Consider the following 72,089-nt stretch of genomic DNA (forward strand, 5'->3'; position numbering starts at 1 on the left):
ACTCTATACAACGGACTCGATATGCAGAATGATGTATGCAAAAAAGAAATTTATGATTTTTCCAAACATTTTAAAGATTATTTCCTTGCAAACATTTGAACACAAACTATTCTTTTATTGAAATAATGGGAAAATGTTACAACATTTGAGCGTAGCTCCTTACAGAAGCAAATGATAAATAAAGCTAAACAATCCTAAGCATCTTCATCAGATGAAGAACCAAATGCGTTGTGCAGCTTGTGAAGGATAGAAAAACACTTAGAAAGGGGGGTTTGAATAAGTGTAGTCTAAAAACTTGGACGATAAAAATAAATTGCACAGTTATTTTTATCCTGGTTCGTTGTTAACTAAACTACTCCAGTCCACCCCCACGGAGTGATTTACCTCACCTGAGGATTTAATCCACTAATCGTAACAGATTACAATGGTTTTCCACTTAGCCCACGACTAAGTCTTCTAGAGTATCCTGATCACAACCTGATCACTCTAGGAACAAATGCTTAGACACAAGCTAAGACTTTCTTAGAGTATCCTGACCACCACGTGATCACTCTAATTACAACTGCTTAGACACAAGCTAAGACTTCCTAGAGTATCCTGATCAACACTTGATCACTCTAGTTACTTACAAATTAATGTAATCAATTCTAAGAGTATTACAATGCTTCTGAAAAGCTATAATCACAACAGTGATATTTCTCTTAACGTTTAAGCTTAATCTCACTAATATATTACAACAGCAATGTAGTGAGCTTTGATGAAGATGAAGTTTCTGAGCTTTGATTTTGAACAGCGTTTCAGCAAGTTAATTGTTAGCAAATCGTCAACCTTGCTTCTCATCAGAACTTCATATTTATAGGCACTTTGAGAAGATGACCGTTGGGAGCATTTAATGCTTTGCGTGTTCCGTACAGCATTGCATTTAATGTTTCACGCTTTTGTCAACTACCTCGAGCCTTGTTCACGCTGTGTCTACTGACGTTGCCTTTAATAGCTTCCAACGTTCCTTTTGTCAGTCAGCGTAGCCTGCCACCTGTACTTTCTTCTGATCTGATGTTTGTGTATACAACATTTGAATATCATCAGAGTCAAACAGCTTGGTGCATAGCATCTTCTTGTCTTCTGACCTGGAAGTGCTTCTGAGCGTGATACCATGAGAACTTCAGTGCTTCTGCTTCTGATCTCAAGTTCTTCTGATGCTTCCATAGACCCATGTTCTGATTCTGGCTTGACCATCTTCTGATGTCTTGCCAGACCATGTTCTGATGTTGCATGCTGAACCTTAGGAGACAAAGCTTCTGAGCGCTGATTTGTGCATACTCTTTATATATTCCCTAAAAAGGAAATTGCAATGTATTAGAGTACCACATTATCTCACACAAAATTCATATCCTTGTTATCATCAAAACTAAGAATATTGATCAGAACAAATCTTGTTCTAACAATCTCCCCCTTTTTGATGATGACAAAAACATATATAAATGATATGAATTTGCGATCAGAAAGAGCAGACAGCTAAAGACAATTACACAGCTATAACATAAGCATGTGAATATGTCTCCCCCTGAGATTAACAATCTCCCCCTGAGATGAATAATCTCCCCCTGAAATTAATACTAGAAGAATTTTAATAATAAAAGACTTCCCTGAGTATTTCAGTAGAGACGTTCACAGTGCTTGATCTACAGAACATTCATGACTTCTGATTTCTGCTTCCATAGGACAGCTTCAGAACATTGAATTTCTTTAGATCCACAGGACATTCACAGCTTCTGACTTCTGCTTCCATCGGACAGCTTCAGAAATTGAATTTCTTTGATCTTCAGAACATTCACAGCTTCTGACTTCTGCTTCCATCGGACAGCTTCAGAACTTGAATTTCTTTGATCTTCAGAACATTCACAGCTTCTGATTCTTGCTTCCATTGGGACAACTTCAGAGCTTGAATTTCTTCTTACATCACTTCATGCTAGATTGTATCAGAACATTGTTGAATGTACCAGAGCATCATCAGAGCATCTCTACATCCTGAAATGTTACAGAACAAAACTAAACGACAAAAGTCAGCATGAATGAGTCAGAACCTAGAATATGTTTCAGAACACTTAATATGTATCAGAGCCATATGGTATGTGTCAGAACACATAAACAAAATGTTTCAGAGCATATTCTATCATCAAAATATATGAACATTCTTCCTTCTTGCTTCTGATTCCGAAGCTTCATAGCACTCAGCTTGCTTCAAGAATCCAAGAACTTGATTCATCTTGTTGCTTCTTATGTTGATCTTGTAAAGAGAATCTTCAATTCCTGCAACAACACAACTTAAAGCATAGAACTTTGCAAGTTCTGTTAGTAAAGCAACTGATTAAATCAAATCATTTATCACATATTTCTCCCCCTTTTTGTCATAACATCAAAAACATAAAAGATTCAGATGAAAAACAAAAAGAAACACATGGAAGAAAAAAAATAATTTTCATTGAAGCTCAAAAAGACAAAAGTACAGAAGTACAAGAAGATAAGGAAAAGAAGATGCACAAAACAGATGCAGCAAAGGCAAAAAACAAAACAACTAAGACTCAATCTAAGATGACCCTAGCCTTGACAAGATCTTGGCCAACATCTCTTGAACCCCATTGTTGTATTCATCTTGCTTCTCCATGAAAGCTCTAAACTCAGCATTGACTGAGCTTTGCTCATCCTGTTTCTTCTGAATAACTTCCAGAGTCCTTGCAAGACGGGAAGGTTCATCAGAAGAGGCTTCACAGCTTCTATCCACAGGGATGGCATTGTGATCTGTAGCTTCCATTGAGAGATCATTTGCAGGGATTTCCTCAATAGGAACTGTTTCAGCAACATGATCTTCTGCATCTGCTTCTTGCATAGAAGCATCTCCATAATCTGCAGCCGGAATCTCAGAATCTCCATTCTCAAGTGCCTGAAGAATGGCAGCTAGATTCCTAGGGGCAGAAGGACCTTCAACTTCTGGTGGGTCAACAACTTCTGGAATGACCAAGCTTGGGTCTTCCTTAGAAGGGTTTTCCCTCAGAAAGTCAAAGAGGGTCTTGAAATCCCCGAGCTTTGTTTCTCAACCTGGAACCAGACAATCCTTCCAACCGTTCTATTCAAATAGATCAACCACCCTTGAGCCTTCGTCTTCGTTTTTGGTTTAAAACCATAAGCACCCCAGTCATCAGAGTCCACAGAAGATTTACACAAAACTTCCATTTCTGATGGAGGAATGTAGCGAGTTTTCAGCGGAGAAACCTCTTGTCTGATGAATGCTTGTTGGGAGGAACTTGAAAAAGGATTCATGATGAATGCTAGGTTGAAGATGAATAAACTAGGGTTTATGCAAGACACTTATAAAGAGATAGAGAGAGAGAGTGACAATGAATGCACAGAGATAGAGAAAAATAAAATAGAGGGAAAAGAAACGTTTGAGGAAGATGAAACGAAAAGGAAGTAAACTGAAAAGAAATAAAAGGAAATGATGAATAGCGTTTAATGTTACGTGACGTGAGGAGAGATAATAATGACAAAAGAAGTGATTAGCACAGTTACCTAAGTAGACGTCCCCTCAACTGCACGCACGCTTGTCCAGAAATAGTGAACACGTGTTTACCATCTGGATAGCCAGTTACAGCTGTTTTACTTTTAAAGAGATTCTGAGTCAACTTAGACAATGAAACGTTAGTAATAACAGAATCACTACTTCTAATTGATTACAATCAGAACTTCTTATAAAAGACTAATCCAATCTCATTTCAGAAGATACTCATACATAAGATCTTCTCATCTTCTCATTATGGGCATAAATCCATACTGATATTCTTCAGAATGAACTTAAACCTATCTTCAGCAAGGGGTTTTGTAAAGATATCAGCCCATTGATGGTCTGTATCCACAAAGTTTAAAGATATAACACCCTTCTGAACATAGTCCCTTATGAAATGATGTTTAATCTCAATATGTTTAGCTTTTGAATGTAAAATAGGATTCTTAGATAAACATATAGCAGAAGTATTATCACAGAAAATAGGAATGTTACTCTCATATATCTGATAATCTTCTAGCTGACTTCTCATCCAGAGCATTTGTGTGCTACAACCAGCAGCAGCAACATATTCTGCTTCTGTTGTTGAGAGGGCAATTGTAGCTTGCTTCTTGCTGTACCATGAGATCAGATGACTTCCAAGGAATTGACAACTTCCAGAAGTGCTCTTCCTTTCTATTCTATCTCCAGCATAGTCAGCATCACAGAATCCTACTAAGTTGTAATCTTTAGATCTTCTGTAAACTAAACCAACATTAGTAGTACCTTTCAGATACCTCAAAATTCTCTTAACCGCAGTTAAATGAGATTCTCTCGGATCTGATTGGAATCTAGCACACAAACAAACACTGAAGAGAATGTTAGGTCTAGAAGCAGTTAGGTATAGAAGAGATCCAATCATACCTCTGTGCAACTTCTGATCTACCTTCTTACTTACCTCATCCTTACCTAGGACACATGTTGGATGCATAGGAGTTTTGGCTTCTTTGCTTTCAGAAAGATTAAACTTCTTCAGAAGTTCTTTCACATACTTCGTTTGATGAACATAAGTTCCGTCAGAAGTTTGGTTGATTTGAATTCCAAGGAAATACTTGAGTTCTCCCATCATGCTCATTTCAAATTCAGCCTGCATAGACTCAGCAAACTCCTTTCCAAGTGTAGCATTAGATGTTCCAAAGATGATATCATCAACATATATTTGACATATTAAAATATCCTTTTTAAAGGTTTTACAAAAGAGAGTAGTGTCCACTTTTCCTCTAGTGAAACCATTTTCCAGAAGAAAAGAACTTAAACGTTCATACCAAGCTCTCGGAGCTTGCTTCAGTCCGTATAATGATTTCTTTAATTTAAAAACATGATTTGGAGACTTGGAGTCTTCAAAACCAGGAGGTTGATGGACATAAACTTCTTCATCTATATAACCATTTAAGAAGGCACTCTTAACATCCATCTGATAAAGAGTGATGTTGTGTTGAGTGGCAAAAGAAATTAATAGACGAATAGATTCTAACCTGGCCACTAGTGCAAAAGTTTCTGTGTAGTCAATCCCTTCTTGCTGACTATAACCTTGAGCAACCAGTCTGGCTTTGTTTCTTACCACTTCTCCCTTCTCGCTTAGCTTGTTTCTGAACACCCACTTAGTGCCGATGATGTTAAATCCTTTTGGTCTAGGAACCAAGTCCCATACGTCATTCCTTGTAAACTAATTTAGTTCTTCTTGCATGGCAATTATCCAGTCAGGATCTTCTAGAGCTTGGTCAACAGAAGTTGGCTCGATCAAAGAAACAAGACCTAATTGACATTCTGCATTGTTCTTAAGGAATGCCCTAGTTCTGATGGGATCATCTTTCTTCCCAAGGATCACATCTTCTAAATGAGCTGAAGCAAGTCTAGGTGATCTTCTGACTGTTGGCTCTTCAGAAATCCTGAGATTCTCTAAAGATGCAGCAACTTGATCTTCTGATTCATTGCTTCTGAGACTGCCAGCTTCTGCAGCTTTGCTTCTTGGTTCTACTGCTTCTGATATATCAATATCAAAATCTGCAAAATTCTCAAACTGCTTTGGTTTTTCAAGACCAAGCTTATCATCAAACCTGATATTGATTGATTCTTCTACAATCAATGTTTCAGTATTGTATACTCTGTAGCCTTTGGAGCGTTCAGAATATCCAAGAAGGAAACACTTTTGTGCCTTAGAATCAAACTTACCAAGATGATCTTTAGTATTCAGAATAAAACATACACATCCAAAAGGATGGAAATATGAAATGTTGGGCTTTCTGTTCTTCCACAATTCATAAGGAGTCTTATTTAGAATAGGTCTGTAAGAGATTCTATTCTGAATATAACACGCAGTGTTTATTGCTTCTGCCCAGAAATGCTTAGCCATATTGGTTTCATTGATCATGGTTCTGGCCATTTCTTGTAGAGTCCTATTCTTTCGCTCTACAACTCCATTTTGTTGTGGAGTTCTAGGACAAGAGAAATCATGGGCAATACCATTTTCTTTGAAGAACTCCTCAAAGAATCTGTTCTCAAATTCGCCACCATGATCACTTCTAACCTTTATGATTTTACACTCTTTCTCAGATTGGATCTGAGTGCAGAATTCAAAGAACACTGAATGAGACTCATCCTTGTGTTTTAAGAACTTTACCCATGTCCAGCGGCTATAATCATCAACGATGACTAATCCATATTTCTTCCCTCTGACAGATGCTGTTTTGACTGGGCCAAACAGATCAATGTGCAAGAGTTCTAACGGCCTTGAGGAAGAAACAACATTCTTAGACTTGAATGCAGGTCTGGAGAACTTGCCCTTCTGACATGCTTCACAAAGAGCATCTGATTTGTATTTCAGATTTGGAAGTCCTCTGACCAGATTTAGTTTGTTAATCTGAGAAATTTTTCTCAAACTAGCATGTCCTAATCTTCTGTGCCAGACCCATTGCTCCTCAGAAATAGACATAAGACAAGTCACCTTCTGCTTCTCAAGATCCTGAAGATCTGTCTTATAAACGTTGTTCTTTCTCTTGCCTGTAAATAGGATTGAGCCATCCTTCTGACTTACAGCCTTGCAAGACTTTTGATTGAAGATTATATCATAACCATTGTCACTTAATTGACTTATGGACAATAAGTTATGCGTTAATCCTTCTACAAGTAGTACATTAGTTATGGAAGGAGAGTTACCAAGACTTATGGTTCCAGAGCCAATGATTTTGCCCTTCTGATCTCCTCCAAACTTGACCTCTCCACCTGGTTTAAGCACCAGGTCTTGGAATGTAGACCTTCTTCCCGTCATGTGTCGCGAGCACCCATAGTCCAGGTACCATGACATTTTGCTTTTTGTCCTCTTTGCCGCCAAGGATATCTGCAACAGAAATTATCTTCTCCTTAGGTACCCACAATTTCTTGGGTCCTTTCTTGTTAGTTCTCCTCAAGTTCAGATTGAACTTGGGTTTAGCAAAATATTTAACAGAAGGAACAACATGATATTCTTTAGGTTTGTCAGCATGATATTTCTTAGGATGTGTCACATGCTTCTTGGTGTGAACAGTGTTAAACTTCTGTGCATGTGAAGTGAGCCTAATATCATGAGCATGACCATATTTGAACTGATCATACAATGGCTTGTATGTGATCTTCAGATCATCAACAGGTTCAAATTTATGTGAGGTATCACCCTCATAGCCAAAACCAAACCTTCTGTTTCCAGAAACACCATATATCATAGAAGCAAGATGACTTCTGCCAATACTTCTAGATAAGAACTTTCTGAAGCTCGAGTCATATTCTTTCAGAATATGATTCATGCTAGGAATGGATTTTTCTGTTTCAGAAGGAGATCCACTATCTTTGGAAAGATTTAAAACTTTTTCCTTCAGTTTAGAATTTTCCACTTCCAGCTTCTTAGTTTCAAATTCAAACTGCTTCTTCAGCTTTTTGTATTTGATACTAAGATGAGCCTTGAGTTCCAGAAGTTCTGTTAAACTGGAAACTAACTCTTCTCTAGATAGTTCAGAAAATACCTCTTCAGAATCTGATTCTGATGTAGATTCTGATCCATCATCTTCAATAGCCATCAGCGCGAAGTTGGCTTGTTCTCCTTCAGAGTCTGATTCTGATTCTAATTCAGAATCATCCCATGTTGCCATAAGACCTTTCTTCTTATGAAACTTCTTTTTGGGATTCTCCTTCTGAAGTTTTGGACACTCGTTCTTGTAATGTCCAGGCTCATTGCACTCATAGCAGACAGCCTTCTTCTTGTCAGATCTTCTGTCACCAGAAGATTCTCCACGTTCAAATCTCTTTGAACTTCTGAAGCCTCTGAACTTCCTTTGCTTGCTCTTCCAGAGTTGGTTTACCCTTCTGGAGATCATGGACAGTTCATCTTCTTCTTCAGATTCTGATTCTTCAGGATCTTCTTCTCTAGCCTGAAAAGCGTTAGTGCTTTTTTTAACATTTGATTTTAATGCAATAGACTTACCTTTCTTCTGAGGCTCGTTTGCATCCAGCTCTATTTCATGGCTTCTCAAGGCACTGATAAGCTCTTCCAAAGTAACTTCATTCAGATTCTTGGCAATCTTGAATGCAGTCACCATTGGACCCCATCTTCTGGGTAAGCTTCTGATGATCTTCTTTACATGATCAGCCTTGGTGTAGCCTTTATCCAGAACTCTCAATCCAGCAGTTAGAGTTTGAAATCTTGAGAACATCTTCTCAATATCTTCATCATCCTCCATCTTGAAGGCTTCATATTTCTGGATTAGAGCAAGAGCTTTAGTCTCCTTGACTTGAGCATTTCCCTCATGGGTCATTTTCAATGACTCATATATATCATAGGCAGTTTCCCTGTTAGATATCTTCTCATACTCAGCATGAGAGATAGCATTCAGCAAAACAGTCCTACATTTATGATGATTCTTGAAAAGCTTCTTCTGATCATCATCCATTTCTTGCCTTGTATGCTTTACGCCACTAGCTTTCACTGGATGTTTGTAACCCTCCATCAGAAGATCCCATAATTCACCATCTAGACCAAGAAAGTAACTTTCCAGTTTATCTTTCCAGTATTCAAAGTTTTCACCATCAAATACTCGTGGTCTAGTATAACCATTGTTACCATTATATTGCTCAGCAGAGCCAGATGTAGATGCAGATGTATTTGTTGAAATTTCACCAGCCATCTTTTACTGAAGCGTTTTTCTCTTCCTAAATCTTTTCTAAACACGGTTAAGTGCTTGCACCTTAGAACCGGCGCTCTGATGCCAATTGAAGGATAGAAAAACACTTAGAAAGGGGGGTTTGAATAAGTGTAGTCTAAAAACTTGGACGATAAAAATAAATTGCACAGTTATTTTTATCCTGGTTCGTTGTTAACTAAACTACTCCAGTCCACCCCCACGGAGTGATTTACCTCACCTGAGGATTTAATCCACTAATCGTAACAGATTACAATGGTTTTCCACTTAGCCCACGACTAAGTCTTCTAGAGTATCCTGATCACAACCTGATCACTCTAGGAACAAATGCTTAGACACAAGCTAATACTTTCTTAGAGTATCCTGACCACCACGTGATCACTCTAATTACAACTGCTTAGACACAAGCTAAGACTTCCTAGAGTATCCTGATCAACACTTGATCACTCTAGTTACTTACAAATTAATGTAATCAATTCTAAGAGTATTACAATGCTTCTGAAAAGCTATAATCACAACAGTGATATTTCTCTTAACGTTTAAGCTTAATCTCACTAGTATATTACAACAGCAATGTAGTGAGTTTTGATGAAGATGAAGTTTCTGAGCTTTGATTTTGAACAGCGTTTCAGCAAGTTAATTGTTAGCAAATCGTCAACCTTGCTTCTCATCAGAACTTCATATTTATAGGCACTTTGAGAAGATGACCGTTGGGAGCATTTAATGCTTTGCGTGTTCCGTACAGCATTGCATTTAATGTTTCACGCTTTTGTCAACTACCTCGAGCCTTGTTCACGCTGTGTCTACTGACGTTGCCTTTAATAGCTTCCAACGTTCCTTCTGTCAGTCAGCGTAGCCTGCCACCTGTACTTTCTTCTGATCTGATGTTTGTGTATACAACGTTTGAATATCATCAGAGTCAAACAGCTTGGTGCATAGCATCTTCTTGTCTTCTTACCTTGAAGTGCTTCTGAGCGTGATACCATGAGAACTTCAGTGCTTCTACTTCTGATCTCAAGTTCTTCTGATGCTTCCATAGACCCATGTTCTGATTCTGGCTTGACCATCTTCTGATGTCTTGCCAGACCATGTTCTGATGTTGCATGCTGAACCTTCTGAGACAAAGCTTCTGAGCGCTGATTTGTGCATACTCTTTATATATTCCCTGAAAAGGAAATTGCAATGTATTAGAGTACCACATTATCTCATACAAAATTCATATCCTTGTTATCATCAAAACTAAGAATATTGATCAGAACAAATCTTGTTCTAACAGCTTGAGCTTCATGATTTCTTTCCCATAATAAGCTTTCAACTCGGCCTTTTCAGTCCTCAGTTTGTCAACAACATTCTTCCAATTGTCAGGCATCGGAGCATTGCTTGTTGAACCTTCAAGCTTTTTCTTGCTTTCTTTGATGTACCTCCTGATTGCGGCGTCTTTCCGACGGATCTTCTCATCTTTGCTCATGAGCCATCCATCTTGATAATAGAGAGTTTCTTCGTGATCTTTCACCCGTTTCTTCAACTTTCTGTTTTCCATATCAGTTCTACGAAACTTTTCTTCCCAAGCGTCTTTTTCTAACCTCATCTTAGCCAAAGTGTCTTGGTATTCCTCCATAGTGGGAATGTTGGGCGATTGAGATACTGCAGGGAACATGAGTTTTTCATAATCATAAGGCATTTGAAACTCCCTTGCTCTTTTCTTTACCCAACAGGTGTAGGCGTCCGTAGCAATGCAATTTCTTATCCCACCTTTTTCTTTTCTTCTGACGTTGTACCAAGCTCTTATCATTCTTGTCTTCAACCTTTGAGGATCCTCCCCTTCTTGATAGAAGTAGCTTTCCACAGCAAGACCAACAGGTTTAACTGAATTTGCATACTCGAGTTGTCGTCGGGCTAGGACTGGATTGTAGTTAATTCCTCCTTGTGTACCAATGAGGGGTACGTTGGCGAACTCTCCACAACTATTAATGGTTTCTGTACCGCAGCGAGCCAGAGTATACCAATGGATATCATTATTAGTAAGAGACATAAGTCTTTGAGACCAACGCAAACCTTCTCGGTTTTCCGTGAAAGTAGGAGACTTAGGTAAGTGTGAAACAATCCATTTGAACAATAGAGGTGCACAACATACAATAATTCCACCGCCTTGGCGATTCCTGTGATGGAAAGAGAAATACATGTCACCAAGCAATGTCGGAACAGGATTTCCATTCAAAAAGATTTTTATGGCGTTGATATCAACAAAGTCGTTGATGTTGGGAAACAGAACCAACCCATAGATGAGCAAGGCTAATACAGCTTCAAAAGCTATCATGCTACCAGTTTCAATGAAATCAAAGGCTTTCTTTATTAGAAACTGTGAAGTCAAACCCGGAAGGTTCCCTTTGGTAGTCCAATTACTTTCTATTTCAGATTTCTTCAAGTGGATACTTACTGCAATGACTGGTGACTTAGGAATGGCTTCCAAACCATTGAAATGTATTTTGTCAGACACAGGAATACCCAAAAGATTGGCATATTCTTCCAAGGTTGGTACCAACTGATAGTCTGGAAAGGTGAAACACCGGTAGACGGGATCATAGAACTGAACCAGAGTTTTGAGAAGTCCTTCATCAACATGAGTGTTCAAGATAGGCAAAAGCTTTCCATGACTTTTCCTAAAATCGGAAGGATCTTGTACAAAAGATGCCAACTCTTTCAGTCTTTCCACATTAGGCTCTTTGAAACCGTACTTCTTGGTATGCCTTTTTACCCACTCCATAACTTAATCCTATAATGTTTGCAAAGAAAATTTCTCTAAATTTTTTTGGAAAAATCATGTTTTTATGGAAAAAGATGGATTTTTTTATGGATGTATGAATGTATGGATGCATGGATGCCACATATTCAAACATGGTAAGGCAAACACGATAATGCAAACATGGTAACGCAAACATGGTACTACAAACATGGCAATACAAACATGGTACACACAAGTTCAAAGGTTCAGCGTCAGGAGCATGAGGTCAGAGAACCAAACATGGGATAGTACTAGGGTTTATCACCTGCACAACATGTTCTACTGATACGTCAGAGTCTACATTTTTCTCTCGGATATTACCGGCTTGCACAATTAAAGTGTGAGCTAGAAATATTCTCAAGAATAACTCGTCTGAGTGTGGTTCTCCGCATGACAACTAATCCAAGTCTTCACCTGAATAGTTTCTTCACCACAACCTAATAAGGCCAGGATGGGTTATGGGTTCTACAGCCAACTCAGCTTCTACAGTTCAATGAAAGCAATAATGTCTTCGCAACTGAACTTGCTAAACATATACTATAAACAAGGAACCACCACTGAGCGGAAGGATTCTCATGCTGACTTTTTAAGGACTGGCTCCTTGTATGCCATACATGACTATACCCTCCACCTAATTCTTATGTGTACTTAATCCGGGTTAGGATTTGTCCATAATGTATCACTTGTAACATAATCACACAAGTAACAGAACCAAAGAACCACACAGGTAACAAGAAAGAAAATAAAAACACAACAATTAGAATTAACCCTTTTTTTGGAAACAATAAAAAGTTTTCTCTCCCCAGTGAAGTCGCCATTTTTCTGCCGCGGGGAAAAATCGTATCTTTTTCGGGATGAGACACCTGATGCCTTCTTTGGGCTCGAGTGCTCAAAAAAAATGATTTTTCTTTTGTTCCGACCAAACTTTTTATTGTTTCCAAAGTAGGAAAAGGAAAAAAGTTGCAATAACCTAAAAACAGATGCAAAGCCCAAAACTAAAAGCAATGCAAAAGTGGGGAAGAGATTCCGGGTAAGAGGGTTGGTTATACGAAGGGAAGGTATTAGCACCCAACGTATCTATAGTACTCTATAGGTTTCTTTGTTATGTTTGTTTCATTCTATGTTACGGTGGAGGTTCTTGTGAATTAGGTGGGACCTAAGGTGTTTGTTTGATTATGCTCGCAAAGATCATCGCGATCCTCTGCATACATATCCCTTAGAGGGAATCAGAGCATCTGTAGCTCGGGGTCTACGGGTGCTAAGGTTTGAGTGGTTTGAGAGAGAAGTTTTGCTCGCCAAGGATACGACCATGTGCATACGTATTCTCAAAGGGATGTTGAGAAAGTCAGAGCAATCGTAGTTCCCACTTATGCTAGTGGAAGCAAAGGATAAGAGACAAATGTCATCTTAATGCTCGATGTATCTAATCTATATCATCAAATACATCTGTTTGTTTTTGTTTGGAATCTTTTCATTATAAGCCCTGGGCTGTGCCACTTATGGCGCTTAGAATGATAAAGATGTTTTTGTGTTTAACCAGCCTTGTGGCAAAAACTTTCAATGAAGTCAGCCTTGTGACAAAAAGTTTTGATTAATCAGCCAGCCTTGTGGCAAAAGTTTCAATGAAGTCAGCCTTGTGACAAAAACTTTGATTAATCAGCCAGTATGGTGGCAAAACGGTTTGATTGATTAGCCAGCCTTGTGGCAAAAGAGAAATTTGATTGATTGATTGTTTGTGATGATATAGAAGAGATACTCCTATCATAGAGATGATAAATGTCTAATCTCCTAGGGTATTTGATTTGGATATTGGGGATGCTTATAAGAAGCCCGTGGGTCCTTGTACAAAGCCCAAGAGGAGGCTATTCGAGGGTCCTTGCATTGTAAGCCCAAGAGGAGGCTATGGGAGGGACAATCGAGGGTCCTTGCATTGTAAGCCCAAGAGGAGGCTATGGGAGGCATAGTATAGTTGGTTTGAGCTCTTAGAGAGATTTCACCGGGAAACCATACTCTATGTCCTAACCGAAACTAGGGAGATTCTTTGCACGAAGCCCAATAGGAGGCTATGGGGAACCTAGTGTTGTACTAAGTTGAACAAGTATATATATCACAATCACAAATATGAACAAGTACGAACAAATATGAACAAGCACATGAACAAATATGAACAGTTATATATATATATATATATATATATATATATATATATATATATATATATATATATATATGACAAAGTGTGTGTATATAATGGAGTTTATGAAGGAAATATACCTGTAAGCATGATCCATTTGTATACACGGGGGCTTGGGACTTATACTCGGGGAGAGGCCCGCTTGAGTTTATTCAAAGCTATGTAAACAAGTATTTACAAAGGGGCTTGGGACTTATACCTACATGGAGGCCCATGGTATTTTTGGGAAGATTTAAAGAAAACCTTCATTTTTGATTTGTTATTCAAGGTTAAAAACAAATTGATCGAGGTATGTACAAAAGGCGTACAATGAAATACCTAATTTCGTGTAAAGGAATGGGACTTATACCTATGTGGAGGCCCAGATTGATTTTGAAGAAAAAAAACCCTAATTTTGATCTTGTTATTTGACGGTTTAAATCAATTCGATCGTGGTATAAAAAGATAGGTATATTTATACAATGAAAAAAAACCTAAATTTATACAAAGGAATGGGACTTATACCATAAGAGATGCCCAGGAGGTTTTGAAAATCAATTGATCAATTTAATCAAGAGTTTTTGAAAAGAAAACTAAAAAGAGATGGTTTATCGTTTTGAAAAAAAAAACTGTGATCGTTTGTTTTAAAACAGTTTGAAATTTTGAAAGAAATCAAATTAATTAAGATAAACACAAATATTCTACTTAATTAACACCTAAATGATTAGGGTTTGATCACAAAATATTTACAAATGATTAAGTTTGAAAAATCAAATGAAAAACAATATTTAAAGTATTTAAAAACACTTAAAATATGTCATTTTAAACTTAATTAAAAACGTATTAAATAAATATATTTTTCTGATTTTTTTTTATATTCATAAAATACATATATAAAATTAGAAGTGTGTAAAAAATGAATAAAAAATGAGTTAATTTGATAGGTTAAAATAATTGATGAAGTTGTGAAGAGAAATAAGAAAAATAGTGTTAAAAAATTAAGTTTTGTCTTCCAAAGGGCTTGAACCCACGCCCTTGTGTTTACCATTCAAAAACATTGCCAACTGGACCACGCGCGTGGTCTGTTTAACATTTGCAACGAATCAATTATATTTTTGAATCAATTTCTAATTTCAGTTTCAAAAATCTGGCGCCAAGAACACAACCCTAATTTGAATTTGAAAATTCTGAAAACTGAATTGTTTGGATCAAGTGAATAGCCTATCTTGCTCGATTTTTCACAAGGAACATGATGGTGATCTTTAATTTCATTTATTTTTGCTCTAAGGTGGTTAATTTTCTGATGAACACGAAGAACCCTAATTCTATGATTCAATCTGAAATCGTGTATGTGCAAGTTATGATGCAATTGATTGAGGGTTAATGATCCTCATAGGTGCAGAAACAAGATGGTATATCAATATTTAGTTTATGATGCATGTATGTATGAGTTTGAAGTTCAAGAGAGCTTACCTTAAAAATGGCAAAACTGGAAATCGAATTCTGCAAATGAGAGGTTCCAGGTGTTGTTTCTTGATCTGGATAGCATCAATGGACCTTATGGAACATGCTTGAATGCTTGGAACAGTCTGAATTCACCTGAGCAAGGCCATGGAACCTGATCTGCAGTTGCTTCAAGTATGAATCGAGCTTGATGATTATGAGGTTACAGATCATATGTGAGTGTTTGGATAGTTCATATGTGATATATATGAGGTGTTGGAAGTGTTAGTTTGGACATAATTGAGCTTGTGTGGATTTTGGCATGATGAGGCTCATTTTATGCATATTTGGGAAGTGAAGAATGATTCTGAGATTTTGATGTTTTTGGGGTGTGTGAATGGACCAAACACATCACATTTGATGTTTATGAGATGTTAGAACCCTCACTTTGCTTAGAAATTGCAAGAGATGGAAATTGCAATTCTCCCTCTTGGAAACTCATGAAACTTGCAACTTAAGAAAGAAGAGAGAAAACCTATGATTATGAGGTTTTGGTGTGATTTGAAGAGTGGAAATGACCTATATTTATAGGCCAAGGATTCTGAATGCAGAGCTTTGCAAGTTGATCAAAGAATGGTGATTTGGCATTTGGAGAATGGAATCTTTACATTTAATGCAAATGGTTAAAAGTGACTAAACCATGGTTAAATCTCCAAGCTTCTTATCCTCTTCCATTCTCATCTTCAAATCCGAAAATATCTCTCAATTATTGCATTGGTGCATCATTACTTGCATTATAGGTCATATAGTATTGAAACTTAGTGAAAATGGTTTGAAATTTCAAGTGAAAATGATCACTAAATGCATAATTCAAAGCCATAGCTATGCTCCATATTTTTTCATGCTCTTGGACATTTTGGAAAGCTCATTTTACACATTTCAAAACCCTAGTTGAAAGTTTCTTCAAGACCTTTAAGGAAATGGGTGAAAAAGATCCATGAACTTTGAAGAAAATGAGATTTTAAGTGAAATTTTCAAAAGATACCAACTTTGAAGCTCCATATCTCTTAAATGGTTGATCTTTTGGAAAATCATTTTATGTGACAAAGTTGTTTATTGGATCAAAATCTACAACTTTCATGTTGGAAGTTTTTTTCAGTTTGTAGGTGAAATTTTAAGTTATTCCCTTCCAAAGTTTGGAAAAAACCATTGAAAAACACTTAGAAATTTTTCTAAGTATAAAAGTCAAACTTTGACTTTTTGATTCTTGATTGATTTTCTTGATTTTTCTTGATCAAATGACTTCATATATCATATGTTGATTATTTAAAACTTCAAAAGTCATGGTTGACCAAAATTCCCCAAAAGTCAATGGTGATCTTGTACAGTTGACTTTTTCAGACGAATCGCGTTTCTGGGGATTTCAAATGAACCAAGCTATCCTCACCAAATGAATGGTATGAATGGATAATATTGAGGCATTAGAGGATATTGAGCCATGTTTTGAGTTGTGGCACCATGTCCTGATTAAAAAGTCAGTTGTTCAGATGAATTAGGTCAAAAACCCTAATTGTCGACCAGATGAAATTGATGTCTGTAGGTCTTGAATTGAGATACAATTTCCATTGTATATTGTCCTAGGGATCATTTGAATATGATTGAAGCCTTTGATTGACTTCCTGGGGATTTTTAGGGTTTCCCAAATGTGATCCCTGATTTCAGTCCCTGATAGTTTAAAACCCTATTCTGATGATTTGAAATTTCACTGTTGATCAATCCTTGTGTAGGAGATGTCTTGAGTCAATAGATTAGGACAAACTGATGCACTTGGGGTCTTGAGGTCATGTCCCAAGTCATTAGGTCAAATCCTGAGCAAAAGTCAGGAGTATGCTATCTTCAGTCAAAACCCTAATTTGGTTGATTCAAAGCTGTTGAGCTTATTGAAGTGAATCTTTGAGGACCAAATGTTGATTGTTGATGAAGATAGTTCTTTTGAGATGAAGGGAGAACAAAACCCTAATTGGTTGTTGCTTGCACTGATGAGTGTTTCTTGATTAAACCCTGCTGAGCACAAGTAGCAAACACAAGCTATGCAATTTGTTAGAGATGCAAATGATGCATATGCAAATGATATGAAGTGGTATCTTAGGTCAAAAATTGGGGTATGACACACGACACTACGGATCTTCATCCTTTTCAATCAGGCAATTCAAAATGCCTTTCAAATCACAATTTCAACAACTACGATAGGCCAATCAAAAAGCCTTCAAACCATATCAAATCAAACTCTAATTCTAAGGCGTATAACCCTGTGCGCGAACTACGTTGACTCTGATTCTCCATAAGGAGATACGTCGGCACTTGGATAACCAAGGCGAGTCCCCCTCCCAAAAATCTCAATTCACTTAAAATCTCAATTTTGCCCTTTTCACTTCTTTAGCTATTATCCTAAATATTTTAGCCATAAGCCTAGATACAAACCTTAGGAAAGGGTTGAGGGTGCCTAACACCTTCCCTCGACCTGATTATAATAACCTTACCCCGATCTCTTAATTGCGTAGGGTTTCCTATTCACCCTTCAGAATAGGTGGCGACTCTAAATCTTATTTTTTAGGGCAGGTTGCTACAGTCTGGCATAGAAGATTGGGCCATATTAGTATGAGAAAGATTTCTCAGATTAACAAACTCATTCTGGTCAGAGGACTCCCTAATCTGAAATATAAATCAGATGCTCTTTGTGAAGCATGTTAGAAAGGGAAGTTTTCAAAATCTGCGTTTAAATCTAAGAATGTTGTTTCCTTTTCTAGGCCTTATGAACTTCTGCACATTGATCTGTTTGGCCTGTCAAAATAGCATCAATCAGAGGCAAGAAATATGGATTGGTCATTATAGATGACTACAGCAGATGGACATGGGTAAAGTTCTTAAAACACAAGGATGAGTCACATTCTGTGTTCTTTGACTTCTGTAATCAGATTCAATCTAAAAAGGAATGCAAAATCATAAAAGTCAGAAGTGATCATGGTGGTGAATTTGAGAACAGACTCTTTGAAATTTATTTCAAAGAAAATGGTATTGCCCATGATTTCTCTTTTCCTAAAACTCCACAACAAAATGGAGTTGTAGAACGAAATAATAGAACTCTCCAAGAAATGGCCAAAACCATGATCAATGGGACTAATATGGCTAAGCATTTCTGGGCAGAAACAATTAACACTGCTTGTTATATTCAGAATAGAATCTCTATTAGACCTATTCTCAATATGACTCCTTCTGAATTGTGGAAGAACAGAAAGCCTAACAATTCATATTTCCATCCATTTGGATGTGTCTGTTATATTCTGAATACTAAAGATCATCTGAATAAGTTTGATTCCAAAGCTCAGAAGTGTTTCCTTCTTGGATATTCTGAATGCTCTAAGGGCTACGGAGTATACAATACTGAAACTCTGATAGTTGAGGAATCAATCAATATCAGGTTTGATGATAAGTTTGGCATTGAAAAGCCAAAGCAGATTGAGAATTTTGCAGGTATAGATTTCTCTAACTCAGATCATGAAGATATCAGAGGAAAGGAAGTATCAGAAGATCTAGTTGCAGCGTCTATAGAGAATCTCTGAATATCTGAAAAGCCAACACTGAGAAGATCTTCAAGAATTAATTCTACCCATCCAGAAGATGTAATAATTGGAAAGAAAGATGACACCATCAGAACAAGAGAATTCCTAAAGAACAATGCAGAATGTCAATTAGGTTTAGTGTCTTTGATTGAGCCAACTTCTGTTGATCAAGCTCTGAAAGATGCTGACCAGATAATTGCTATGCAAGAAGAGTTAAATCAGTTCACAAGGAGTGGTGTTTGGGATCTGGTTCCAAGACCAAGAGGATTCAATATTATTAGAACAAAACGGGTATTCAGAAACAAGCTGAATGAGAAAGGTGAAGTTATAAGAAACAAAGTCAGACGTGTTGCTCAGGGCTATAGTCAGCAAGAAAGTACTGACTATACAAAAACCTTTGCACCAGTGGCCAGGTTAGAATCTATTAGACTATTAATTTCTTTTGCCACTCAGAATAACATCACTCTATATCAGATGGATGTTAAGAGTGCCTTTTTAAATGGTTATATAGATGAAGAAGTATATGTCCACCAACCTCCTGGTTTTGAAGACTCTAAGTCTCCAAAACATGTTTTTAAACTAAAGAAATCATTATACGGTTTAAAACAAGCTCCCAGAGCTTAGTATGAAAGATTAAGTTCTTTCTTTCTGGATAATGGTTTCACAAGAGGAAAAGTAGACACACCTCTCTTCTGTAAAACATATAAAAAGGATATTTTAATTTGTCAAATTTATGTTGATGATATTATTTATGGAACATCTAATGCTACACTGGGAAAGGAGTTTGCTAAGTCTATGTAGGCTGAATTCGAGATGAGCATGATGGGAGAACTCAAGTATTTCTTAGGCATTCTGATCAACCAAACTGCTGAAGGAACGTATGTTCATCAGACTAAGTATGTAAAAGAACTTCTAAAGAAGTTCAGACTATCTGAAATTAAAGAAGGTAAAACACCAATGCATCCAACTTGCGTTTTAGATAAGGATGAGGTAAGCAAGAAGGTAGATCAGAAGATCTACAGAGGTATGATAAGATCTCTCCTATATTTGACTGCTTCTATACCTGACATTCTATTAAGTGTTTGCTTGTGTTCTAGATTCCAATTAGATCCTAAAGAAACTCACTTAACTGCTTTCTGAAGAATACGACTTAGTAGGATATTGTGATGCTGACTACGCTGGAGATGGAGTTGAAACGAAAAGTACTTCTGGAAGCTGTCAGTTTCGGGGAAGTAACCTCATCTCCTGGTACAGCAAGAAGCAAGCAACAATTGCTCTATCTACAACAGAAGCAAATTATGTAGCTGCTGCTGGATGTGGTACGCAGATGCTCTGGATGAAAAGTCAGCTAGAAGATTATCAGATATATGACCGTAACATTCCTATATTCTGTGATAATACTTCTGCTATTTCTTTATCTAAGAACCCTATTTTACATTCTAAGGCTAAACATATAGAGATTAAACATCACTTTATTAGGGACTATGTTCGGAAGGGTGTTCTCTCTTTAAACTTTATAGATACCGACCATCAATGGGCTGATATCTTTACAAAACCCCTTGCTGAAGATAGGTTTAAGTTCATTCTGAGAAACGTCAATATGGACTTATGCCCAGAATTAAGTTGTTGAGATGATTTGAAATATGGATTATATGTATTTCTATTAATTCATTTTATGTTTTTAATAAAAGCATTTGGGTGATAGGACAGTATCGGATATATTAAAAGATATATGATGTGTTTAAGAATTTTTTTCACGAAATACAAGAAATTTTAAAAGTTAGAAGTTGACAATTTCAAATATTATTTCTAATGGAATTTTAATGATTGTTTCGGGAGAAATCGAATATGGACAAAAATTATGTTTTATTTCGAATTTTTTTCCTACAGAGCCATCAATGTGTAACCATTTTTGTCAAGCAGGCTTGGTCAAAGCTAAATGTGGTTCCTTTTTTCTGGGTGAATGTTGTTTCAAAGATGTTTGGGAAATTATAATGCAGCATGAATAGTTTCTTCATCTGTTTGAATATATTTTTCTACAAACATTCTATGAATTTGATGGTTGATTAATAACCAATGTAACTTTTTTTAAAATATTTAATTCATGAGTAATGTTATATGTAACGAACAATTTTTTTCGCAAATATCACAAAAGTTTGTGCTCGTGCGTGTTCATTTTCATTTTGCTTACTAATTGGTTTAAACGTTAAGATATTTTGCGAGAAAATAGTTTAATAAATTTTTTTATATGTTTTCACCTCTTTTTTTAGGAGGCCAAAAACTAATGATGGATCAAATAGTATATTAAATAATTGTATGCAAAAAGTTTTCTTAGAATGTTGTAATCTCAACGTTCCACGAGGTGTGAGATGTCCTAGTGAAATTTAGGGGAATATTTGAACTGGACAAGCTAATATCGACGAGAATGTCAAATGGTTGGTGTTCCTCCACTGAGATTTGTCGAGAAGAGTTTGTCATACTTTGGAAAAGATATCTCACTAGGACTTAGAAGTTTTTTTGGTATGACTCAGACAAGAGTTCGACCAAGGCAAATTCTAAATAAGACTGATAATTGTATTTTGGCCTTATTTGTTACTTAAAAGGATGCGTGGAAGCCTGGAACATATACTTGGGTTTAAAGAAAATCATAATAAATGTCATCTATGTTGTTGGTCTGTGACGGTCCAAGTTTAATTTATATATTTCAAATCTCGATAATATCCGATTTTGTTATTATATTTTGTCCTTTTGCTCAGGCGAACTTAATGTTCCAATTTAACTCCCCAAGTCATAATATGTAGGCCATTTCAAGATGTTTATTTCCACATTTCAAAATAAAATGGAATTCTAAAATACTCTTATTTTAACATTTTTATTATTTGCATTGCTTCAGGTAATATTCTATATCTATAACTGTATTTCCATTGATTCATTTTATGTTTTTAATAAAAGCATTAAGATGATAGGACACTACCGGATATATTAAAAGATATATGTTGTGCTTAAGAATTTTTTTTATGAAATACAAGATATTTAAGAAGTTAGTAGTTGACATATTCATATATTATTTCTAATGGAATTTTAATGATTATTTCAGGAGAAATCGAATATGGGCAAAAATTATCTTTTATTTCGAATTTTTGTCCTTCGGAGCCATCACTGTGTAACCATTTTTGTCAAGCAGGCTTGGGCAAAGCTAAATGTGGTTCATTTTTTCAGGGTGAATGTTGTTTCAAAGATGTTTGAGACATTATAATGCAGCATGAATAGTTTATTCATCTATTTTAATAAATTTATCTACAAGCACTCTATAAATTTCTTAGTTGATTAATAAACAATGTAACTTTTTTTAAAATATTTAATTCATGAGTAATGTTATATGTAGCGAACAACTTTTTTTGAAAATATCACAATAGTTTGTGCGTGTGCGTGTTCATTTTAATTTTGCTTACTAAATAGTTTAAACGTTAAGATATTTTGCGAGCAAATAAATTAATACATTTTTTATATGTTTTCACCTCTTTTTTTAGGAGGCCCAAAACTAATGATGGATCAAATAGTGTATTAAATAATTGTATGCAAAAAGTTTTCTTAGAATGTTTTAATCTCATTGTTCCACGAGGTGTGAGATGTCCTAGATATATTTAGGGGAATATTTGAACTGGACAAGCTAATATTGACGAGAAGGTCAAATGGTGTTCCTCGACGGAGATTTGTGTAGAAGAGTTTGCCAAACTTTAGAAAAGATATCTCACTAGGACTTAGAAGTTTTTTTGGTACGTCTCAGACAAGAGTTCGACAAAGCCAAATTTGAAATAAAACTTATAACACGATATTGGTCTTATTTCTTACTTAAAAGGATGCGTGGAAGCCTGGAACATATACTTGAGTTTAAAGCAAATCATAATAAATGCCCTCTATGTTGTTGGTCTGTGACGGTCCAAGTTTAATTTATATATTTCAAATCTCGATAATAGCCGATTTTGTTATTATATTTTGTCCTTTTTCCCAGGCGAACCCAATGTTCCAATTTAACTACCCATGTCATTATATGTAGGCCTTTGCAAGATGTTTATTTCCACATTTCAAAATAAAATGGCATTCTAGAATACTCTCCTTTTAACATTTTTTATTATTTGCATTGCTTCAGCTAATATTCTATATCTATAATTGTATTTCCATTGATTGATTTTATGTTTTTAATAAAGGCATTTGGATAATAGGACGCTATCGGATATATTAAAAGGTATATGTTGTGTTTAATTTTTTTTTTATGAAATACAAGATATTTAAAAAGTTAGAAGTTGACAATTTCATATATTATTTCTAATGCAATTTTAATTATTGTTTTAGGAGAAATCGAATATGGGCAAAAAATTTGTTTTATTTCATATTTTGGTCCTACAGAGCCTTCACTGTTTAACCATTTTTGTCAAGCAGGCTTGGGCAAAGCTAAATGTGGTTCATTTTTTCAGGGTGAATAATGTTTCCAAGACGTTTGAGAAATTATAATGCAGCATGAATAGTTTATTCATTTGTTTGAATAAATTTATCTACAAGCACTCTATAAATTTCTTAGTTAATTAATCAACAATGTACTTTTTTTAAAAGATTTAATTCATGAGTAATGTTATATGTAGCGAACAATTTTTTTTGCAAATGTCAACAACAAATTGTGCACGTGCGTGTTCATTTTCATTTTGCATACTAAATAGTTTAAACGTTAAAATATTTTGCGAGAAAATAGTTAATAACTTATTTTATATGTTTTCACCTCCTTTTTTAGGAGGCCTAATACTAATGATGGATCAAATAGTATATTAAATAATTGTTTGCAAAAAGTTTTCTTAGAATGTTTTAATCTCATTGTTCCACGAGGTGTGAGATGTCCTAGATATATTTAGGGTAATATTTGAACTGGACAAGCTAATATCGACGAGAATGTCAAATAGTGTTCCTCGACTGATATTTGTTGAGAAGAGTTTGTCATACTTTGGAAAAGATATCTCACTAGGACTTAGAAATTATTTTGGTACAACTCAGCCAAGTGCTCGACAAAGCCAAATTCAAATAAGACTTATAACTGTGTTTTGGTCTTATTTGTTACTTAAAAGGATGCGTGGAATCTGTTAGAACAAGAAATGTTCTGATCAGTATTCTTAGTTTTGATGATAACTTTATAAATGAATTTTGTATAAGACAATGTAGTACTCTAATTATTCATGTTTTCCATTTCAGGAAAAGTCTAAAAGAGTATTCACAAAATCAGCGCTCAGAAGCTCTGACCCAGAAGATCTGGATGGCTTCATCAGAACATGGTCTGGCAGACATCAGAAGATGGTCTTGAGGAAATGAGAACATGATATGGAAAGCATCAGAAGATGGCAGTCATAAGCAAGGCTCTGAAGATCTGATGGTATCACGCTCCAAAGCACTTCCATAGTCTGTTGACTGAAGTTGCATCAGCACCAAAGCTGAAGACTCTGATATTCAAACGTTATTCTAATAGTCTGAGTCCAGAAGCAAGTACACGATGAAAAGGCTACAACGTCAAATCTGTCTGACTGGCAAAAGGAACGTTAGAAGCTACAAAAGGCAAACTCAGCAAAAGCAGTTGAAGCATGGCTCGAGGTAGTTGACAAAAGAGTGAAACATTAAATGCAGCAGTGAACTATTCACGCAAAGCATTAAATGCTCCCAACGGTCACATTTTCCCACTGCCTATATAAAGAAGTTCTAATGCTGAAGCAATAATACAACTCTCGCTCTAAGTACAGAAATGTTGTCAAAACTCTATCACACAAAAACAAAGAAGAACTTCATCTTCAACCTCACAACTTTGTAATATCTTAGTGAGTGTCAAGAACTAGAACTTAAGAGAAATATCAGTCGATGATTATAGCTTTTTAAGAAGCAAATTAAACTCTTGTAATATTTGTTTACATCTTTGTAAAAGGAATTTCCTAGAGTGATCAAGTTGTGATCTGTATACTTTAGAAGACTTAGAAGTTGTCTAAGTGGAGAACCATTGTAATCAATATTGATTAGTGGATTAAATCCTTAGTTGAGGTAAATCACATTGTCAGGGGTGGACTGGAGTAGTTTGGTTAACAGCAAACCAGGATAAAAATAACTGTGTGATTATTTTTTATCTGCCATTTTTATAACAAACCCTTATTCAATCCCCCCTTTATAAGTGTTTTCACTCCTTCAATTGGCATCAGAGCACCGGTTCTAGGTGCAAACACTTAATCGTGTTAGAGAAAAGATTTAGGAAGAAAAACACACGCAAATGGAAGCTGCAGTACCACCTCCTAATGATCAAAACAACAATGGTAGTAACAGTTTCAATGGACTCAATAGACCATCAGTCTTTGATGGTGAGAACTTTGAGTATTGGAAAGATAGACTTCAAAGTTACTTTCTTTGCCAAGATGGTGACTTATGGGATCTAGTATTGGATGGTTACACACATCTAGTTTCTGCTCAAGGAGTCAAGCTCACCAGACAGGCTATGAGTGATGATCTAAAGAAAGTGTTCAAGAATCATCACAGATCAAGAACCATATTGTTAAATTCTATTTCTCATGCTGAGTATGAGAAAATAACAGATAGAGAAACAACTCATGATATTTTTGAATCTCTAAAGATGATTCATGAGGGAAATGCTCAAGTAAAGGAGACAAAGGCTTTGGCTCTAATCCAGAAGTATGAAGCTTTCATAATGGAAGATGATGAAAACATTGAAGCAATGTTCTCCAGATTCCAAACTCTAACTGCTGGATTAAGAGTTCTAGACAAGGGATACACAAAAGCTGATCATGTTAAAAAGATAATCAGAAGTCTTCCCAGAAGATGGGGACCAATGGTTATAACATTCAAGATAGCAAAGAACTTGAATGAAGTATCTGTTGAGGAGCTGATAAGTGCCTTGAGAAGTCATGAGATTGAGCTGGATGAAAATGGGCCTCCGAAGAAAGGTAAGTCAATTGCTTTAAAATATAAAAATAAAAACTATGCTAACGCTTTTCAGGTAGAAGAAGAAGGATCTGACTAGTCAGAGTTAGAAGAAGAAGAAGAATATGAATTGTCTCTTCTATCCAGAAGGGTAAATCAACTCTGGAAGAGCAAGCAGAGAAGAATCAAGAGCTTCAAGAGACCTGAGAAGGGAGAATCTTCTGAACATAGAAGATCTAGCCAGAAGAAGGTAGTGTGTTATGAATGCAAATAACCTGGACACTACAAGAATGAATGTCCAAAGCTTCAGAGGGAAAATTACAGAAAGAAGTTTGAAAAGAATAAAGGCATGATGGCTACATGGGATGACTCTGATTCATCTGATCAAGAGTCAGATTCTGAAGATGAGCAAGCCAATATAGCACTCATGGCAACAATTGATGCTGGTGAAGAATCTACTTCTGATTCAGACTCTGATGAGGTAATTTCTGAACTCACTATAGAATATTTAGTTTCCAGCTTATCAGAACTTCTGAAGGTCAATAGTCAACTTAGTATCAAATACAAAAAGCTAAAAAAGTTTTTTGCATCTGAAACTAAGAGACTTGAAATAGAAAACTCTGAACTAAAAGAAAATGTTTTAAAATTGACTTAAGATGTTGAAACATCTTCAAGTTCAGAAAAGTCTATTCCAAGCACTAACAATATTCTGAAAGAATATGACTTGAGCTTCAGAAAGTTCTTATCTAGAGGTATAGGGAGAAGTCAGCTATCCTCTATGATCTATGGTGTTAGTGGAAACAAAATAATAGGCATAGGCTTTGAGGGAGAAATCTCATATAGAGTAGAACCTGTTGATGAAATGATCATAAAGTACAAACCTCTGCATGAACAGTTTAAGTATGGTCATTCTCAAGATATTAAACACACATCTCACTCTAAGAGTTTCTACATCACACACACAAAGAAAAATGCTGGTACATATTCTGGAAAATCTTATGTAAAATCTCAATTCAATCAGAACGTGAGAAGGACTCATCCCAAAGGACCCAAAAGAATGTGGGTACCTAAGGATAAGATAATTCCTGTTGCAGATCTCCTTCACAACGCAAAATACAAACATGTCATGGTACCTGGACTCTGGGTGCTCACGTCCCATGACGGGAAGAAGGTCTATGTTTCAAGATCTGGAACTTAAATCTGCTGGAGAAGTAAAGTTTGGAGGGAACCAGAAGGGCAAAATCATAGGCTCAGGAACCATATGCATTGGTAATTCTCCCTCTATAACTAATGTTCTTTTAGTAGATGGATTAGCTCATAACTTATTGTTCATAAGTCAATTAAGTGACAATGGTTATGACATAATCTTTAATCAAAAGTCTTGTAAAGCTATTAGTCACAAGGATGGATCAATCCTATTTAGAGGCAAGAGAAAGAACAAAATTTATAAGATTGATCTTTCAGATCTTAAGAACCAACGGGTTAATTACGTTCTGTCTGTTAACGAAGTGCAGTGGGTCTGGCATAGAAGATTGGGTCATGCTAGTTTAAGAAAGATCTCTCAGATTAACAAACTCAATCTGGTCAGAGGACTCCCTAATTTGAAATTCAAATCAGATGCTCTTTGTGAGGCATGTAAGAAAGGGAAGTTTTCAAAACCTGCGTTCAAATCTAAAATGTTGTCTCTTCCTCTATAGTAGATGGACTTTGGTAAAGTTCTTATAATACAAGGATGAGTCACATCCTGTGTTCTTTGACTTCTGTAATCAAATTCAATCTGAAAAGGAATGTAAAATCATAAAAGTCAAAAGTGATCATGGTGGTGAATTTGAGAAAAAATTCTTTGAAATTTATTTCAAATAAAATGGTATTGCCCATTATTTCTCTTGTCCTAGAACTCCACAACAAAATGGAGTTGTAGAACGAAAGAATAGGACTCTACAAGAAATGGCTAGAACCATGATCAATGAGACAAATATGGCTAAGCATTTCTGGGCACAAGCAATTAACACAGATTGTTATATTCAGAATAGAATCTCCATTAGGCCTATTCTAAATAAGACTCCTTATGAACTGTGGAAGAACAGAAAGCCCAACATTTCTTATTTCCGTCCATTTGGATGTGTATGCTATATTCTGAATACTAAAGATCATATGAACAAGTTTGATCCTAAAGCTCGGAAATGTTTCCTTCTTGGATATTCTGAACACTCTAAGGGCTACAGACTATACAATACTGACACTCTTATAGTTGTGGAATCAATCAATATTAGATTTGATGATAAGCTTGGCATTGAAAAGCCAAAGCAGTTTGAGAATTTTACAGAAGATCAAGTTGCAGCGTCTTTAGAGAATCTCATCATTTATGAAGAGCCAACACTAAGAAGATCCTCTAGAATCAACTCTGACCATCCAGAAGATGTTGTAATTGGAAAGAAAGATTACCCCATCAGAACAAGAGCATTCTTAAAGAACAATGCAGAATGTCAATTTGGTTTAGTGTCTTTGATTGAGCCAACTTCTGTTGATCAAGCTCTGGAAGATGCTGACTAGGTAATTGCCATGCAAGAAGAGTTAAATCAGTTTACAAGGAATGATGTTTGTGATTTGGTTCCAAGACCTAAAGGATTCAATATCATTGGAACAAAATGGGTCTTCAGAAACAAGCTGAGTGAGAAAGGTGAAGTCATCAGAAACAAAGCTAGACTAGTTGCTCAGGGCTATAGTCAGCAAGAAGGTATTGACTATACAGAAAACTTTGCACCAGTGGCCAAGTTAGAATCTATCAGATTATTAATATCTTTTGCCACTCAGAATAACATCACTCTATATCAGATGGATGTTAAGAGTGCCTTTTTAAATGGTTATATAGATGAAGAACTTTATGTCCACCAACCTCCTGGTTTTGAAGACTTTAAGTCTCCAGAACATGTTTTTAAACTAAATAAATCATTATACGGATTGAAGCAAGCTCCCAGAGCTTGGTATGAAAGATTAGGTTCTTTCCTTCTGGATAATGGTTACACTAGAGGAAAAGTAGACACAACTCTCTTCTGTAAAACCTATAAAAAGGATATTTTAATTTGTCAAATTTATGTACATGATATTATTTTTGGAACATCTAATGCTACACTTGGAAAGGACTTTGCTAAGTCTATGCAGGAAGAATTTGAGATGAGCATGATGGGAGAACTCAAATATTTCCTAGGCATTCAGATCAATCAAACTTTTGAAGGAACGTATGTTCATCAGACTAAGTATATCAAAGAACTTCTGAAGAAGTTTAATCTATCTGAAAGCAAAGAAGCAAAAACTCCAATGCATCCAACGTGCGTATTAGGTTAGGATGAGGTAAGCAAGAAGGTAGATCAGAAGATCTACAGAGGTATGATAGGATCTCTTCCTATCTGACTCCTTCTAAACTTGATATTTTATTCAGTGTATGCTCGTGTGCTAGATTCTAATCAGATCCTAGAGAATCTCACTTAACTGTTGTTAAGAGAATTCTTAGGTATCTGAAAGGTACTACTAATGTTGGTTTAGTGTATAAAAGATCTGAAGAATACAACTTAGTAGGATATTGTGATGCTGACTACGCTGGAGATAGAGTTGAAAGGAAAAGTACTTCTGGAAGCTGTCAGTTTCTGGGAAGTAACTTGATCTCCTGGTACAACAAGAAGCAAGCAACTATTTCAATCTCTACTACAGAAGCAGAATATGTAGCTGCTGCTCGATGTAGTACACTGATGCTCTGGATGAAAAGTCAGCTAGAAGACTATTAGATATATGAGAGTAACATTCCTATATTCTGTGATAATACTTCTGCTATTTGTTTATCTAAGAATCCTATTTTACATTCTAAAGCTAAACATATAGAGATTAAACATCACTTTATTAGGGACTATATTCAGAAGGGTGTTCTTTCTTTAAACTTTGTTGATACAGACAATCAATGGGATGATATCTTTACAAAACCCCTTGCTGAAGATAGGTTTAAGTTCATTCTGAAGAACATCAGTATGGACTTATGCCCAGAATGAAGGTGTTGAGATGATCTGATTATGGATTAGTTTATGTTAATTCATTTATTTTCTTATCAGATGTTCTGTTTATGTATGTTCATATGGATACTCTGAAACTGTTATTACTAACATTTCATGTGTCTAAGTATGATACAGAACTTTTGGTAAAGCAAAACAGTTGTCACCAGCTATTCTAGATGATGACCACGTGTTCATTCTGAAGGGACAATCATGCGTGCAGTTGATGAGACGCAGCCCTAGGTAACTGTGCAAATCTTTTCAAATCTCACGCTATCTCCACTAACGTCTCTCAACATTAAATGTGATTGATTCTTTTTTTGTAACTGTTTGCATTCAGAATCTCATTGCATTCTTTTTCAAGTCCGTTTCTATATAAACACATTTCATATTCATTTTATCTCTTTTCACTCTTCATCGTTGTTCATTGTTTATGCATTTTTGTATCCTCTCTTGCCTTCATAAAAACCCTAAATCTAAGAAACCCAGTAATCTCAAGTGTTCTTCAATGGCTTCTTCATCTAAGCAACAAAATGTTTCGTCTTCTCAACAACAAGAACAACAGCAACAACAAGATGTTCTCTCTCAAAAGAAGACTTGTCTGATTCCTATGGATGAATTAGAGGTTCTTTTGAAAAGATGGTTGATTTTGATAATCTAGAGGAACACAACCTTCATTTGAAGAACAACATGTTATTTCAAGGTTGGGAACAATTTTTCTACCGTTTGTGTGGACCAGTTTATCCAGAATTGGTTAAAGAGTTTTGGGTTCATGCTACGTTAATGCCAAAAGCAATTTTGTCTTTTGTTTGTGGCAATGAGATATCTATTACAGAAAATCTTATCAGAAGATTGGTAGGTCTGGAAGGTTGTGAAGGTGCTTCTGGAGCCATAATAGGAAGAACAAATTGTACGTTGTTTATGCAGAAATCTTCAAGTCTGGAAAAGAGTCTACTAGTATCAAGGATTTGAAGGATCCCTACAAAATTTGGGCTAAGATCCTTCTGGGTTGCATCTACCACATAAAGGCAATTGTATCTCCTAACTACATCAATAAGGACCAACAATACATTATGTATTGTATTGGTAACCTTTAGAAGGTGGATATCCCTTTTATTGTGTTTAACCACATGTGGAATCATGTGAGGGACTCTAGAGAGCAAGCCAGATTGAAGACTCCAAAGATCAGAAGGAACATCATTCCCTTGGGAAGGTTGATTACTGATATTCTAGTTGAAACTGGATTGGTTGGTCATCTAATAAAAGCTGGAACTGTCAAAGGTCTGTACACAACGAGTGGGAGCACTATGAATGCCCACACTCTAAAGAAGATGAATTTAATAGAGACCATTGCCGCTACTCCCATAGTGGACAATGAGATTTTGACCAGAAGGACTCCTGCTCTGGCTGATTTTGAGATGTTCTTCAAAAATGAGCATCCTAACATTGTCCTCACCTATCTGGAAATGTGTCAAAAGGAAGGCTCTGAGTATGATCCTGTGTGGCTAAGCAACAAAGTGCTTCCCATTACAGCTGATCAAGTACCAGAAGAAGAGAAAGAGAAAGAGAAGAAGACAAAGAAGAAGAAGAAGAAGGAGAAGAAAGACGAGAAGGAAAAGAAAGAAGAGCAAAAAGAAGAAAATGAAGAACAAAAAGAAGAAAAGAATGAGAAGGAAGAAAAGAATGAGAAGAAGAGAAAGTCTGTTAGAGACGGACCTTCAAAGCCTCAGAAGAAGAAAAAATCTTCAAGTATTTCTATATCAGAGCCTGTTTCTGTTCCTACTCGTGTTTTAAATTCTGAATATATATCAACAGAATCTCCACCAGAAAAAACCCCAGAAAATCCTCCTCAAACCACGAAACAAACCTGTCAATCTCCATCTTATGCTTTCTCCAAGTCTAAAGGCAAACATCCTATTTTTGATTCTGAACCTATTCTTGATCCTAAGCCTCTAAACACCATCTTTCGAGAAGAATCTCAACCTCAAGCTCAACCCCCACCTTCTGAATCTTAACCACAACCCACTCCTCAACCTTCTGACCCCCAACCAGAAGTTGACACTCCTGTGTTTTGTGACTTCAATCTTGATTCATCACCCTCATCTGTTTCATCAGATTCATTCTTTCGTAACCTTCGCCCCTTTAAACCTACCCCCCAGAATCATTCATCTCCCCCTGTTGTCGTAGTCTTAGACTCTGACAATGAAGCTGAATCCTCCCTTCAACCATCCTCTTCAAACATTTCTTTCTTGTTTGATAAAGAACCTGAACCTTATTCCTTTTTCAACCCAGAAATCCATATTTCATCCTCAACCCAAAATCTCCAATCACCACTCTCAGAACCAACCCTCCTAAACCTTCTATTGATATACGTTTTGAATTATTAAAATATAAGCTACGGACAGGGTTAGAGTATCTGATGGCTGCTCATGACTCCAAGCTGGATCATGTAGCTGCCGGAAAGCTTTGGACGACTTTCTCTGAAGAAGTCCAAGAAGACTTTCTGGATCTCCAGAAGGATTGTCTTGTTGCTGCTCTTGGTCCTGCTGGACTGACTCTGGAGTATGGAAGTGGCTAGTACTATCATCCAATTTCTGACTGGAAGCCTATGGAAGAAGCTCCCTTTGTTGATGAAATGGAAGTGGATAATCCTCTGCCTCTGGTCTTCTGGACTCCTTACCCGTTTTCAGTTCTGACAGGAGATTTTCAGACTCTATTTAATTGGTTTCGGGAGAATCCTCTTGAGGACAATCCTGATATGGAGTATCCTGTTTATGACTATGATGTTAAAGAAGAACCTGTTGAAGAGCAACCTGCTGAAGACGAACCTGTTGTTGTTAATCAAATGATTCTAGCTTCTGTTGTTCCTGCTATTGAGGAAAATCCTGTTTCTTCTTCTGCTGGTCATTCAACGTCTGTTCTGTTGGAAACTCTGAAGGAACTTCAACATAATCAAGCTTCAGTGTTCACTCGTCTGGACAAGCAAGATGACACCAATGCTGAATTGAGAACTTGGATGCAAAGATTCGAAGAATCTTCAAAGAAGCAAGCTGAAGAAACAACTGAGATTAAGAACCTTCTGGCAGCCTTAACCTCTAAGCTTAACCAATCGTAGTTTGAGTCTTGTGTCTTAGTTGTTTTTTTCTTGTTTCTTGCATCTGTTTTGTTTTGCATCTTCCTTGTACTCTTCCCTTCTGATTATCAATGAAAATATATTTTCTTTCTTCACTCTGTGTGTCTTTCATCTGAATTTTTTATGCTTTTTGATGTTATGACAAAAAGGGGGAGAAACGTGTTATTTGAATTGATTTATAATATCAGTTGCCGGGCTTAAGTCTCAACATTCCTAACCAAAATTGCAAGTTTTCTGTCTCTGATAGTTTTGCAGGAATGTGATAATCTGAACAAGCTCAAAATGGGGAGAAATGCATCTGGAGAAAATCTCTTAAAGAGTTGAAGCAAACAAGTTCAATGTTCTAATACAAGAAGTTTGAAGATCAGAAGCAAGCTATATTCTAATACAAGAAGTCCCAAGCTCGGATACAAGCAAGCCTTCTTGATTCTCTGATAAAGCTAAGTGCTCTCAAAGAGAAATTCAAAGCTCTGAAGCTGTCCAATGGAAACTCTAAAGTAAAGCTCTGAATCATCTGAAGTTTAAAGTTCAACGTGAAAGTCTCTTCTGAAAAGGAAAATACTCAAGGAAGGCCTTTATTTATAAATTCTCTAGTATTAATTTCAGGGGGAGATTGTTAATTTCAGGGGGAGACATATTCACACACTCTGATTAATATGCTTTTATGCTATATCTGTGTATTGTCTTTTTCATCTGATATTCTGGATACAAATTCATATCAATTCTATATGTTTTTGTCATCATGAAAAAGGGGGAGATTGTTAGAACAAGAAATGTTCTGATCAATATTCTTAGTTTTGATGATAACATTATATATGAATTTTGTATAAGACAATGTGGTACTCTAATTATTCACGTTTTCCATTTCAGGAAAAGTCTAAAAGAGTATGCACAAAATCAGCGCTCAGAAGCTCTGACCCATAAGATCCGGATGGCTTCATCAGAACATGGTCTGGCAGACATCAGAAGATGGTCTTGAGGAAATGAGAACATGATATGGAAAGCATCAGAAGATGGCAGTCATAAGCAAGGCTCTGAAGATCTGATGGTATCACGCTCCAAAGCACTTCCATAGTCTGTTGACTGAAGTTGCATTTGCACCAAAGCTGAAGACTCTGATATTCAAACGTTATTCTAATAGTCTGAGTCCAGAAGCAAGCACAAGATGAAAAGAATACAACGTCAAATCTGTCTGACTGACAAAAGGAACGTTAGAAACTACAAAAGGCAAAGTCAGCAAAAGCAGTTGAAGCATGGATTGAGGTAGTTGACAAAAGAGTGAAACATTAAGTGCAACAGTGTACTATTCACGCAAAGAATTAAATGCTCCCAACAGTCACATTTTCCCACTGCCTATATAAAGATGTTCTGATGCTGAAGCAATAATACAACTCTCGCTCTAAGTACAAAAATGCTGTCAAAACGCTATCACACAAAAACAAAGAAGAACTTCATCTTTAACCTCACAACTTTGTAATATCTTAGTGAGTGTTAAGAACTAGAACTTAAGAGAAATGTCACTTGGTGATTATAGCTTTTTAAGAAGCAAATTAAACTCTTGTAATATTTGTTTACATCTTTGTAATAGGAATTTTCTAGAGTGATCAAGTTGTAATCTGTATACTCTAGAAGACTTAGAAGTTGTCTAAGTGGAGAACCATTATAATCAAGATTGATTAGTGGATTAAATCCTCAGTTGAGGTAAATCACATTGTCAGGAGTGGACTGGAGTAGTTTGTTAACAACGAACTAGGATAAAAATAACTGTATGTTTATTTTTTATCTACCTTTTTTAGAACAAACCCTTATTCAATCCCCCATTCCTAAGTGTTTTTCACTCCTTCAGAAGCCTTGAACATATACTAGAGATTAAAGAAAATCATAATAAATGCCACATATGATGTTGGTCTGTGACGGTCCAAGTTTAATGTATTTTTCAAATCTCAATAATATCCGATTTTGTTATTATATTTTTTCCTTTTTCTCAGGCAAACCCAATGTTCCAATTTAACTCCCCAAGTCATTATAAGTAGGCCTGCAAGACGGTGATTTCCACATTTCAAAATAAAATGGCATTCTAAAATACTCTCCTTTTAACATTTTTTAATATTTGGAATGCTTCATGTAATATTCTATATTTATAACTCAATTTCCATTGATTCATTTTATGTTTTTAATAAAAGCACTTGGATGATAGGATACCATCAGATATATTAAAAGATATACGTTGTGTTTAAGAATTTTTTTTACGAAATACAAGATATTTGAAAAGTTAGAAGTTGACAGTTTCATATAATATATCTAATGGAATTTTAATGATTGTTTCAAGATAATTCGAATCAGGGCAAAAATTATGTTTTTTTTCGAATTTTTGTGATACAGAGCCATCATTGTGTAACCAGTTTTGTCAAGCATGATTGAGCAAATCTAAATGTGGTTAATTTTTTTTCACGGCGAATGTTGTTTCAAAGACGTTTGAGAAATTTTAATGCAAGATGAATAGTTTTTCTTCATCTGTTTGAATAAATTTATCGACATGCTCTCTATAAAATTCTCAAATGATTAATCAACAATGTAACATTTTAAAAAATATTTAATTCTATGAGTAATTTTATATGTAGCGAACTAATTTTTACTCGAATATCACAATAGTTTGGTTGCGTGCGCGTGCATGTTCGTTTTCATTTTGCTTACTAAATAGTTTAAATGTTATGATATTTTGCAAGTAAATAGTTTAATCGATTTGGTTTATATGTTTTCACTCTTTTTTTAGGAGGCCCAAAACTAATGATGGATCAAATAGTAGATTAAAGAATTGAATGCAAAAAGTTTTCTTAGAATGTTGTAATCTCAACGTTCCACGGGGTGTGAGATGTCCTAGTGAAATTTAGGGGAATATTTGAAGCGGACAAGCTAATATCGACGAGAAGGTCAAATGGTGTTCCTCCACTGAGATTTGTTGAGAAGAGTTTGTCATACTGTGGAAATGACATATCAATATGACATAGAAGTTTTTTTGGTACGACTCAAACAAGAGTTCGACAAAGGCAAATTCGAAATAAGACTGATAATTGTATTTTGGTCTTATTTGTTCCTTAAAAGGATGTGTGGAAGCTTGGAACATATACTTGAATTTAAAGCAAATTATAAAAAAAAAGACACCTATGATGTTGGTCTGTGACGATCCAAGTTTAATGTATATTTCAATTCTCGATAATATCCGATTTTGTTGTTATATTTTGTCCTTTTGCTCACGCGAACCTAATGTTCCGATTTAACTCCCCGAGTGTGTAAATTTGGTTACAAAAATATTATATATAAATTAATCTCTTTGAATAATAAAGTCTGACTCATGTACAAGTAACTATAAACCATTAGTTCAAAAGTTTTGGTTTCTCTTGTTCTACATGTTCTACATCCTCTAAAATGGGGTGGTTTTAAGGTTATTTTTATCCAAAATCACCCCTCTAAATTCTTTTTTCTTTTGATTCAAATAAGTGATTTATATATATTTATAAATTCTTTTCTTTGTGACATTATTGTAAGAACAAGATTGAGAATCTATGTTCAGAATCTAGTATTGATGATAACAAGCATATATTTTGTGAGTAACAATTTTATTACTAATGGTTTCATTTAGTGTGCAGACATTATGCTATAGATCTTATATAAGACTACATCAGAAATTGGCTCAGATACGAAAATAAACATCCAGAAGATTGACGAAGCTCATTAGATGTTCTGACTAAGAATACGTCAAACCAGTCAAGATCAGCTGCAAGAAGCATTGCAAACATCAGAAAATCACGTAAGAATAAAGATCAGAAGTTCTGAGATTAGAAGTTCTGAAGACACAACGCTATGACATGCAAGATACAAACATCAACAGAAGTCATACAAGCCAATGAAGAACCTATAGCTCAGCATATAGAATTGAAGAAAATACAAAGAGCTGAAAATTAAAGGGAGAGCCGTTAGAAACATCATCACGTGCAAAATGGTTACAACATTTAAAAGGAACAAATTCTAAGGTTAAAAGAAGAAGCAACCCATATGTAGCGCATTGGAAAGAAAAGCTTAACCAAAAGAAACACGCCATCCACTATAATCATCATGTTAAAGATAAGGTTCTTCCAATAACAACACTTGTCACAAAAGGCTCAATCTAGACGAAGTATTCAAAGCAATATTAAAACAAATCTCAACGGCTAGATCCCAACGGTAACATACCAAGCTCTATAAATAGATCAAACTTCAGACTTGGAGGAATGCGTCTGTGTATGCATCTGAGTATGCATCTAGGATACATCTATAGAGAGCAGAAAATGAGAGATCCTGAGAGAAAATCTGTAGAGAGAAGATGAGCAAGAAAGTATAAGTGAAGAAATATGAAATCATGCATCAGAAGTTCCACAAGAGGCAACACATATTTAGTATATGATAATCCAAAGTGTTGTGATACACAAACCATATGCCTAATATAAGCAAAGAAGAAATCTCTGCTGTTAAAAAGTATCCTCCAATGGAGTTAGAAGACATCCAAGAATAATTGATCAAGCATTAATTGATCATGTTGAAAAGCAGAGGAAACAAAATACACTGAGTTGTTGCTCGTAGAGTGTTTCATGTTTACTCATGTTGATCAATATGTTATCAACTGTAACAAGCTTCATGATTAGTATTCAAGAAGAAGATGAAGATCTATTCACAAGAAGCAATCAAGATGAGAGCTGATACTCCATATCTGCTTAAGAAGATCATAAGAAGATGGTCTTACAAGAAGGAATTAATTTCAAGAGCTGAAGCTCTAATCTCCTTACTCAGACAAGAGAAGACCAAACCACAAGAAGTAGTCAACATAGAGATGTTGCTCTAAATCTGCTTGGAGAAGAAGTTGAAGAACTGTTGCACCCCAAAATTTGCCCACTTATTTATTCCTCAATTGCCCTCACCTTACATTTCATGTGCATATCTCATTTAGGCCATTCATCCATTACATTCATCCATATCATGGTTACTATTAAGAATTGATAAGAAAAGAGCTTCTGCAGAAGAAATTCCTGATAAAAAAATAAGAGAAGATTTGAAGTCTGATTGTATGGCATCATTCCCATTGAAGTCCTCCTAAAATCAGGGATCCATCATTTCCAAATCAAAGCTTTGATTAAAAGATACAATTCTCAAGTTCATCAGGCTTTCCAATTAGGGCTTTGACCAAAGTCAACCCTGTTGACTTTTTGGTCAAAATTTAATCAGGAGATGATTTTGGATATGAAAAATGTGGTTGCTTTGAAGAAATATTCATTGAAGCTTCTTTGGTTGAAAACTGATTGAGAGTTGAATCGGAAACGAATTAATCGGGAAATTCATCTGGAATCAGAAAAATCGGGAAATGTTGACTTTTGGGTCAAAGTTAGGGTCAACTGTCAGATATTGACTTTTGATAGAAAATCGGGCAAAGAAGGTCAAAGAAATAAATAAAATCAAGAAATAATCAAAACTTTCCAAATTTGGAAGGTAGTTGAAATGGGAATTGCAAAAAAAGGCAAGTTATGAGACTTAGAGAAAATTTTGAGGAGTTTGTAAATGGCTGAGCAGTCCACTTTAGCATCAATTTACACGAGGCAGATGGAAGAATTTCAAAACAAGCTCAACATAAGAAATGTTCATCTCATGGTCCTCTAAAACTTTGTAGTTGGGCACTTTTCAATTGGAAGCTTGGTTGGAGAGTTATGAAGGTTTAAAGTTGGAACTTTTCATTGAAATTCAAGTCATGTTGTTAGGCAAAATTCTGGGCAGCTTGACACATTTCATCAAACACTTGGTGTGCTGAATTTGAGACTAATTTTAGAGAAATACAAAAGTCCATCAGGTGCAGACTTGGTATGCTTATATTCTTCTCCATGCCCTCTACACAATGGGCCAAAAACCAAGTCAAATGGAGAGGTATTGAATCATCCACGGAGCCTCAAAGTCTGCACCTCACCAAGACACATGTTGCCCTGAACATGAGCCAAAGGCTAGTGCGCGTGCGAGACATTTTCACGAATATGTGGTGTGCCACTTTTAGAGCAGATTTTAGTGATCTAAGAGAACTTTCAGGATTACCATGAAATATCATGCTCTGGTACTACATGCCCTTTTTCATTTGAGCAAAGAATCATATAATTTAGTTACTTAATTGGCAAGATGCGAAGTTGTGAAGTGAGTTGTTTGCTATTTGCAATATGACCAGCCTTGGCTAGAGATAGACACGCGTGAAGTGGGCAGCAGGGTCGTTTTTGGCACACAACACTGCATCAAACTCTAGCAGCAGGTCACGCACGCGAGACATTCAAATACCATCACTATGTATCATATACAACCATGCATGATCCTGAATAAAGCTTGCTATATACACTACGCCTTTGCTTGTTAAGTTGGATAGTGGAAAAGAAATGCTACAATACAACATACACACCATAACCTCCATGGACACTCACCCTATATAAACCGAAAACACTTCACAAATGGGGAACACACTCACTTTTTCTTTTTTCAGTTTCCACTCTCCTCTTATCTCTCACCATGAAAAGAAATAGTTTGTTACACTTGTAACAAACTTCAGAAAACTTGAACAATCTTCATCATCCACCACCACCAACCTTCGCTCATCTCTTTCCTCTTCATTCTCCCCTCACTCTCCTCTCATCTCACAGTGTCGTTCCTCTCTCATCTCTATTCTCTCTCACTCTTTCATCAAGCTCTAACAAACTTCATAACAAACTCTCCATAACCTAACCTCTATCTTCATCACTCTCATCCCTCTGCAACCTTTAACCACCGCCACCACATCTCCTCCGTTTCATCATCATCAAGCTCTCATCTCAAAGATTTCTATTCACCAAAGCTCCGTTCAACTTCATCATCAATATCATTCGGAGGACCTTGGTTTTGTTTCTCAAAATCAGAATACAAATTCCTCATATAATCAACAACAAGAGCCGAGAGATTCAAAGGAGAAGAATGCAGCTTGTGTAGAGTTTTCTCTGATCTCAATTCAAGAATTGTTCAGGTGTGTGTTCTAGCTTCTCTCTTTGCATAATAGTAATGTGATAGTAGCATCGTAGAGCCTCTGATTACGGTTAGCATCAATGATTATAGTGATTATATGTTGCATGAATCTTACATGATTTTGATTCTTGAACTCGTTTTCGGTTTCCACGAAACGGTGTCCACTTGGATGTATGAATGATTCGTATGAATGCTATGCGTAGTGAGAATCACGTTGCTTTGCTTAATACAGATTTTGATGAAGATCTTGAATGTTAGGGTTTTAGGAATCACCACGGTTCAGAGGTTAGAGATAGAATCAATGGAAAATAATTGCATATTCGTAATCTATGTTAAAAATCGAGTGGAAAGGTGTTCCCTTTCTAAGTTCTGAGCATTCCGATGTAACTCCGGCTTGTAGATGCTCGGAGAAGACGACCGAAACAGTGTTCCGGCGTCTGGTGTGTTTGCATGGCTATATTTTCGTTTGTCTGCGTGGCAGTGGGTGAGTGGTTGCCATTCCCATTATTTTGGCAGCTTTTGTTTTATTGTGGTGATTAATGGCAACGTGGCGCATGGTTCCTGGCTGAAGCATAGGTTTTGTCGTTTTCTAACTTAAAAGCTAGTGTACCAATTGATATCATATCTATATGTCCTAGCGTTACGTTTTTTTTTCAACCATAGCCCAGAAAATAATAATAACATGCTGAGAAATATTTGAAATGGAAATGCAAAAAGGGAAATAAAAAGAATGGGCCACGAGACTGGGCTTAGCGCCATTTTTTTATTTCCACCCTCTGGCTTTTAGCCCAATGTGTGCCTAGACCAGATCCAATTCGTTTTGAGTTTACTTTCTCACCCCCACTGTTAAAACATATTTTAGTTTTATTTTCCATTTTATTTTCTTTCTAACTTTTGCTTGCTAAATCATTTCCTCACAAAATAAAAAACCCATAAAAAATACATTTTAAATACATTCGTGTGTGTAGTTAATTTTAGTATTTTTTGTAGATTTTTAGAAATTAGTTTACTATTCTTAATAAATCATTTCCTCACATGTGTTCATTTTACTTTTATGTTTAGTATGCTTTACAAAATAATTTGGTTAAATGCCTTAGGAGTAGAATTTAATTGCCATTCTTTATGTGATATCAGTAGAATCCTATATAGGGGTGATCAAAACCAAACCAACCCAATAGAAAATCGCAAACCAAACCAAACCAAACCAAAACCGCAAAAAAACGCATTTGGTTCGGAGTAGTTTGGGTCATCTTTTAACAAAACCGCACGGTTCGGTTTGGTTTGCGGTTTGTATTTTGTAAACCGAACCAAACCGAATCAAACCGCATTATGTTACAACCTAACTTTTACTTAACTCACATCCAACCCAAACTTAAATTTATAATACCTTAACCTTATGATTACGAACAATTTTCTCATCCTTACACACATGATTATAGTTCCGATCTTCTCAAATCTCTAATAGCATTATCGTGCCTCCTTTGCCACATACATCTTCCCTCTTTTTCTATAATCTCTACTCTCTTATATTCTTTCTTTTTCACTTTCTCATTTCTATGCAAATGTTCTCTATTTCAATTTCGTTTTTATCGCACATCTTCTTTAATCATTCAACTCTTTTGTTTTTTCTTTTTCACCTTCACTAATCTCTCGTCTCTTCTATTTTTTTTATTTCATTCTAATAATTTTTATATTGTTTTATATTATTATTTTATGTTTATTATTCCACTTTTGTCTAATTTAATTTTTACAAATTAAATAGAAAGTTATTGTCAAAATATGACGAGTTTTGTTTTTATGTTTACATCTTGTATATATGTTTGCATATCATGTCTATTTTCCTGCTTGCATATCATGTTTACTTTCCGCATGCATCTGGACTATATTATGGGTCCCCGTGGGGGCCACATATCTTTTCTGCTTTGTTTTGAAGGTGGGGGGTTTTGTGAGGTAAAAGGCCCACTACCCAGGCCAGTGACACATAGGATTAGCGTGGATGCCCATGTTGACTCCCGTAGAGCTTGCTATGATCGAGCTTGACATGGGGTACCACAACTGGGCGAGGTTCTTTCATGGAACACTGTGTCTGGCACGCTTGTTGCCTCAAACACTTTGTACCCCATGGGAACTGTAGACCCTGGTGACCATTAGGGACCACTTGTTCGTGTTTAGAATACATACCCGTGAGATTGGGGTGGGACAGGATACTAGCCTTCATCATACCCGGATTTCTATATTGCAATCTGAAGCCGGAATTTTGAACCTGCATCATTCAGAAAGATCAGTATAATTCAAATATCCAGATTGCGAGACGTTTAGTCTCACCACTTTGCGTTGCATTAAATCATTCCTTCATCCACTTCATTTGTGGGGGATCCTAAAGTCTGATTCTAAAAAAGGGAAAGAAAGAGGAAACGGAAAAAAAAGTAGAAAAACAGAAAAGATGGAAACGAAAAAAAGAAAAGATACTATATGCAAAAAAGAAAAAGAAAAAAATCTTTGATAAAAGTGAAATAAAAAAATGTGAAAAGGCTTTAGGATCCCTTAGAAATGAAACATGCATTCATACCATCATGCATTTCATGGTTCTCTCAGAAGCTTATGGGGGCCCTTTTTTCTCAAATTCGGACTTCAACAACAAAATCTGACTTCTCACCGCTATGTGCTCGAAAGTTGGTATTGGAATAACTCTGTGAGGTTTTGAATGAGATGGGAACAGAAATGGAGACTGACATGAATCAGTGAATGAAGATTATTCAAGCCTTTTCTCTTTTAAAAGAAGAATTTGAGACAAGTCCCTCAAAGGCCAAATGTAAATGTTAATCTCAACCATGAGAAGGTCTTATGAATCAGAATGGTTTGGAAATTGAAGCTAAATTGGTAATAATCTCTTATACATATGTGGAAGTTGCTTGGGGCTCCCGACCGAGGGATAAGCAAGACGTACTCTTATCTTGAGTATTGCATCATTGGTGTTGCTCGAATCCCTTAAAGCATTACAAATTCCTGGGTGACTTCGTCAGAATCTTTCCATGTGGTAATCAAGAATGTTCTATACAAGGCTTCTCGTTCTCAAGGTTCTGCTTCATATCTCAGTTGCCTCTTCTCGGAGTTTCCTTCTCAGTGGCCTTCACTTGTTAGAAACAAAAAGAATATGGGAAGACTGATGTAACTCTAATGCCTTGTGCCCAATTACTTCCCTGGTGGTTAGAATCTCAGTTGGTTAAGATTTGTGTTGTGGGTCTTCCTTACCACATATAGTTCTACTGAGTTTGATGATCATACTAGCTTCTTCCATTTATGATGGTGATTACAGTTCTAGCATCTATATTTGGGGCTCCCGACCGAGGGATAAGCAAGACATTGTCTATCTTGAGTATTGCATCATTTGCATTGTTCGAATCCCTAAAGTAAGGCAAAAATGCACCACTCTTGTACGCCTTTGTTGAAATATTCTTCTGGGAAGTAATCTAAAGGGTGTGAAAGGAACATATGATAATTCTAAGTGGCTACCATGCTGGGGCACCTAACCATTCATCTGAAGGTGGTAGGACATTCAAAGTCTGAATTCAAGTCCTCGTTGATTTTAGAACGATCATATTCACTCCAAGAGGTTTATGCTTATATTGAAGTCTCAATGGGGTATCAAAACTGCAAAAGGCATTCGAGAGCAATAAGTCCATACGGAGTCAAGTCTCCTAAAAATGGCATCCATTTAAGATCTTTATTGCATTCTCATTGGTAACATTTCATTGTTTATTTAAGCATTGCTAGCATGTAAAAACTTGTTAATTTTCGAATGAAAATCATAATACATTGTTTATGTTTGTCTTGAAGTAATCCATTCGTTTTCACTGAAAAAAAAAGTTTTTGGCATTACGATACCAACTTTATTAATCTCTTGCTTAGGCAACGAGCGGAAGGAGAATGATGACAAAAAAATGCAAAATCCCTAATTGTGTGTTTTTGAATAAAACCCTACTAAGGATGTACAGGCATTGTTTCAAATCCCCAAACACCGGAGATATAAGGGAGATAGACTCTCGTTAACCCCTTTGAGCCTTGAAGTAGGAGTTTCTTTTTTGATCAGAAAAAACCCTTATTTTTAACCCTGGGGCAGTGTAGTGTTTATTTAACTTGATCAAGTGTTCAAAACTCACCAAATGATATACATTTAAGTATACAACAATGGTTATCCTTCAAAAGGTTGAGGAAAGTCAAAACCGTGATGGTTATCCTTCACCTACCAAGAGGACAAAAGATGACGATACCACAATGGTAATCCTTCATCATTCATGGGATGAGACAGTCGCAATCACTTCAAACAAATCAACGACAATGCGAGGTCACACGACTTGTTCAAAAAAAAAAAAGAAGAATGGCAAAAAAATGAAAAGAAAAAAGGATGAAAGAAAAATATAGCAATAAAAAGAAAAATAATGGTGAAAATAAAGCAAGAACAAAGTCGTGTGACAATAAATCAGAAGAATAAAAGGTGAGCGACTGCCATGTCTGAAAATCCTCATTGATTCCTCAACTGTTTCAAAAATTCCTTGTGAGGGATGGACACTCATGTTGAGTTAACTGAACTTAGGACTGGAGAACATCACGAAGGGGGTGGGCACCAAATAATTTTGAGCCTAAAAATCCTCTGTTTCTGAAAACCATGAACCAGACCAAGTTGCAACCCTTAAAAGTCCTAATTGAAGTAGGGTTTATTTTGAAAATACACTCCCATGAGATAGTGTTTAGCTGTCTCTCAATGAAGCATAACACATATCTATGTTGGTATCGTATGCTCGCTTTATCTTTCATTCACAAGTGGTGGCCACCTCATTGCATAAAAAGTTTTAAACTTCAAGACTAGCATAGGCTTTGCATTAGAATTATCATTCTTAGAATTAACATTCTTTTGCATACAAAACATTTGCTTAAACATCAAGAAAGTTTCCATGATGAGAATCCGTAAAGAGCTTGATCATGTCAAAGTAAAAGGACTTGAGAACTCCTTAGAGTAAAAAGAAATCATTTCAGAGACTGATACCAAGGGGCATGTTTCCTGAAGACTCCATTAGCATAATCAGTTGATACCTTCTTTGATTGGTTACCCTGAGGGGAGAAGTCTGAATACTCTATTGAGTAGATGTATTTTGATTAAGTACCCTGAGGGGAAGAGTTTGAAAACTCCATTGAGCGTGATAAAGTTGTTTCCATAGTTTGGTTGACTTAAGGGAAGTAAACTCAGGGATTCTGATAAGATGTACATAATCAGGGGCAGTCACAACGAGGAATCTCTCTCGTGAGTTCAACCTATCTGGGGCAAGCAAATCGAGCTTTGACATCTCAAATTCAATCAATCTGGGTCGATCACGACGAGGAATCTCTCTCTTGATTTCGACCACTCTGAGGTAGTGACATCGAGGAATCTCTCAAGCTCACTCAATCTGGGGCAGTTACGTCGAGATTCGACAAATCTCTTCAGGGACCCGTTGATCAAGAAGGACCATTTCAAACACTTGAATATGCTGGGGAAGATTTACCTCAAGTAATCATGGTGTAAGGACCCTTTCGAGGCAAATGTCTTTGTTAAATCAGATATCTTCACAAGTCAGGCGGCCTGGGGCATACTCCTTTGGTTTGTATTGAAGAAACCATTATTCACCTATAAGGTGTGGTTGTCCATCATAGAGTGGAGAAGTATCACAATGCTTTTCCCTAGCAAGTTACTCTCTCCCCAAGCATAGGAGTTTATTTCTCCTAGAAAAAGTCTCTCCCCAGGCATAGGAGTTTATTTCTCTTGAGAATTCATTCTCTCCCCAAGTATAGGAGTTTATTTCTCCTTGAAGTTGTTCCAATCCTCCCAATAAGGGTTCCTTATCCGGATTTCTAATCCCCACCATGGTGAATTGAGGGAATCTCCTCAAGCTAAAAATTCTCCGAGATATGGCACATGGTGAGAAATCAGAAATTATTCTTCAAGTCAACAATCAGAAGTATATCCTGCAAGTTAAAGTCCAATATCTATTGGCACCCCCACAGAGTTCTTAACACTAAGGGGAATCTCCCTGGCGTTTACCTCTCCCGAGGTCAGAGACGAAGCTCGATCAACAAGTCAGCAGAATATTCTTTAAAGGGCCCTCGTCATCTTTGCATATAGTAACCATTGCATTTGCATTGCATCAACAAAAAGCGTAGCATTTCCATGAATATGGAGCATTACGCCATGAAAAATTCAAACATGCATAAGCCAAGTTGTTATGTGCTCCGAAGGCACAAAGTAATATATTCCCAGAAGAAGTCTCACTTTCTCTCTCTAGTGTGGATTGAATACAAAGTCTTTCTTCGTCAAGATCGTTGTCTTTATGGTTATTTCCCGTTTGTTGAGTTCAATCATTTGGATAACCCATACTTTGTGTGTGGCAATTCGAATGATTGTCACTCGTAGAATTACACCCCGCCTTTTGGCCTGAAGGAACCATGTAGTTCTTATGTTCCATATGTAACAATACCTCTTTCAAAGACCAATGTTTACTGGCATCATCTAATAGAGTCTGGTCGTCACCAATCCTCTCTTTGTATTCACTTTTTTTGAGTCCCCTTACTGCCTTTTGCATAAGGGATATCTCTTGCTTCTTGCAAGTTTGCCTTGGTTATTTTCCCGTATGCTGCGTGCAGATTAGAGTGCGAATGAGGGTGGGCATTCAACCCATCTCATTGTTCAATCATTTGAAATCCATACTATGTATGTGGCAACTCTAATGATTGCCACCCTTGAAGGGTTACACCTCGCCTTTGGCCTGAGGGTTCCATGTAATTCTTGCACTCCGCAAGCATCATTGCTTTCTTGAAAGTCCAATGTTTATTGGCACCCCTTAATTGAGCCTAGTCGTTACTAGTCTTCTTGCAGTCAAGTCCAATGATTAGTGGCATAGCTTTTAAGCCCGGTATTTGCCGGCATCCCCTGATTGAATCTAGTCATTACTAGTTTTTTCGTTACGTGTCAAGTACAATAATTATTGGCATCGCTTTCAAATCCAGTGTTCATAAACATCCCCTATAGAGTCTAGCCATGGCTAGTCCTCCTCAATAAAGTCCAATGATTATTGGCATACCTTTTCAGATCTTGAGTCACGCTACGGTTGTGTCTTCTTTTTCAAAGTCTAACTAAGGTTAGCAATTTGGTGGATTCGTCTGCGGATGGTTTATTCCTTGTGGAGCCACGCTACCGCTGTGTCTTCTTTTTCAAAGTCTAACTAAGGTTAGCAATTTGGTGGAGTCGTCTACGGATGGTTTCTTCCTTTTGGAGCCACGCTACGGTTGTGTCTTCTTTTTTCAAAGTCTAACTAAGGTTAGCAATTTGGTAGAGTCGTCTACGGATGGTTTCTTCCTTGTCGAGCCACGCTACGGTTGTGTCTCTTTTTTCAAAGTCTAACTAAAGTTAGCAATTTGGTGGAGTCGACTACGGATGGTTTCTTCATTGTGGAGTCACGCTACGGTTGTGTCTTCTTTTTCAAAGTCTAACTAAGGTTAGCAGTTTGGTAGAGTCGTCTACGGATGGTTTCTTCCTTGTCGAGCCACGCTACGGTTGTGTCTCTTTTTCAAAAGTCTAACTAAGGTTAGCAATTTGGTGGAGTCGTCTACGGATGGTTTCTTCCTTGTCGAGCCATGCTACGGTTGTGTCTCTTTTTCAAAGTCTAACTAAGGTTAGCAATTTGGTAGATTCATCTAAGGATGGTTTCTTCCTTGTTAAGCCACTCTGCGGTTGTGTCTCTTTCAAGTCTAACTAAGGTTAGCAATTTGTTTGGTCCGCCTTTGGCTGGTATCTCTTGATAATATTCAATGCTCTTTGCTGTACCACAGAATGCAACTTTTGATGGTACTTTCGGGTATTCAATCCACTCGCACCTCAAATGTCCGAAACCCAAGGTGTTTGTACATTCAGGTCCAAGAAGATCGAATAGGGGCAGCTGTTGCACCCCAAAATTTGCCCACTTATTTATTCCTCAATTGGCCCTCACCTTACATTCATGTGCATATCTCATTTAGGCCATTCATCCATTACATTCATCCATATCATGGTTACTATTCATAATTGATAAGAAAAGAGCTTCTGCAGAAGAAATTCCTGATAAAAAAATAAGAGAAGATTTGAAGTCTGATCGTATGGCATCATTCCCATTGAAGTCCTCCTAAAATCAGGGTTCCATCATTTCCAAATCAAAGCTTTGATTAAAAGATACAATTCTCAAGTTCATCAGGCTTTCCAATTAGGGCTTTGACCAAAGTCAACCCTGTTGACTTTTTGGTCAAAATTTAATCAGGAGATGATTTTTGGATATAAAAATGTGGTTGCTTTGAAGAAATATTCATTGAAGCTTCTTTGGTTGAAAAATGATTGAGAGTTGAATCGGAAACGAATTAATCGAGAGATTCATCTGGAATCAGAAAAATCGGGAAATGTTGACTTTTGGGTCAAAGTCAGAGTCACCTGTCAGATATTGACTTTTGATAGAAAATCGGGTAAAGAAGGTCAAAGAAATAAATAAAATCAAGAAATAATCAAAACTTTCCAAATTTGGAAGGTAGTTGAAATGGGAAATGCAAAAAAAAGGCAAGTTATGAGACTTAGAGAAAATTTTGAGGAGTTTGTAAATGGCTGAGCAGTCCACTTTAGCATCAATTTACACGAGGCAGATGGAAGAATTTCAAAACAAGTTCAACATAAGAAATGTTCATCTCATGGTCCTCTAAAACTTTGTAGTTGGGCACTTTTCATTTGGAAGCTTGGTTGTAGAGTTATGAAGGTTTAACGTTTGAAGTTTTCATTGAAATTCAAGTCATGTTGTTAGGCAAAATTCTGGGCAGCTTGACACATTTCATCAAACACTTGGTGTGCTGAATTTGAGACTAATTTTAGAGAAATACAAAAGTCCATCAGGTGCAAACTTGGTATGGTTATATTCTTCTCCATGCCCTCTACACAATGGGCCAAAAACCAATTCAAGTGTAGAGGTATTGAATCATCCACGGAGCCTCAAAGTCTGCACCTCCCCAAGACACATGTTGCCATGAACATGAGCCAAAGGCTAGGCCGCGTGCGAGACATTTTCACGAATATATGGTGTGCCACTTTTAAAGGAGATTTTAGTGATCTAAGAGAACTTTCATGATTACCATGAAATATCATGCTCTGGTACTACATGCCCTTTTTCATTTGAGCAAAGAATCATATAATTTAGTTACTTAATTGGCAAGATGCGAAGTTGTGAAGTGAGTTGTTTGCTATTTGCAATATGACCAGCCTTGGCTAGAGATAGACACGCGTGAAGTGGGCACCAGGGTCGTTTTTGGCACACAGCACTGCATCAAACTCTAGCAGCAGGTCACGCACGCGAGACATTCAAATACCATCACTATGTATCACATACATCCATGCATGATCCTGAATAAAGCTTGCTATATACACTAAGCCTTTGCTTGTTAAGTTGGAGAGTGGAAAAGAAATGCTACAATACAACATACACACCATAACCTCCATGGACACTCACCCTATATAAACCGAAAACACTTCACGAATGGGGAACACACTCACTTTTTCTTTTTTCAATTTCCACTCTCCTCTTATCACTCTCTCTCTCTCTCTCACCATGAAAAGAAAAAGTTTGTTACAGTTGTAACAAACTTCAGAAAACTTGAACAATCTTCATCATCCACCACCACCAACCTCCGCTCATCTCTTTCCTCTTCCCCTCACTCTCCTCTCATCTCACAGTGTCGTTCCTCTATCATCTCTATTCTCTCTCACTCTTTCATCAAGCTCTGACAAACTTCATAACAAACTCTCCATAACCGAACCTCTATCTTCATCACTCTCATCCCTCTGCAACCTTTAACCACCGCCACCGCATCTCCTCCGTTTCATCATCATCAAGCTCTCATCTCAAAGATTTCTATTCACCAAAGCTCCGTTCAACTTCATCATCAATATCATTCGGAGGACCTTGGTTTTGTTTCTCAAAATCAGAATACAAATTCCTCATATAATCAACACCAAGAGCCGAGAGAATCAAAGGAGAAGAATGTAGCTTGTGTAGAGTTTTCTCTAATCTCAATTCAAGATGTTCAGGTGTGTGTTCTAGCTTCTCTCTTTGCATAATAGTAACGTGATAGTAGCATCGTAGAGCCTCTGATTACGGTTAGCATCAATGATTGTAGGGATTATATGTTGCTTGAATGTTACATGATTTTGATTCTTGAACTCGTTTTCGGTTTCCACGAAACGGTGTCCACTTGGATGTATGAATGATTCGTATGAATGCTATGCGTAGTGAGAATCACATTGCTTTGCTTAATACAGATTTTGATGAAGATCTTGAATGTTAGGGTTTTAGGAATCACCACGGATCAGAGGTTAGAGATAGAATCAATGGAAAATAATTGCATATTCGTAATCTATGTTAAAAATCGAGTGGAAAGGTGTTCCCTTTCTAAGTTCTGGGCATTCCGATGTAACTCCGGCTTGTAGTTGCTCGGAGAAGACGACCGGAACAGTGTTCCGGCGTCTGGTGTGTTTGCATGGCTATATTTCCGTTTGTCTGCATGGCAGTGGGTGAGTGGTTGCCATTCCCATTATTTTGGCAGCTTTTGTTTTATTGTGGTTATTAGTGGCAACATGGCGCATGGTTCTTGGCTGAGGCATAGGTTTTGTCGTTTTCTAACTTAAAAGCTAGTGTACCAATTGATATCATATCTATATGTCCTAGCGTTACGTTTTTTTTTTCAACCATAGCCCAGAAAATAATAATAACATGCTGGGAAATATACGAAATGGAAATGCAAAAAGGGAAATAAAAAGAATGGGCAACGAGACTGGCCTTAGCGCCATTTTTTTATTTCCACCCTCTGGCTTTTAGCCCGATGTGTGCCTAGACCAGATCCAATTCGTTTTAAGTTTACTTTCTCACCCCCACTGTTAAAACAGATTTTAGTTTTATTTTCCATTTTATTTTCTTTCTAACTTTTGCTTGCTAAATCATTTTCTCACAAAATAAAAAACCCATAAAAATACATTTTAAATACATTCGTGTGTGTAGTTAATTTTAGTATTTTTTGTAGATTTTTAGAAATTAGTTTACTATTCTTAATAAATCATTTCCTCACATGTGTTCATTTTACTTTTATGTTTAGTATGCTTTACAAAATAATTTGGTTAAATGCCTTAGGAGTAGAATTTAATTGCCATTCTTTATGTGATATCAGTAGACTCCTATATCTTCTTGTGTATAAAAAATAAAAGTTCGATTCCATGTTTTGGTTAGATTTTCATTAGGTTCTCTCTACCCGATTAGTGTATGTTTCTAAATGGTTAATCATGTGAATTTAGTCCATAGTTTGGCTTGCATTTATGCAATATCCCTAGTTTCTTTTTGTATGTGTTGTTAGATGTGTTTAAAGGTACTAAGAACTGAAATTGAATTTTCAATCCTTTTTCTTCTATTTTACTTGAATTTTTCCTTTCATGTGTACATAATTGTTTAGTCTAATATTTCCTTGTATATAATTTCACTTGATTGATATAGTGATAGGTTTTTATCTTAGTATACTTCCCTTAGATGTTAAATAGGAATTAGAATAACAATTAGATTAGAAAATAGGTTAGTTCCCTCTTTTTCATTCTTTTTCTTTTTACAACAAGAAAACACCTAATAAATACTCAAAATAAAATTCCCTTAAAAAATACAAAGAAAACACTTAAAAAACATTAATAAAAAAGTGAAAATCATTAAATAGGGGATGGAAGCTTGAATTTCCCTTGCTTAAGGGAATCATTCGAGTGCTTGGATCTCCCTTGCTTAAGGGAACCATCCGAGTGTAAGTTCCCAATATCTAAAAAATACAAACCAAAGAGTAACTCAAGCTTCCCTTGCTTAAGGGATTCCCTCGAAACGCTCAAACTCTCTTCTGTCTCTCGCCCTCGTGGCATTCTTAAGAACACGTTGAATCCATTCCATAATTAGGCGTGTAAGTCTCCAAAGGTCGAGCATCGTGGAGTACGACTTTAACCTCTGTTCACCTAAAAAACACCAAAACATAGAAAATCTTGAGCCGAACTACGGTCGCTCTGATTCCTGAAAAGGATACGTAGGCATTGGGTCGCGGGGCCTAAGCGAGCACACTAGTAAATAATTCCTTTTTTTCCCCGTGTTTCTTTTGCATTCATTCGCATGTAGGATTAGACATAGATTACACCCTTTAGATAGAAACAAACATAGGTGGATACCATCGAGTACGATGGGCGTGAGGGGTGCTAGCACCTTCCCCTTGCGTAACCGACTCCCGTACCCTGTTTCTCTGGTCGAAAGACCTTGTTCTTATTCTGAGTTAGGTTTCCTGGTATTCCTTTCCCTCGATGGGATAAATATATTAGTGGCGACTCTGATCCATTTTTCGCGGTAGCGACAAGACCAATATGAAGAAGCAACTCAAACAGAACTATTATTCTGAATCTTCTTAATGAAGAAAGGAAAATGAAGATCAAATCAGAAGCAATCAACTAAAGCTGTTTCTCTAAATCTGCTTAAGAAGATTTGAAGAAGAAGATCACTCTGAAAAAGCTCTTCAAATAAGAGTTGTTTCTCTAAATTTGCTTGGAGAAGAAGATGAAGATCAACGAAGAAAAAGCAATTCATACAAGAGATGCTGCTCTTAATCTGCTTACAGAAGAAGAAGATTTCATCCAGAAGTTCAAGAATAGAAGACTACAAGACTATGCATTATTCTTGTAATAATATGTAAAACACATATATTTGTTTCTCGTAGTGTGTTATAGCTTAGAAACTTCTGATAGATTTTTTAGACTCCAGAAGTGACTTCTAGTCAGTGAGTCGTAAACATATGTGCTTAAGTAGGAGAGAATCTGCTTGAATAAGAAGAAATCTTGTAATCTCCAATAAATTGGTGAACGTTATATCCTGATGGGATCCCTGAATGGTTCATCATCTAAGGTTAGTCACAGTGGTTTGCTGTGTAGGGTTAGTCACATCGGTTTGTTGTGCAGGAGTTAGTCACAACGCGTTGTTGTGCATGTTACTATATTGACGAATGTTATATCCTGAAGGGATCACTGAATGGTTCAGTCATCTAGGGGTTAGTCACTCGCGGGTATCTTGTACAGGGTTCCTGAATCAATGGACATTATATCTCACGGAGATCACTGAACGAGTCATTGCCCAGATGGTTAGTCACAATAGTTGGCTGTGCAGGTTGTGAGTCACGACGGAGGATCGTGCAGTTGTAATCATGATTTCTTTATAATGGATTAAGACCTCTATTGAGAGGAAAATCACCTTAAGAAGGTGTACTGAAGGTAACCTTATTCCGAAGGTGAACTAGGATAAAAATAAACGTGTTCTTTACTTTCTGTAAAATTCATTTAACTTCGTTCTAATCATGTAAACAAATTCAGAGCTGTATTGAGCAAGTCAGAAGTTCTGATAACACAACGAAGTTAATAATGAACATCTCATTGGTTATGCATGTCCATTCAAAGCATGCTTCCGCAACACAAGCATATCTAGAAGATGGGATAAGATACGAAAGAAAATAAAGTAAATAAAGGGATTTATAAATTAAAGAACACAATTCAATCCCCCTTTCTTGTGTTTTTCTCCACCTTCAATTGGTATCAGAGCATGACTCTGTATTGATCTCAAGATGAAACACTTAACCGTGTAGAGAGATCCAGAAGGAGAAAAATCACACTGAGTAGAAAATCATTGATATATTCCAACACTCAGTAGAATCAGAAGGTGTCAAGGTAAGATCTCAAGACTTTGTACACATCACCAACACATCATAAGAAGTTTGAGAATCAACAAAGAAATACCTGACCAAGCTCAAGACATCAGAAAGAAGAATATACGCTCAATGGAAACATTCAAAGATAAACAAGTGCGGCTAACTCATGCCAAGTGATCATCTTCAACTCATCAGTATGAATCTGAAAAAGAGTGCACGGTAGAACAGGATTGTAGAGCGAAGACACTAATGCTGACTCAGGCCAGAATGATCAAATCCATTCAGTCAAGATCAGGTCAAGGAATGAAGACATTTCAAGACCAAGATCAAAAGAGATAGAACCTCTACATTAGAAGATGCTCAAGCTCAGACAAAGACAAGAAGAAAGGGTTATCATCGAGAACGGTCAGATCTTTCTAAAACTCTCTCTCTTAAATCCCTGTCAATATGTGTATTAATAATGTTTATAAGTGTATCTAGCATGCTCACATAAATAGTCTCTCACTGCCACCCACTTTGTTGTCTATTCTATTCCCCATACATGCACTGTAAGTATAAGTTAACTTCATGTTTATTAACTAAACCAACCACCTCGTGAATAAGTCTAAGTCAAACTGAAAATTAACTCCAACACTAACGTATTTCAGTATCTCTTGTCAATTCATGCATGCTCACCAGTTAATAGGAAAAGACTAAAACTCTTGAGTGTGCATCAGTATCTTGTCATATCATGACAGACACCTCTTCACCTTTCTCTGCATATACTAACACTAAATCTGAAACAATGTCACTCCCCTCAGCCGAAACAAACATCCATTATCCACCAACTTTTCTCTCCAAAATATCTCTCAACCCTTTCTAAACATGCCTGACAAGACCTACCATGGAAATGATAATTTCCTATGGGTCATCACTGAGAAAGATCCAAACTTTTCTCTTCTTCAGGATGACGCAAGAGAATTGATTAGAAGCTACCAAATCCAGTCTTGGGAAAACTACTTCACAATGCTCAAAGGACCTGTTTATCCTGTGTTAGTGAAAGAATTCTGGAAATTTGCTAAATTAAGTGATGACGGAAATACCATATTCTCTGAGATATTCAAACTCCCCATTTTTGTTACCCTCCAAACAATTGTTAAAGCCACATGTTGTGTCTCATCTGGAGTCACCATTGAAGATTTTAAATTTAAGTTAAAATTGGTGAAATCCTTCAAAGTCTTGTTTGATGACTCTGTTGCTTTTGAACCAAACAATCCTGAGAATCTCCTCCACTATCCAGAAATCTGGTTCAAGTTCTCCCTAACAAACCTTTGTCCTAGGATGCCAGTAAGAGATTTTATGACACATGATGACAGAGTGCTAGTATTTCTCCTAACACACCATCATAGGATTAGTCTGCCTAAGACAATTTTCAATCACCTTAAGGACACCATCAATGTATCCAGAAATTAGTGTCACTTCCACATTCCATATGGAAGAGCTCTGTCAGAACTAATCATGAACAACAGCATCTGGAGACTTGTTGATCGGGAAGCACCTAAGCAAGCACTTAACTCAAAATGGTGTGATCAAGTGGACAAGATTGAAGAACTCGAGCACTAATTTCTCTTACGGAAAAATTCACGCAGAAGTTCTGATCAAGGCATCCTAGATGAAAGCCTTCCAAGACCAGTGGAAGAAGCAGTAGTTAACATTCTGTAAAATCCACATCTAAGTCTAAGAAAATGTTGTGATCATTGTTATATGACCAAACTTAGAAAAAAATTGTTTTTGCTTTAATCATCATTCAAATACCTATAAGAACAAAACAAGTCATCTTCACTCATCTGAAGGAAGCTGTAAAATACTCCAGAGACTCTTAGGATACTTACTATATTCCCTATGGGCGAGTCATCTCAGAGCTAATTAAGAAAGCAGGAATCCACTCGAACCTTGCGCAAACAACACTAGCTAGGAGTAACACCATGTTTAGCTATGAGTGTCATGAGTTTCTGATTGCAGAATTTGCTTGATCACTTAAATTAATGGTTGTTTGTTAGAAATGCATAACTTGCTAAAAGTCTTCTATCTATTGATATGCATGATTTATTTCTATGATTACTGAACTTTGTTACTGTTTACAACTATCCTAAAATAGGAAAATCATCTGGACAAGTCTTAAAGAATCCTAACCTATATATCAGATGTACTTAAAGAATGCTCTATTAGAAGTTCTTAGAAAATGCTCACGTTCATAGTTAAAATATCTCTAAATACTCTGAAGAAAAAAAATGGACAAATTATTTCAAGGGAAGCTATAAATCAGATATTCATCTCAGGGGGAGATTGTTAGAACTTAGGAGTGGCTGAATTAAAACATATTGTGCTTATTCTCTGATGGTATTCTTACATGCTTAAAATACTTGTTGAGACTATATATTTCAGGGGGAGCCATAAATAAGAAATTAATTCATAAAGTTATCTAACTCAGGGGGAGACTATGCATCTCAGGGGGAGAAATTACTTATAAATCTGATAAATCTCATCCAACCTTCTTAAAGTCTTTTTTATGATAACAAAAAGGGGGAGAAAGAAAGAGTTTAGTTTTTGATGAATAAATCAGTTGTCTGATTGAACATGAAAAATGAGATGAATTTTACTTTCTTAATTATTATCCTCTCATAAAATTGCTCCATCAAAATACATGGTTTTTGTCATCATCAAAAAGGGGAATATTGTTAGAACAAGATTGAGAATCTATGTTTAAAATCTAGTTTTGATGATAACATGCATAAATCTTATACAAGACTACATCAGAAACTGGCTCAGATACGAAATCAGACATCCATAAGATTGACGAAGCTCATCAGATGTTGTGATTAAGAATACGTCAAACCAGTCAAGATCAACGGCAAGAAGCATTGCAAACATCAGAAGATCACGTAAAAAGAAAGATCAGAAGTTCTGAGATTAGAAGTTCTGAAGACACAACGCTATGACATGCAAGATACAAACATCAACAGAAGTCATACAAGCCAACGAAGAACCTACAGCTCAGCATACAGAATTGAAGAAAATACAAAGAGCTGGATACCAAAGGGAGAGCCATTAGAAACATCATCACATGCAAAATGGTTACAGCATTTAAAAGAAACAACTTCCAAGGTTAAAAGAAGAAGCAAGCCACATGCAGCGCATTGGAAAGACATGCTTAACTGAAATACGGTGAACTGGCTTTAAAGAAATGTTGCGGTTAAGCAAGAGTCGCCACCGACTTTTATTTTATCCAAATTAAATTGAAAGGCTAAAAGAATAGGAAAAAACCTTTTTAAAGAAAACTGAGTTCGGGGGGTAATTTATGCAAAGGGAAGGTGTAAGGCACCCTTTGCATCCATGGTTTTCCATGGGCTCTTAATTTTTTTGCTCTTTTGAAAGAAATGTAGAAGAAGTGAATACGGACTTTAGCTCGTAAATTAGCGTAGCCATATTGAAGGTTTATGAAAAAAAAGTGTAGAAAAAGATTTTAGCCAGAGCAAGGCAATTAGGAGCAATTACCTCAATAATGTAGAAAAAACAAGTCTTTTAGCCTTTCAGGGTGAAAGGGTCTATCCATGCCATAAGAGGGCAGGAAGCCTTTCATTTGGATGTTAACGGGTCATTGAGTTATCGCTCGCCATAAGACTGTCCCACGCCATAGAGAGGCAGGTAGTCTAAGGGAAGGATCAGAATAGCCTTTCGTTAGGCAGCCAGAGGACACCTCAGCCTTTCGTAGGCAACTTTCGAGGGACGAGATCATATTAGTGTATCGAAGGAAGCATCATTAGGAAATTATGATCTTTGCATTAATCGAGGCAACATGGCTGAGGTATCCTCGTATTCGAGGGACATGGCTATTCTGCAAAATACACAAGGCAACAAGGCAACAGGCAACAAGAAGGGTTACCAAAAAGTGTGCATGGGTGCAACAATCAGGTGATTAATTCAGAAATTATCTTATAATTAGTTATTCTAAATTGATTAACAGGCTTGCACTCCCTAGGATTACTAACCACACAATAATATGGGGAAGGGGAGAAAGAAACCAGCGGATTCATAATGCAATAGGGTTTGGCATAAGTAATAATAATAATAATAATAATAAGAAAATAAAAAAGGGTGAATTTCAGGGTTACCGAACACTTGAGCTCTGACTGGTTGACTGACCTTAAAAATTGGAAAAGGAAAAATAAACGCGAAGGGGTGAGTGCATTATCAATTCACTGACAATTAAGGCTAACCCTAATCAAAATAAAAAGATAAAAGAAAAATAAAAACATGGAAAAGACTTAGCTTTTGATTTGATCTGATATGGTTGGTAGTCTCGGGGTTAACCCTGAAAAATTAGCAAAGCAAAGGCAGACAGAAAAAGGAGTGAGTGTAGGCGGAGTTCATTATATTTGAAGGTAAACCTTAATTTTAAATAAAATAACAAATACTTAAATAAGGGTTAAATTGGGACTTAGCTTCGTAATAGGCGTGGCCCGTAGTTGGAGGAAACCCTACTGTTAACCCTGAAAAGAATACACAAAAGTAATATTTTTAGTGTATGGCAAATCCTCGCAAACCCTGATTCGGGCGTAAATTAAAAAACTATGATCGATTTAATTAATTATTGGTTTTTCAACCTAATTAATTAAATCGATAAAAAGAAAATAATTTAATCGGACAAAAACATTCTCATAATTTTTGTTGATTAAAACAAATTAATTGTGGTTTTTATAAAGAATTTTAAATAAATAATTTTTTTTAATAATTAAAAACAAATAAAATAAGTAAAACAAATACTGTTTTATTATTTGTAAAAAAAAGATTTTGAATAAAAATAGTTTTATTAGAATAAAATAAATGTGAAGACAAAACAAATATATGTATATGTATATAAAAATAAAAAACAAGTCTATATAATAATAAATAAATGAAATAAAAAAGACTTAACTTGATTGTATGTGGCGTTGGTGAGGGTCCATGTGATGATCCTTCAACCTGGTGTGTTGGATCTGATTGCTAGAAAAATCTAAAGGTAGATGCGTGAGGGTGCACTGTGGGTACGCTTTAGAGGCACTTACCGAATCAGTATGTGAATAATGTGGTAAAAATACATGTCGCTGGCCAGGATCGAACCAACGGCATGCTAGCGTTCTCTTGAGTTGCCACTGGGCCATCTGCATACTATTGTTAATAAAGCGCCAGAACAACATAATATATAAAAACAAAACATCAAAAAATATTTGAACCGGAATGGCGCGCCTTGCCCTTCTTCTTCTTCCTTCAGACATATCTCGTTGGCTACGACTTAGACACCATTTAGCTACGAATTTATTCATGGCCAAAACCTGCAAGCATAAAACTCGTAAGCAGTCCAAATAAACACCAAATATGAACCTAGATCGATTAAAGAATCGTCCATAAACATGAAATCGCTATTAATTTGGCCGATTGGGCTTCTATTCCTCTTTCCCCAATTTTGGAACTCAAGAACCCTAGCCATGGCGCTTGGTAATCCCTGCATCAAAACTCAAAAACAACGATCCAGAAAGTTTCTACACGTCTATGTGAACACAAATGTATAACTAACATGTATTCATGATGCGTAAATTCACGGAACCGAATCAAACAAAATAAGTGCAAATCGTGAGGAATATGTTCGCGATTCTGAGCGCCCTGGACGATGGTGATGATTGGAAAAGCTTCAAAAAACACCAAGGAGCATGTTGCAATCCTTTAAATGCCTTGAATTACCCTCAAAACCAGAAAACACAATCGACTTGTTCTTGACTTTTTGGAGGTTCGGTTGGAGCTCTTGGGGGCCGAAAAAAATCCTCCCGAGGTCTGGAATCCTTGTCCTTATGTAGTGAATTAGTTAAGGTTAACAAAAGTGGAGAGAATCCAATCAAATCATGTGTTCTTGATGTTGAATATTTGATTGAAATTCCTCATATGAGGTCCTTCTATTTTGGTCATAAATCTTTTCCAATCTTCCTTCCACATTTTTTATATCAAATATTTGGCATATATGATGATTAAAATTGATTGGGAAATAAATCCAAACAAATCTTTTCTATTTTCTTTCAAAACATTTGATTAAATTGATTTTTTAATGAATAAAAATTCATAAAAAATCAAATAATTATCAATAATTCGTGGTATTGGATATGGACCTCATTGGTGGCTTGTGAAACAAGATTGGGCCAAAAAGATTGGGCTCCTTTACAAGAAAAACCATTTTGAGGCCTTTTCTTTCACATTTATCCCTTTAAAATTGTCCAACTTTGACAAGGCCTATCTCCCTCAATATTTAGGGTATGGATGAGTTCTAGGACTTTTTATAAACCTTGAAGAGTCCTCTAACCAGTGTTTTTGGTCTCATGTCAAAATAATTTTCCATGCTCCTTGTGTGTCCTTTTGAAAAAAATGACTTTTTGTTGACTTTTGAAAAGGACCTATAATGTTTTGGTCCATATCTCTCAAATGAAGCATTTTTAGCCTTGGCTTATGAGACACAAAATTGTAGAGAATCAAATTTCCTTCAAAACGAGCTTTGGATGGAAAATTTCTGATGTTCCATGTGAGAGTTATGGTTGGTCAAAGTTCAGTTGACTTTCTCCTTTGAAAACCCTAATTTAGAAACTTTTGGAATTGTTGATTTCTGATCTTTCCTTGAAGAACCATGATCAATTCTTGATCAAATGGTGAATGATACTTCAAAATGAGGATGTTGACAAAAACAAGAGTTTTGACTGTACTTTGACCACAGCTGAATTCTAGGTCAAATTAGTCGACTGTTGACTTTCTGAGCAATTGAGTGATCAAATCCTTGAATTGAGACCTGAATTTTGTCATGGAGGTAGTTTGGAATATCATAAACCATATGATATGCCTTTGAGCTTTTGATCTAGTGAATTTCTTCAGAACAACAAAAACCCTAGTTTCTTGAACCTTTGTTTAGGAGGGATGTCTCTGAGTTATTGTACCTTGATCTGAGTTTGAACAAGAGGAATGAGATGGGCAAATTTTGGGGTATGACATTAACCAAAAGAAACACGCCATCCACTATAATCATCAGATTAAAGATAAGGATCTGCCAAGAACAACACTTGTCACAAAAGGCTCAATCTAGACGAAGTATTCAAAGCAATATTCAAACAAATCTCAACGGCTAGATCCCACGGTAACATACCAAGCTATATAAATAGATCAAACTTCATACTTGAAGGAATGCGTCTGCGTATGCATCTGAGTATGCATCCAGAGTGAGCATCAGAGTATGTATCTAGGATACATCTACAGAGAGCAGAAAATGAGAGATCCTGAGAGAAAATCTGTAGAGAGAAGATGAGCAAGAAAGTATAAGTGAAGAAATATGAAATCATGCATCAGAAGTTCCATAAGAGGAAACACATATTTAGTATGTGATAATCCACTATGTTGTGATACATAAACCATATGCCTAATATAAGCATAGAAGAAAATTCTGTTGTTAAGAAGTATCCTCCAATGGAGTTAGAAGACATCCAAGAATAATTGATCACGCATTAATTGATCATGTTGAAAAGCAGAGGAAACAGAATACACCGAGTTGTTGCTCGTAGAGTGTCTCATGTTTACTCTTGTTGACCAATATGTTATCAGTTGTAACAAGCTTCATGATCATTATTCAAGAAGAAGATGATGATCTATTCATAATAAGTAGACAAGATGAGAGTTGATGCTCCATATCTGCTCAAGAAGATCAGAAGAAGTTGGTCTTACAATAGGGAATTAATTTCAAGAGCTGAAGCTCCAATCTCCTTACTCAGATAAGAGAAGACCAAACCACAAGAAGCAATCAACATAGAGCTGTTGCTCTAAATCTGCTTGGAGAAGAAGCTGAAGACCAATATGAAGAAGCAACTCAAACATAACTGTTGTTCTGAATCTGCCTAATGAATAAAGAAAGATATAGATCAAATCAAAAGCAGTCAACTAGAGTTGTTGCTCTAAATCTGCTTAAGAATATTTGAAGAAGATGATCACTCTGAAGAAGCACTTCAAATAAGAGTTGTTGCTCTAAATCTGCTTGGAGAAGAAGATGAAGATCAAAGAAGAAGAAGCAATTCATACAAGAGCTGTTGCTCTTAATCTACTTACAGAAGAAGAAGATCTCATCTAGAAGTTCAAGAATAGAAGACTACAAGACTAAGCATTATTCTTGTAATAATATATAAAACACATAGAGTTGTTGCTCGTAGTGTGTTATAGCTTAGAAACTTCTGATAGATTTTTTAGACTCCATAAGTGACTTCTAGTCAGTAAGTCGTAAACATATGTGCTTAAGATAGGAGAGAATCTGCTTGAATAAGAAGCACTCTTGTAATTTCTAGTAGATTGGTGAACATTATATCCTGCTGGGATCCCTGAACGGTTCATCATCTAAGGTTAGTCACAATGGTTTGTTGTGCAGGGTTTGTCACAGTGGTTTGCTGTGCAGGAGTTAGTCACCACGCGTTGTTGTGCAGGTTACTAGATTGATGAACGTTATATCCTGAAGGGATCACTGAACGGTTCAGTCATCTAGGGGTTAGTCACTCGCGGGTAGTGTAGCGGGGAAAATCTGATATCGAAGCCATGAGATTGACTCGAATCAATATTCCGTTTGAAATCGCCACCGCGCTTTATTGTTTCCAAAGGAAAAGGGAAAAGAATGAAAAACCCAAAGTTTTGTTTTTAAAACAAGAAAGATATCTCAGGTACGGGTGTTGATTATATGAGGGGAAGGTTTTAAGCACCCCTCATATCTGTGGTATTCCACAGGAACCTTTTTGAAAATCTGTGTTGTGTATGCTAAAAAACGGTTTGTTTTATTTTTAAAATAAGCTCGGCAAAGCGTTAAGCTTTGTGCCTACATACCTCCTCGGTGCAATGGAGAAGTCAGAGCTAATGTAGTTCCGCTTTAAAGGGAAAACAGTTTTAAAAACGGATAAACACTTTATCGTCGTCGGAGAGAAATACTCAGCCATTGATTTTGAGCATGAAAACAAATGAGTTCTTTGCATCGCTAATGAAAGAAGGGCTCCAACTCGGATAAAATCAACGAGTATGCCACTAGCTCTCTCACGCGGAAAAGATCTCATTATATCAATCAATTTCAAAATCGTGGGGTATAACCACTCGTTTCGACAATTAACGGTGTCTAAACTTTTTGAAGAAAGGCCATTGAAGGCAAAAGATATTTTAAAAGAAAAGGTTTGCAAACATAAGAAGGTTTTTGAAAAAGGGAGAAGATTTTGAAAATCTAAGAAGTGGGAGGAGATGAAGAGGCTATCCTATTGCGTAAAATAAAAGCTAAGGAAAAGAACGGTCTAACCGAAATAAGAAGCCAACACTTGACATTATGAGTCTAGGTAGATTTCCCATCCTTTGAACTTATCAATACCAACACATTAACACTTGGGGATCCAGATGAAGTTATTATCTTAGCACCACTTCGCATTAAGCACATTAAGATTCTGACGAAAATCGGGCAGAGTAACGGCTGTTTTCGGGTAAAATCCTTATATCAATGCCTTGGAATTAACCATCAAAGGCTTTCAAGGAAATACCTACATGCACAAACAGACAACAATCCAATGCCAGACAGACAGAATAACAGCAGAGTAATAACAGAATGAGGGTCCAGAGGTCCTAAGTCCATAAGTCCAAATCTCCAAAATGCTCAGGATAGTAACCATTAGTCCAAAGAGAGCCTTAGGTGTTTTTTAGATTTTGGTTGATTATTAGTGTTTTAGCATAAAAGTAAAGTATGGTCCAAGTGGACAAAAGAAAATGGCAGAAACATAAACATAGTGTCCAAATGGACAAAGAAAAAATAGCGGAATATAAACGTCCAAAGGGACAAAGAGAAAATGGCGGAATGTAAATATGATGAAATGATAAAATAAAGCATAAAACAAAATATAAAGAGCAATATAATAAATTGCGGAAATTAAAGTCAATTGTTAGATGTTAAAGATAACCATCTTGAAACTTGTCAAGTATGTTATCAAAGTTAGTAATTAAGATCGATGGTGAGTGAAGGATGTTTTCGGATTTAAAGTCAATAGAAATTTATCAGAAGCTTGATAAAATCATAGCGACTACACGATAAACCTCTATAAGTCTTAAATCAACCGCATACAATTCTCTTCCATATTTGATCTTTTTTTTTTATTCGGGACACGAAATATTGTGCTATGTTAAGCAGATCGCCAAGTGATTTATGTAGAAATCACCCTACAACGAGGCCGGTCAAAACTTTATGTGCTAATGCATGCGAGAAGAACGATATGTAGATCGTTTTCCGAAAGCAATACCGCACGAAAAGAAAAATGGTGAGTGATCTAGTCTTTACCAAGAATCCATAAGAATTCTCAAGGTGTTAAGACTTTCATCGATCAAAATAAAGATAAACAAAAGATGGAACCACATTAAAAGCTCCTTTCATCCATAATTTCAATCACTTAATATTGCGGATTTGGATTCTCATCCTATCGACGCCCTAAGTCCATTGAAATTAGAGAGAAATTAGGCCTCTAACTTGTGATTCAAAGAAAATATCAAAAGAATGGAGTAGAAGATGAGTTAGAACCAAAAATAAGTCAAAAACCACAAAAACAAGCATTCTACCCAGATGTAAATCGATTTGCACAGAGTGTAAATCGATTTGCATAACTCTGTTTTCAAATCTGCGCAGTTTTTAGTTATGTAAATCAATTTGCACCAGATGTAAATCGATTTGCACAACACTGTTTTAAAAAAAAAACAGCAAATAAAGAGAAGAAAACTTGTTTAAACATAAAACCAAACACCTTGTGATCTTGGATCAATTTGTGCACGAAAATGTATCAAGTAAGCAAGCAAATCTCATCAATGTAGCACCAAAGGTGCATCAAGCATAAACAACAATGGATCACATCTTGGATCATGGAAAGGATCTAGAATTTTACCAAATCTTCACAAACTTTGAATCTTCTTCAAGAACACACAACTACAAGCCTTGATCTCTCACAATTGATGAAGAAAGTAGTGTTTATGTTGAGGTTTAGCTCTAAATTAGTGAGGTTCAAGATGTAACTCACTAATTTTTGTGGAAGAAATGAGAGCTTTGAGTGAGGGGTTTGGAAGAGGTGAGGAGAGAAAGAGCAAGAGTTTTCTTGGCTATCAAAGCTTGAAAAATGAAGAGGGGAGTGCCTCAATTTATAGCACTTAGGCTTGGGAAATTTTGTGGCTAGGAGTTAGGATTGGAAAATAGAATTAGGCTTGGGAAATGGTTTTGGAGCCAAAAAAAAAAAAGATCCAATGGTCTTGATGCAATCACATGAGGGTTTATGATTAAATGATGTAGGTAATCAAATACAAGAGCTAAGTCATGCTTCCCATGCTTGCAAATGATGTCAACGCTTCAAAAAGCTGAAATTCGCCTTCATTTTTCTAAATTCGCACTGGTGCAATCGATTTGCACCTTATGCAAATCTATTTACATTGCTGAAAAAGGCAAAATCTGGGGCAAAAATTGTTATGCAAATCGATTGCTGTCTTATGCAAATCGATTTGCACTGATGGCAGAAACAAATCTGGTGCAGAATCTGTTGTGTAAATCGATTTACACCTTATGCAAATCGATTTGCACAGTGAAAATGTTGAAAAATGCTCCTTTGATGGATATTTTGACTTGATACCTGCAAAACACAAACATACAAGAGCACAAGGCAATATTTTTGGTATTTTGGTTAGTAAAACAATATATACAAGACTAAAACATGGGTGCTCGATGATTCCCTTGCAGATGAATTGTGCACAACATCACCAGTAGAACTCTAAGTTAAAACTTCTTGATTGGTGATTGGTATGCAAATGATGTGTAATCTTAGGGTCAAAAATTGGGGTATGACAGATGCCCCTATTTAAGTTTCTTCGATTCAGATATACGATGATTGGGAAATCTTCGTTTGGACGAAATCGAAGAGACTTAAATATATAAAACACAATTTTTGAACCTAATATGCTATGCAATATTTAATGAATGCATATGATGAGGATAAAACGCGGCAACACCGGGGAGGAAAAGGAACTCCATTGGGAAACAAATGTCTTGCGGGCAGAACTCCACTGGGGAAGGCAAGACTTTGTTGGAGAGACAAAACTTTGGTGGGAAAAGAAACTTCTCTAGGGAAAACATTTCGCACCACAGAGGTTAAAGCATCACCTTTCGCTGGAGATGAGAAAAGGGGGCATCCTCTTTCACTGGGGATGAGAAAATATGCATCCTGAATCAGAATGCCAATCTTCTGTTTAACAGAAAACACACCATCGTTCCACTGATGATATGAATAGAAATGCATCGACGTACCACTGACGATGAAAGAGATGTACCGTCGTACCACTGACGATAACATATACCAACGTTCCACTGAAGGTATAAAAAGAGATTCATCGACGTACCACTGACGATGAAAGAGATGTACCGCCGTACCACTGACGATAACATATACCAACGTTCCACTGAAGGTATTAAAAGAGATTCATCGACGTACCACTAACGATGAAAGAGATGTACCTCCGTACCACTGATGATAACATATACCAACGTTCCACTGAAGGTATAAAAAGAGTTTCATCGACGTACCACTGACAATGAGAGAGATGTACCGCCGTACCACTGACGATAACATATACCAACGTTCCACTGAAGGTATAAAAAGAGATTCATCGACGTACCACTGACGATGGAAGAGATGTACCGCCGTACCACTGACGATAACATATACCAACGTTCCACTGAAGGTATAAAAAGAGATTCATCGACGTACCACTGACGATGAAAGAGATGTACCGCCGTACCACTGACAATAACATATACCAACGTTCCACTGAAGGTATAAAAAGAGATTCATCGACGTACCACTGACGATGAGAGAGATGTACCGCCGTACCACTGACGATAACATATACCAACGTTCCACTGAAGGTATTAAAAGAGATTCATCGACGTACCACTGACGATGAGAGAGATGTACCACCGTACCACTGACGATAACACATACCAACGTTCCACTGAAGGCATGAAGAGGTATACCACCGTACCACTGATGATATAGAAAGAGATAGCTCATCGACGTACCACTGACGATGAAAGAGATGTACCGCTGTACCACTGACGATAACGCATACCAACGTTCCACTGAAGGCATGAAGAGGTATACCACCGTACCACTGATGATATAAAAAAGAGATAATTCATCGACGTACCACTGACGATGAAAGAGATGTACCGCCGTACCACTGATGATAACACATACCAACGTTCTACTGAAGGCATGAAGAGATATACCACCGTACCACTGATGATATAAAAAGAGATAGTTCATCGACATACCACTAACGATGAAAGAGATGTACCGCCGTACCACTGACGATAACACATACCAACGTTCCACTGAAGGCATGAAGAGATATACCACCGTACCACTGATGATATAGAAAGAGATGATTCATCGACGTACCACTAACGATGAAAGAGATGTACCGCCGTACCACTGACGATAACACATACCAACGTTCCACTGAAGGTATTAAAGAGATATACCACCGTACCACTGATGATATAAAAAAGAGATAATTCATCGACGTATCACTGACGATGAAAGAGATGTACCGCCGTACCACTAACGATAACACATACCAACGTTCCACTGAAGGTATTAAGGAGAAATTCATCGACGTACCATTGACGATGAAAGAGAATACACCAACGTTCCACTAAAGGTGAGCTACCAACTCAATAGTTGAAGGTAGAAGAAAATCGAATCACCGCCCCAATAGTTGACGATAAGCTACCAACTCAATAGTTGAAGGTAGAAGCAACTCGATTCACCGCCTCAATAGTTGACGATAAGCTACCAACTCAATAGTTGAAGGTAGAAGCAACTCGATTCACTGCCTCAATAGTTAACGATAGCTACCAACTTAATAGTTGAAGATAGAAGAAGATTGAATTACCGCCTCAATGGTTGACGATGAACTGCTGAGAACAATAAGTTGCCGCTAAGAATAGGGATCAACTTCTTCTTTAATCAAGGACATGGCTCGAGAAAAGGAACTGGATGCAAACTGTCACTTACACTGAAGCAACTTACCATTTGCTGAGCTTCTTCCTTTTGGAATCAAGAAGTTCATAAAGCCTGAGAGATTATCACTTGCTGTGAAGATAAGATTGATATGTAGAGACACACAAACTTTCTCAAATAAAGAGGCTTCCATTTGTTGTCAACCAAAACATGATGGAGATAACACAATTTGCTAAAAGTCAAAACCTGCCCCTTGCTTTCAAGTACAAATTCCAACGGCGTGCAATAACAACATTGCTGGAAAAGAAATCTTTCAATATCTGATAAGAGCATCAATCACAAACGAATTCTCCATTATTGAGGAAAGCAGAATCCTCAAGAGGTGCAAAATAAATGCCTTCTCAATCTAGGTTTCCCAGCCTAGAGAGGTTCAAAATAGTATTGTAAGAGACCAAAGTTCAACTCCAAGAACAAACTGGATAGAAACGGTCAAACAAAGCTTTGCCCCTTGAGGAATAAACTCAATTGGGGATTAATTCCATCCTGACAAATGAGCTGAGGAGGAACACCGAAGCAAAATTCTTCCACGAGGAACAAACTCAGTGGGGATTATCAATCTCTGCGAGGAATTCACAGATCATCTTCTTCTCATCAAAAAGATTGGACAACACATCAAGCTCTATTATGGGGAATCAGAGAAAATTTCTTTGGAGAAAATCACCATTCTGAACTTGCAGAGGAAATAAGAAGTTAACATCAAAGCATACAAGTTAACATGCGGGGGATTTTAGTTCAAAACTCAACACAAGGTGAGAAAGAAAACCCAACAGTCAACCGTTGTCTCGAAACTCCTTGGTAGAGAGTGACATACTCTGGACTAACCACGGCAACAACCTTTGTACTTCAAGCTAATGAGGTGATCAAGGTAACTTCTGATTCACAACTTGCCCCAGACTACGTGGTCTATGAAAGGAAACTTCCTCAAAAAGGTTCATAGAGATCCTTGGCATCATGAAGACTTGGAATAATCTTTCCCAGATCAACAGATTTTTGGAGAGATTTGTCAAATCTCGACGTAGCTGCCCCTGATTGATTAAACTTGGCACATTGTTTTAATCGACTGAGTCATCGAGCTTTGCCCCATGATGGTAATCAAACTTGCAAAAGCATTATACTGGGAAAACAACATGCCCCTGGCAATGTTTTAGTTTTCTAATGATGATCAGATGTAAACTTCCTGGATGTCAAACGAATGTTTACAAGCAGAAAAGTGTTTATTCTGAGAATGATAATGAAAATGCAACAATTATGTAAGTTTTGAAGTTTCAAAAAGATGTCGCAAAACCTTGTGAATGAATCACTAGTTAAGAGATGACATTGATTTTTTTTTATGCATATGATACCAACACAAGTTTTCAGCATAACCGATAGGAGTCAGGAACGCTTTCTTGTTTAAGTATGCTTTCGAAATAAACCCTGCTTCAATTAGGACTTTTGAGGGTTGTAACGTGGCCTGATTCACGGTTTTTTTAGAAAAAAAAGATTTTTAGGCTCAAAGCTTATTTAGCCCACCCCAACTTCGTGATGTTCTCCAGTCCTATGTTCAGTTAACTTAACATGAGTATTCATCTCTCAAAAGGATTTTGTGCCATTAAGGACCTAATGAAGCTTTCTTGGAGATAGCAGTCACCCTTTTTGTCTTTGTTTTTTATTCACACTGATTTGTTCATTGTTGAGGACTTTTGCTCTGTAGTCCTTTCTTTTCACTTTTCACTCTTTTTCTCTTTTTTACTTTATTTTCCCTAACTTTTGCCTGGACTGATTCTTTTGAATTAGTCGTCCAGCGGGATGCTCTAACTTTTTCCTAAGTCATTTATTTTCAAGTTTCTGACTTAGCGAGCTTTTTCTTCTTCTTTCTTTCTTTTTTCAATTCTTCTTCTTTTTTTTTTTGAACAAATCGTGTGACGTTGACTTTGTCTTGACTTGTTAAGAGGGTTGTGACTGCCTCATTCTTTGGCGGATGGAGGATAACCATTGTGGTTTCACAATTTCCAGCCTTTTGATGCGCGAGGGATAACCATTGTGGTTTCACATAATCCAACCTTTGATGTGGATATGACGTGATCCTTGGATGCACAATCCTTTTTGAAATCTGAACACTTGGCCAAATCAACTGAACACTACCCTGCCCCAGGTTAAAAATTAGGGTTTTTTCGTTTAGAAAAGAAACTCCTACTGCAAGGCTCAAAGGGGTTAACAAGGGATTATCTTCCTTATATCTCCGGTGTTTGGGAATTTGAAACAATGCCTGTACATCATCAGCAGGGTTTTGTTCAAAAGCATACAACCAGAAATTTTGCGTTTTCCGATCATCATTCTCCCTCCAATCTTTGCATAAGCAAGAGTTTTGGAAAAAGTAGTTGGTTTCATAATGCATAAAAACAAATAAACATGAGTGAAACGAATGAATTACTTCAAGACAAACATTATCATTGCATTAGCATTAACATTCAAAAATAAACAAGTTTCTATATGTAAACAATGCATTGAAAAACAAGAAATATTACAAATGAAAACCAGTAAGAATTCTAAAAACTGAGAAAACTCTTTCCATCTGGGCTTGTGCTGAAGGAAACATCTTACAAACTTCAGGCTACCATCAATAGTGATTCATTCATGCTTTGGCAAGGATTAGCTTGAACATCAGAACCAACATCTTGGAAAGTCAAAATACCAGCATGGATTAATCTTTGAACTTCAATCTTGAGAGGCCAGCAATCCTCTAAGTCATGTCCAGGAGCATTCTGATGAAAAGCACAAGTGACATCAGCTTTGTACCACCAAGGGAGTTTCTCGGGAACAGGAGGCGGTGACCTTATCTGAACCAAATTCTTACAAATCAAAGCAGGGTACAATTCTGTGTAAGTCATGGGGATGGGATCAAAATTCCCCTTTTAAGATTGATTTTGCTCGTTCGGTGGAGGTGCTCATTGACGAGTGCTCTGCTGATAATCCGGAATTGCATGAACTGAATTGGATACAGAAATGACATAGGAAACATGCTGATGTTGATGATGATTGTTTCCTCCCCTGATTCTCTTCTTTGAAAAGTCATTACCAAACTTCTTCACACTACCATCTGAGTTACCTTCTTCAAGCAAACATTCCTTTCGGACATCTTTTTCTAGAAGCGCTTTCATATCCACCTCTCCATGGGAGTCAGTAGGTGTACGGACTACTATCCCCTTAGGAAAGAATGAGTTCAGAGTTTCAAGAAAGACCTTTGCTATCCTTTCTTCCATCATAGGAGGATTGACTTGGGAAATAACTAAAGCCTCAACCAGAGCAGTCAGATGCTCCATACCAGCCTTCAAAGTAACCACCTCTTTACGGAGTTCAAGAATCTCTTGTTTGATACTTTCCATTTCTTCTTAGCACAAGTGTTGTACTAATGATACCAGGAGAAAGTAAATAAGGCTCTGGAAAACTTCTTTAGAAAGCAGGACCAAATGCAGAATGATGCATGCAACGCAGATGGTTTATTTGAGTTTCAAAGAACTTAAGATATTAACTTGTAAACACTCAAACATTGGACTAAAGCTTTGATTAAGTTATCATCAAAATCAATCATCCATTTTGGTGGATTAGAGTTTTTACCCCATCAACACCCAAGATCCATTGAGTTTGATGAAACTTATGATGTTTACATGGAAAGACCTCTAAGTTCCTTGAAAACCAAAAGAAAAAGAGTTTTCATGGATGCATGAATGCATGGTTTATGCATCAATCACAATCAAGAGCATGCAAGGTCACATAAGATAATAGTTCAAAGGTTCGACGTCACGAGCATGGAGCCATGGGTCCAACCATCCCAAAAGGTATGATCTAAGGAATTTTGTACCTGCCAATCGGGTTCTACAAAGGTTCCCAGAGTTTTCAATCTTCTATCGGATACTACCGGCACGCACAATTGCTCATGGGCGCCAATAATATGCCTAAAAAGACCTCCTCTGAGCGTAGTATCGCATGACAACAAGCTCAAATTGGTACTTGATCTTGTTTCTGCACTACATCCTAAAAAAGCTTAGATGGGTTAAAAAGGTTCTAGGCCATTCAGCTTCTACGGACACTCACTATTGAAAGTAATAGCGTTATCACGATGGTTCGTAACAACCTCTACTACCTTCCATGAGGCCTCCACTGATTGGGGTTCCACCATATGACGC

This window comes from Vicia villosa, linkage group LG4 (assembly GCF_029867415.1).
Source record: "Vicia villosa cultivar HV-30 ecotype Madison, WI linkage group LG4, Vvil1.0, whole genome shotgun sequence".
NCBI classification, from domain to species: Eukaryota; Viridiplantae; Streptophyta; class Magnoliopsida; order Fabales; family Fabaceae; genus Vicia; species Vicia villosa.